Source organism: Alosa pseudoharengus, unplaced genomic scaffold (genome assembly GCF_046254945.1).
Source record: "Alosa pseudoharengus isolate Yale_2024_CS ecotype anadromous, Long Island Sound unplaced genomic scaffold, YU_APseudo_1.1 YU_APseudo_1.1_scf_1, whole genome shotgun sequence".
In the NCBI taxonomy this organism is placed as follows: Eukaryota; Metazoa; Chordata; class Actinopteri; order Clupeiformes; family Clupeidae; genus Alosa; species Alosa pseudoharengus.
The window spans coordinates 11,283,898-11,355,986 of record NW_027468564.1 but is presented as its reverse complement, the minus strand read 5'-3'; the positions used below and the strand labels follow the sequence as shown (position 1 = coordinate 11,355,986).

The following is a 72,089-nucleotide window of genomic DNA, read 5'->3' as shown; positions in this document are numbered from 1 at the left end:
TCTAGGCCTAACATTACCCCTCATCCTAACTATAGGCCCAACATTAACTCTAGGCCTAACATTACCCTCATCCTAACTATAGGTTTGCCATAGATAGATTGGCCCTAAAAACATGCCCTCCAAATCTTAGTCTCACTCTCAACATCGATGGTTCACCTGTCCACTGTACTCCTGTTGTCAAAAAACCTTGGCATACAACTTGACTCCACCCTTAGCTTATGTCCTCATACCAAAACACTCACTAAGACTGCCTTCTTTCACCTCAGTAACATTGCCACCTCCAACCTTCCTCTCTGTTAGTGATGCACAGACTTTGGTTCACTCATTCATTATGTCCCATCTAGATTACTGCAACTCACTTTTCCTTGGTCTCCCCACTAAATCTCTCAAAGACTGCAATACATTCAAAACTCTGCAGCCAGGACCCGGATTAAATACAAAGTACTACTACTCACCTTCAAAGCCCTCCACAACCTTGGTCCCCCCTACATATGCGACCTCTTGACCCCTTACACCTTCCCTCTCACTCAGATCCTCTGACCAAAATATTAAGCTATCTCCAGCACCAGACTCTCCACCCCGGGTGTCAGGTCCTTCAGTGCCTTGGCCACCAAACTCCCTCCCCAACCTCTTTGTGACTGTCCTTCTCTTCCTTTCTTCAAAGCACATCTGAAGACCTTTTTGTTTAAATTCACTTCTCCTCCACACAGAGTTCTAAATTAACACCTGCCTGTCTATGCCATTGAGAGTAGTTCAGTAACATTAGGCTATCAAATGCTGCATAGTGCTGTATAGTGGTTGCCAGTTGCCAGACCCTAGTTGTTGCAAAATCACAGTCTGTGACTAATCTGTCTCTGACTATGACTATGACTTTTCTTTTGATGTGAGAGGGTTTGAGACTGTATCTTTGAATCTGAATCTTTTCCAAATTATTTCAAAGCTGTGTTTTCCTCGTTCCTCTATGCTTCCAACCAAACACGTCTGATCTGAGGCGTTGTTGGAGCCTTGTTTTGATTTGCATTCCAGGCTGGGGTAAACCCTTTAAGTATTTCCTGGTTTGATGATTGATGCTTTAGAACTACTGTACCTTGAGGGGAATTAAACAAGTTTGAGTCAGTTCAGTTCTCAACACACACACACACACACACACACATACACACACATACATATATCATATATATAGAGAGTCTTTATTGTCCTATAAGGATATTCTTTTTCACACATATCATTGTTACATTCCAGGATGTACACAGCCTCATACATATAACATATAACACGTAACATAACACCCCCCCCCCCCAGTTCCCTCCCTCCTCAACACCATACAAGCAAAAAGGTGGACAGTGCAGACAACATAAAAGACAAAAGAATAGGGGGAATGGGTTATTGTCACAGGAGTTTGTTTAGTGCAGTGATTGCTGAGGGTATAAAACTTTTCTTAAAGTGCGCTTTTTTCCAGTCCAGGACTCTGTATCTGCGGCCAGATGGGAGTAGGGTGAAGAACCGGTTCAGGGGATGGTCAAGGCTGCTTACTATGGTGCGTGCAAGGCGTGTGGTGGCTGTGTCATTTGCATCAGTGAGGCTGGGGGTGGGAAGCTGTATTATCTTGGATGCTAAGTGTGAGATTTTAATGAGTTTGTTCTTGCTGGTGACATTTAGTATGGTGAAGAAACAGGGGGAGCAGTAGAGTAGAAGGGGTTGGGTGATGCTTTTGTAGAGTAGCAGAAGGAGATGGGGGGCAACATACAGTGATCTTAGTTTGCATATTGCATACAGTCTCTGTTGTGCCCGTTTCTGTGTAATGGTGACATGTTCATTGAAGTTAAGCTTATTGTCAATGGTGAGACCAAGATATTTGAAAGTGCTGACCTGTGCAACTGGTTGGCCATGTATGGTGATGTGAGTGAGTCCAGGGGGTGATTTTGATGCATGAATGACCAGTTCTTTTGTCTTGTCAATGTTGAGTTGGAGGTAGTTATCAGAGCACCACAGTGCAAAATCTGTGATGGACTGGTGGTAGGCTGTGATGGAACTGTTGTCTGTAAGTAGTCCTACTATGGCTGTGTCATCTGCATATTTGTAGTAAGTGGTGTTGGGTAGTGAACTCTGGCAGTCATTTGTGTAAAGTGTGTACAGGAAGGGACTGAGTATGCAACCTTGGGGGGTTCCAGTGTTGGTGATGATGGTTGATGATGTTGTAGTCCCTATTTTCACTGTCTGTGGCCTGTTGCTGAGAAAGTTGTTTATCCAGTGGATGAGGAGAGGGGTGACATTCAGGTGCTGTAGTTTCTTGATGAGTTGATGGCGCTGGATTGTATTGAATGCGGAGCTGAAGTCAACAAACAGAACTGAGGCGAAGTTATGGGGAGTCTGGAGGTGGTGAAGGAGGGACTGGAGAAGGCATGCCACTGCGTCCTCTGTCCCCCTTTTCGGCCGGTATGCAAATTGGTATGGGTCCAGTTGTGTGCTGACAGCAGGTAAGATGAGTTGTAGTATGATTTTCTCCATGCATTTCATGATTATTTGGGTGAGTGCGACCGGACGGAAGTGGTTGGGCTCTGAGGGGCGTGGTTTCTTGGGTACAGGTGTAATGGTTGATGTTTTCCAGAGGGTGGGTATTGTTGCTGTCCTGTAGGATTCCCAGAAGATGGAGCGCAGCACTTCAGCACCTTTGCCGGGATGCCGTCTGGCCCTGGTGCCTTGCCAACTTTGCACCTGGCCAGCTGCTGCTGCACATCCTCCTCTGTGAAGGGCGGGTGGTGAGGTTCATGGGAGGGGAGGGTTCTGAGAAGTTCCTCACAGGTGGGGGTGTGGTCATGGGTGTCGAACCGGTTGAAGAAACTGTTCAGGGTGTTTGCAAGATGAAGAGGGTCCGAGCTTGGTTGGTGATGGTGGTTATGTTCTTGACCTGTAAGTTTCTTGATTCTCTGGAATGCTTGTTTTGTGTTCATGTTGCTAAACTCCTGCTCCAGTTTGTTTTTATATTGCATTTTGGCTCTGATGATGTCATTCTTTATTTGTCTGTTGAGTATTTTGAGAGTGGCCCAGTCCTTATTCCTGAATGCTGTCCGCTTTTCTTTAAGTGCATGTTTTATGTGGGGGGTAATCCAGGGTTTGGAGTTGGGGTATCTTTTGACAGTTCTGGTGGGGATGGTGGTGTGGATACAGAACTTGATGTAGTCAATGATGGTGGATACCCTCTCGTCCAATGTGCCCTGAAAAATACCCCAGTCTGTGCAGGCTAGAGAGCCATGCAACTGCTCAATAGCGTCCTCCGACCAGAGGGTGACGCTGTGGGTTGTTGGTTTGATCCGTTTCAGTTCCGGTTTGTACTGCGGGAGGAGGAAGATGACGTTGTGGTCAGAGAAACCGAGTGGCGGGAAGGCACGTGCGGTAAAGGCATCAGCAACATTGCCATAGCACAAGTCCAGAGTGTTCTCCTTCCTCGTTGGAACATCCACGAACTGGTGGAAGGATGGCAGAACATCGTTGAGTCTGCAGTTGTTAAAATCACCAGGATAAACGCCAGAGCCTCCGGGTAGGCGGCTAGCATGTTGTTAGCGTTGTCGGCTACCAGCTCTGCTGCTACCCTAGCGTTGGCGCTCGGGCAGATGTAAACACAGGTGACAACCACCGTCTGGAATTCTCTCGGGAGGTGGAAGGGACGCAGGTTCAACGTCATCATCTCCACATCTGGTGTGCATATCTTGTTGTGGATCTTGATGTTATCACACCATCTGTTGTTGACATAGATGCAGATCCCACCACCTCTCACTTTGCCTGACTGATGGGTCCTGTCAGCTCTTAGGATGGTGAAGTGATCAAGGCTGACCTCGGACTCCGGGACCTCCTCATCCAGCCAGGTTTCGGTGAGCACGATGATGAGATAGATAGACAGATAGATAGGTACTTATTGATCCCCAGGGGAAATTCAAGATGCAGGCATCCCTGTAGCCTCTCTCCATGGAGCACTTGGCGTGCAGCAGGTCCATTTTGTTCCTGAGCGAACGAACGTTCGCTAGTATGATGGAAGGGAGAGGGGGCCTGAAGGGACGCTTTCGGAGTCTAGTTCTTACGCCTCCTCGTCTGCCTCTTCGCCTTGGTTTGATCTCCGGTGGGAGTGCAACTGGTGGTTTTTGCTGGCAGAGTGCAGAGGATCGGAGCTGAAGGAGATCCGCCCGGCTGTAGGTGAGTGGTCTCTGGTCGCTGGTTAGTAGTGCCAGCGCCAGGTTGTTGTGTATAAGCCATGATGTTTCATTCTTGACAATCAGTAGAATGATGGGTGGATAAAGACGCAGACACTAGTGAGAACTTCTCAAGACAAACACTAGACACACTGGTACAAACAAACCGACAGTAGACAGAGACGTGACGCCGCCATGGAACATTGACTGACTGTGTGTCGTCGCAGCAGAGCATGCGCCGTAGCCCCTTCTGAAAGACACACACACAGATGAACCTTCTCAGGCACCTCATACCTACCTAAAAACTTAGACAGGATAGATTAGCTTTTTAAGTGTTTTCCTTCACCCAAACATCCATACATTCCTTAGTTCAGCAGCACAAACCTGAGAGCCGAATGTCAACATTATAATATTTGCTGAAATCAACTACAAACACAAACTTGTCCGGAGCCTTTATTTATGTATAAATGAGTCGTGCTGGCATGTCAGATTGTCCGGAGCCTTTATTTATGTATAAATGAGTCGTGCTGGCATGTCAGATTGTCCGGAGCCTTTATTTATGTATAAATGAGTCGTGCTGGCATGTCAGACTGTTCACAGTGAAATTGGCTGTTATTTAACTAGCATGAGGAAGTTAGGAGTGCGAAACCTGGAGTTACATGCCATCCTGACAATGTGCAATCGAACGACAGTCCTGTAGCTTTGAATGCTTTGAATAATATTATTATTACTGCAACACCTGGTGTACTTCAATATACTAAAGAGATTATATAACGCCTAGGTCCTCTGATTTCTTTTTTTCTCATTACTTAACATAATGAAACATATTGGAGCATGGAGGGGCATTACTTAACATAATGACACATGTTGGAGCATGGATGGGCATTACTTGACCTAATGACACATGTTGGAGCATGGATGGGCATTACTTGACCTAATTGCTTGAGTGGTTGTGGTTAGCCCTACCTGTTTTTTCAATGGCCATATTTTCATTTCACGTATGGTCATGGAAATTAAGGATTTTTGTAAGGGAAAAATCATGGAATTTTACATTTGACTTAGAGTGGGAACTCTGGTAAAGATACACTAACAACAGAGACTTTTTACCAGAGCCACTATTACCCATTACAGTGGAAGAATATTAAAAGCAGGCCGAGTGTCACGCCCACCAGAGCGTATGAACTTATAAAAAGAAAAAAGAAATGTTGAGAGAAAAATGTCTGTTCTGCACATGTTCTGTGAATAAGTGTGTTAAGATAAATGTAAGGGAAATGTTATCTTCCTCTATAGAGATTTTGAATGTAAATGAAGTTCTCATTTAAAAGGGGGAGGTGTTCTGTAAACTGGGTTTACATGTGACGTGCTTGGTTGTACACGGACCCCTGCCCATTGTCATTGTCAGAAAGAGGTAGCTCTCGCTGCCCATTGTCATTGTCAGAAAGAGGTAGCTCTCGCTGCCCATTGTCATTGTCAGAAAGAGGTAGCTCTCGCTGCCCATTGTCATTGTCAGAAAGAGGTAGCTCTCGCTGCCCATTGTCATTGTCAGAAAGAGGTAGCTCTCGCTGCCCATTGTCATTGTCAGAAAGAGGTAGCTCTCGCTGCCCATTGTCATTGTCAGAAAGAGGTAGCTCTCTCTGCCCATTGTCATTGTCAGAAAGAGGTAGCTCTCGCTGCCCATTGTCATTGTCAGAAAGAGGTAGCTCTCTCTGCCCATTGTCATTGCGGTCTGGTTTGTGGTGCTGGGCTGTGCAGTTTTGCTCTTCAGACTGGCAAGTTTTTCTTTTCTTCTTTAGATACATTTTGTTTTTTCTTTCCTTAGTTCATAGGCCTACAATATTTTGTACATTTTGGTCACTTGCTCACTTTTGGAGAACCTTGGACTGTAAATAAAACACCTTCCTTGCACTGGAGTTGCAAATTTTGTCACAGAACCCATGTGACAGGGGGGCACACAGGAAGTTTCGGGAGTTCTAAAGTAAACGACTCATGCTTGAACCTGGTGTCATCATTGCCTCCTGAATCAGCAATAACCTTAATGTAACAGCACTGTCACGAGATATAAGCAACTCCTCTGCAGGATAAATGTTGTTTTTATTCAGTCATTTCAGCAATATTAGGGTAAGTGTTGCTTTTTCCAGCCTATGTTTTCGGTGGTAACCCATTGTCAGTCAATAGTGATAGTAACTGCATTTAACGGTCTTGTCGTTGACTGACTCCTTGGTGAAGTTAGTTTCACTTTGCCAATGAGTTTAAATAGACGAGTGCAAATGTGTGAAGGCTATGCTAGGTTTTAGTAAAGCATGGTTTAAGAATGACTATTCTATACGGTCTCGCAAGCAGCCTCCTTCAAATGCGCCTTTGAATGCCAAAATACCGATGCATTTATTTGACATATCGCGCGTTGCGCTGTTAAAGGGAATGACAGATGTCATTGTCATTGGTTTAAAATGATGTTACGCCCCAAACACACCCATATGACTGATTAAAAAACCTAGGAACACCTCGTTACGCCATGCGCTCCACTTTTTATAGCGAAACCCCTCCCAATGTGAACTGGACATCCTACTAAATTTGAATAGACTTTTGATGAGTGACGATGCACTTTAGAATGTCATGATAGGGCCCTCAGAGACTGATGGTGTGAGGAATTCTTCCTTACATTAGCAAGCTCTCCTCTTGGTACCAGAGTTTGTGGGCAAAGCCATACTACAGTACGTGTTGTGGTTCTTGTATCTATATGTTGGGGTTAAATTCCCTGACAGTTACCAACAATGTTAACAACAAACTCAGCTTCACTGCTGCAAACAAAGTTGGCTATATGCTTCGCCATATAACGAACCAGCTAGCCTTGTGATAACAAAATTTTTACCTTTTGTTTAGTCCACTGAAAGTTATCCACATATCAAACGATTAAATACACAGTTATGGAGGAATTGTTTTGGGGAAGCAGTTGCACTATATCCCACTTTTGCTGCCTTTAAGCCATTTAAATCCATAGCCTAGATGAGCATTGCGCATACGTTACAACTTGACGTGATGGTGAAGCCACTTCACTTCACTTATTATTATTCGGATGAGGCAAAGGAATGTAAATCTGAGTCTGAAATGTTGGCTTCAAACAGTCTATACTGCTGTAACTGCACTGCTGCTATTATTAAAGGTCCAGTATGTAGGAAATAATGGAAAATAAACTGTAACCATTCCAAAAATGATCACCATATGTTGTCAGAGAGTGAGGAAACACGATGAATTGAAGTAATGGCTTATTTGACAACATTACTCTAACCTGTGAAACCCCGTAAAACCCATGAAAAAAAATCAGTTACGGGGCGGAATCTCTTGGAATGAACTGTTATTGGATTTGATAACTGCCTGGATTATTACCTGGACTTTCAATGGCACATTTAGCGTTTTTTTTTTCCCTTTTCATGAGTAGCAAGGCTACATTTACTAATACATTTTACCAATGGACACTCTTTTTTAGACATAGTTATGATAGAGAGATCTGTGGCCCAGGTGCATGTCAGAAAACTCTACATGCATGGGGTGAAGAAAGAGTGAGAGATAGAGAGATAGAGAAATAGAGAGATAGAGAGATCTGTGGCCATGGGTTACCATGGGTTGCACTGGGCTCTTAGTTGCAAATATCTCTGAGCAAGCTAGGCCATCAATGTAGGTTATTGTCAAATGTTAAGTGTTCGAGTGTACATTGGTAATATGTGTGAGAGAGGGAGAGAGAGAGAGAGAAAGGGAGAGAGAGAGATACAGTTTGAAAACAAGTTCATCTGTCATGTGCAAAATACAGAGATGATGCACTAAACTAAACTAATACTTAATTGCCTGGAGGGCGCGCGCACACACACACACACACACACACACAAACACACACATACCATCACCTCACCAGGGTGGAGCTGTCACAGCAGCATGACAGTGACACTCATCCAGAGGGAGTATATAATATAGGTGCACAGTGTGTCGTGTGCGAAGTCACTCAAATACACTGGAAACGCATGCACACAATTTCTGCAGCCACACACGCACCTCAGAGGCCCAGCACACCACACACCATACTTCTTCAGCATGGACAACTGGCTTTGGTTGATTTCCCTGGCAGGATTTCTGACTCAAGGTAAGTGTTTGTGTGTGTGTGTGTGTGTGTGTGTGTGTGTGTGTGTGTGTGTGTGTGCCAAGGTAAGTGTTTAATATATATATATATATATATATATATGTTATAATATATATATATATATATATATATATATATATATATATATATATATATATATATATATTATACAATAATACTATATATTATCGGGGGACCCACAATTATTGTCTGTCATAGGGCCCAAATTTTCTAGCAGTGCCCCTGTGTGTGTGTGTGTGTGTGTGTGTGTGTGTGTGTGCGCGCACATGTGTGTGTGCTGTCTATTAAATTTGAATTTATGTTATATATATGTTAATATATATATATATATATATATATATATATTATATTATATTAGCCTACACAATAATACTATTGTGATCAATGCTTCCTCCTAATCCGGGGACCCACAATTATTGTCTGTCATAGGGCCCAAATTTTCTAGCAGTGCCCCTGTGTGTGTGTGTGTGTGTGTGTGTGTGTGCGTGCACATGTGTGTGTGCTTCTGTGTATTAAATGTGAATTTTAGGGGCTTATGTCCCTTACAAAAATTTCAGGCTTCTGGCGAAGTTGCCGCAAATTTGCGGCAGGGTCATATTTTTTTACATGCAAATTAGGTTTCTGGCAAACAGTTGCGGTTAACTTTTGCCAATGTTGCAGCAAATTTGCAGCAATGTCATTATGCAAATTATGTTTGTCACCAGAAGTTCACTGGAAGTTTGCCATTATTGGCTAAGTCTGGTGGCAAATCACTGTTTGCCTCTAGCGACCAACACTGGCAAACTTCTGGTGACATTTTCACAATGTCACCAGACAAAATCACAAACAAGTTTGCTGCAAATCTGCCACAAACATTTTATTTTTCTAAGGGGTGATATGTGCAAATGGACAAACAATTTAAAGGGTCAGTCCTTTATCCCACTGGATAACTAAAAAAAACCTCCACCTTAAACAGGGATGGGAAACGTTGAAGATTGAAAGGGTTAACTGTATGCATATCAGAGTCAGATGTGATCTAACCCTTACTCTCATGAAGTTGATCATAATTTATTAATAACCAATTGTTATTATTGTTATATCAAGATCAGACAATGTTGTTGGTATTGTTTTCAGTATAAAGAGATTTAGCGCTTTCTCATAAAATCATTTGACTTTAGTTTTTTTTTTTTATTATTGGTGCAAAATATATATTTTTTTGTTTAGGTCGACAAAAAAAGTGGAGGGCGGTTATTTCGCATTATGTGAACAGATTATGTGTTTTTTTTCCATCTTGATTTTAAAGGTGCAATCCTCTCTTGTTTCGAGTGGGGGGTGGGGGGTGTTTATGCTGATAGGAAAGTGGAGAAAGGCAGGAAATGAGTGGGAGACAGAGATGGGGTGGGATCAGGAAGTGAGTGGGAGACAGAGATGGGGTGGGATCAGGAAGTGAGTGGGAGACAGAGATGGGGTGGGATCAGGAAGTGAGCGGGAGACAGAGATGGGGTGGGATCAGGAAGTGAGCGGGAGACAGAGATGGGGTGGGATCAGGAAGTGTCCGTAGGTCAGAATCGAACCCCCTGTGGGTAGCTAATGTGGTATGGCGGTGACACTTGTGCCACAGCGCCCCCCCCAAAGGAGCAATTCTCTTGACTGAGTTCCTCTTTTTTTTTTTAAACTACTCATTGCTGTATCTCTTCCCTCATGGCTGTAGTGAAGAAGGCCTCGGGCCGCTAAGCTTTTTAGCTAAGGCTGCGCCCTCTAGTGGTAGTCTGTATCATTACAATTAAGATCTGGTTCAGACATAGTACACTGCAAAAACTGCTTATCTAAAGTAGCACTTTCTCATAACATCATTTGACTTAATTCAATAAGGGTTTGCCTTATTTTAAGACATATTTAAAAAACAAGCAAAATTAGTTGCCAATGCATTAAGTAAGTTTGTCTTAAGTAGTACCTTAAATAGGTCAAACTCTTGTTAAATTAAGTCAAAATTAAGTTATGAGAGAGGTGTCTTTTTTGTATTTTAATATATCATTTAATATAACATTGATAACACTTGGTTAGTTAGTTTTTTTATTGCAATGTAAAAAAAAAACTGTTTTAATGATATTTGAAAACTGATCAGTGTGGAGGTTGGGTAAGGGCCAAATGGGGGCCACTAGTGTCCGAGTTGTGAATAAATTACTATAAGTACTGTGTGTGTGTGTGTATGTGTGTGTGTGTGTGTGTGTGTGTGTGTGTTTGGCCTACCTAAGCATTAGCGTCTTCAACCCGATTTCAAGTCGAGGGTGCCATAGGAAGGAAACTAGACAACCCACTAAGCATTGCATTCGTCACAGAGGAGAGCCGGATTGTTGGAAAGGTACGCTCAAACATTTATTTCTGATTCATTCACTAAGATGTGTTAAACTTCATCATGTTTTTTCACAGTTGTTTTCCATTTGATTGTACATAGTACATAGTTCATCAACGCTGATGAGCTAAGATCAGTATTTTATTCTGATTGGTGTTTCTGGTTCAGAAACATTAAATGCACTGTTCATCTATTCAACGCAGTGACCAACTAACACTAAACACTCGCGGTGAATTATCATGAATTCATGCATGAATTAATTTATGATTTATGCATTACTTCATTCATTTATATCTTATGAATTATCAGGAATTGATAGTTCATAGTCTCTCATTCATGACCTCATGCATGAACAACATATCAACTAAACCATTAGACACAATGGGTACATCATTATAATTTATGATTTCTTAAGCATGATCATCATGATTACATAATCATGAGCTCATAATGTCTGTGGCCCCTCAACTAAAGTGTTGAATAATGACACGTGTTTAGAGAACTGCAAAGTTGTGTTCAAATCAGAATTTCAGCAGTGATGACCACATTTTTGGCAGAAAAAAAATAATCATGATCATGCTTAATAAATCATGATTCATAATGATGTGCCCACCGTACCTAATGCTGTCACAGATGACAGACTATGAACTTATGTGAATTCCTGTTGATTCATGAGATATTAAGATATTTTTTTTTTTCCCGTGAGGGAAATTTGGTCTCTGCATTTATCCCAATCCGTGAATTAGTGAAACACACTCAGCACACAGTGAGGTGAAGCACACACTAATTCCGGCGCAGTGAGCTGCCTGCAACAACAGGTTAGGTGCCTTGCTCAAGGGCACTTCAGCCGTGCCTACTGGTCGGGGTTTGAACCAGCAACCCTCCGGTTACAAGTCCGAAGAGCTAACCAGTAGGCCATGGCAGCCCCATATTAACTACCCTTAATCACATTGTAAACCTAATCATCCATGTTAAAGGTTGTATCAGCGATAGTGGGGATACGTCATTTCGGAATATGATCATTGTTCACGTGATACGCCACTTTTTGAATGTGATCATTTGTGTTTGGGCCTTTTTTGGGCCTGAAATGAAATCGGACTGCTTGTATCACATGATGCCTTATCTAAATGAAACCTGACTGCTTGTATTACGAATGCATTGAATTTCCCCTTAAGGATCAATAAAGTATCTATCTATCTATCTATCTATCTAATGCCTTATCTAAATGAAATCGGACTGCTTGTATCGCATAATGCCTTATCTAAATGAAATCGGACTCCTTGTATCACATGATGCCTTATCTAAATAAAATCGGACTGCTTGTATCACATAATGCCTTATCTAAATAAAATCGGACTGCTTGTATCACATAATGCCTTATCTAAATAAAATCGGACTGCTTGTATCACATGATGCCTTATCTAAATGAAATCGGACTGCTTGTATCACATGATGCCTTATCTAAATAAAATCGGACTGCTTGTATCACATAATGCCTTATCTAAATGAAATCGGACTGCTTGTATCACATAATGCCTTATCTAAATGAAACCTGACTGGTGTTGCCTCTTCCTCTCTCAGACTAACCAGATCATGCGAGAGGAGTTTCCTTCAGTGTTTCTGCAGACAATTCTAATTGATATCAGGTATGATAACATTCCAAATTATTAATATCACAGTTCCAGGATATAGTGAACATATTTTGCGATAATTTTTATATCACTTTGCTTTTTTTTTTTCAAACACATTTTGAAGGAGGCTTAGTAGGTTATGATACATGGGACAACATTTTGAGCAATGTTGCTGAGTAACCACAGAACCGGTTCCACCTGTATTCTGATCTTCAGCAGGGCTGGGTAGTAATGGATTAGATGTAATCTGGATTACGTAATCAGATTACAAAAACCAAGTAACTATAATCAGCCGAGACTACAATAAAAAATGTGTAATCAGTGCAATGTGTAATCATTTTTTATTCACAGAGCAACCGTGGGGGTCCTCACTCACCTGGTGGTTACTATACCAACCCCTTATATGACCCTGTTATACCAGCATCATTCAATATCTTAAGCAATTTTAAAGACAATAAAAATAAATTTAAAAAATAATTACATACGGATATCAATAATGAATCAAATAGTGCATAATTTGCAAAACCAAATCAAAATCCTTCAGTGATCTTTGACTTAACTCAATATATTATATTGATTTAGATGGCATACATCTGACCTCTCCCCTTTGACCCCTTGACCCTAACCTCAGCGGGCTGACTACAGAGTCCAGTGAGGTGAAGTTGCTGCTGTTTTTCAACACTACATCCCCCGATCTGCCCCCTGCAAGTTCAGCCATCAAGAACGCTCTAAGCGGAAAGATAACCAACATCACTGTCAACACTGTCACACGTGAGTAGTTTAATTCTAGGTAGTACACATATATGCACATACAGTACCCTCCAGAATTATTGGCACCTCTGCTAAAGTTGACTAAAACTGGTATAAAAAATAATTTGTTGGTGATTTATTGTAATCTCACAATGAAAAAAATTGGAAAAATCCAGGGAAGCAAATTTATCTCAAAAAAATCTCATAAAGTATAAATAAATACAACTAAAACATGTTGCTCACAATTATTGGCACCCCTGCTTGTAATACCTTCTTAAGCCTCCCTTTACCAATAAACCAGCTTGTATTATTCTCCTATAACACCCCATAAAGTTGGAGAATTCAAAGCAAGGGATTTAAGACCATTCGTCTTTACAAAATCTCCCCAGATCATCCAGATTCTGAGGTCCACACTTGTGCATTCTCTTTTTTGACTCACCCCACTGTTTTTCTATGGAGTTTAGATCAGGGGAATATTTTTTGTTTTTTTATAAAAAATAAAATCTAACCAAGTGTTATTGATCTTATATTACGATCAAAACATCTCTTTGCTATTATTTTTAGTAAGAGACTTGCCTAGGGTTCTCTTGGAAGATCATTTTGACATAATTTAAGAAGATTGACAATTCATTACTAACAGTTAGTTAACTGTTGTTATCCTTTAATAAAACTAACTGTTAACATGCAGCTTGCACTGCAAAAACTGCTTATCTAACAAAATCTCACCAAGTGTTATTAATCTTATATCAAGATAAAAAAACTAGTTGGTATTGTTTTCAGTATAAAGAGACTTACCTAGCGCTTCCTTGTGAAAACATTTGACTTAATTTAAAAAAAGTTTGACTTATTTTAAGACATCTCATCTTGAAAACAAGCAAATTTGGCTGCCAGTGCGTTAAGCAAATGTGTCCTAAAAACAAGCAAATTTGGCTGCCAGTGCGTTGAGCAAATTTGTCTTGATAAGACTCCTTAAAATAAGTCAAAATCTTCTTAAATTAAGTCAAAATGTTCTTTTGAGAGGGCGCTAGGTAAGTCTTTTCATACTAAAAACAATACCAAATAGATTTTTTAATCTTAATATAAGATTAATAACACTTGGTTAGATTTCATTTTTTGCAGTGTGTAAGTGTTAATAAGCAGCCTTTTAAGTTACTAACAAGCATATTACACAAGCATATACAAACCGGCATAATATCTTTAGACTGCTGACAAACTGACAAACTATTTTATGCATTCACTTAACAAAGATTATGGAAATTGTAGCTCAGTCAGTAACAGGTCACTCTAGGATGCAGGAGACAGGGGTTCGATTCCTGCTCGCAGCAGCAATTTTGAAAAATAAGAAGATAGATAGATAGATAGATAGATAGATAGGTACTTGATCCCCAAGGGGAAACTCAAGATGATAAGCTCGAAAACATGGAGTGGTCAGCACAGTCCACAGACTTGAACCTCATTGAAAAATTGGGGTGTTCTAAAACTATTGACTAGTAGTGTATGTGGCGGGACTTTAACTTTCTGAAGCGGGACTTTTACACCTCTGGTGGGGAGGCTATTGGGGGGCCTCCTAACCTCAAAGCAGGTAAAAAAAGGTGTTGCAGTGACAAATGCTATTGGGCAAACAGTCCAATCCAACAGGCAAGTGGGTTCAGCAACCAGAAGAGCAGACACAGGCAGATCATCCAAACACTGGCAGATAATCCAGGCACACACTGCAAAAAATGAAATCTAACCAAGTGTTATTAATCTTATATTAAGATTAAAAAATCTATTTGGTATTGTTTTTAGTATTAAAAGACTTACCTAGCGCCCTCTCAAAAGAAGATTTTGACTTAATTTAAGAAGATTTTGACTTATTTTAAGGAGTCTTATCAAGACAAATTTGCTCAACGCACTGGCAGCCAAATTTGCTTGTTTCTAGGACACATTTGCTTAACGCACTGGCAGCCAAATTTGCTTGTTTTCAGGATGAGATGTCTTAAAATAAGTCAAACTTTTTTTAAATTAAGTCAAATGTTTTCACAAGGAAGCGCTAGGTAAGTCTCTTTATACTGAAAACAATACCAACTAGTTTTTTTTATCTTGATATAAGATTAATAACACTTGGTGAGATTTTGTTAGATAAGCAGTTTTTGCAGTGCAGGCAGATAATCCAGGCACGTAAACAGGGTCAAACAGAACAGGCAAAAGTCAAGAATCACTAAACACAGAAATCACCACATAGCACTAAACGTTCTTTCTACTCACAAACTGGGATCACACTTTCTTTCTATTCATTAAACTGGGGTTTAAATATACAGAGTTGTTCAACCAAATGAAAAACAAACAAGTGACAGAAAAAGGACAGTGACAGGAAGTACACCAAATAATCGGAGATAGGTGAGGTTCACATGACAACCAGCACATGGAGTGAAAAACAACAAACAAACAAACCCAGAACTGGAACTGGACAGGGAAGACAAAAAAAGTCAAAGTGAAGGTACTCACACTCCTGACACATTGTCTGGAAATGCCATCCTTATGATGAGACGTTAAACTGAGGCCCTGATTAACTGTAGTCATTAAAGATCCAATAGTACAGTACTTACCATAGAGAGTGAGGGGTTCCCTGGTGTCCTGGCCAAAGTAATCTGGCTCCACCCCCTCATTCTCCACCTCAAGCTGGTGTGTGGTGAGCATTCTGGCGCATAATGGCTGCCGTGCATCACCCAGGTGGGTGCTACACATTGAGGTTAATAAGATTAATAATACTTAGTTAGATTTTTTTGCTGTATTTATAGTGCTCAAGTTCTGTTTGTTTGCTTGATGATGTTTATTGAATTCCCACAGGCCTACTACCAGCTCCAATTGTCTCCCTCCGGGCGGTCATTCAAGCCAGGGTCTTCTCACAGTTTGTCTTATCACAGTTTTCCTCGGCCCTTGACAGTGACATCTCTCTGTTTTTCCTGGGAAACGGAGCAGTAAATGTGGTGAGTTGACCTTCATCAGACTGAGATAAAGGTGACAATAACGTGTTATAACACTGTATCAGATGGACATAAAGGCAACATTAATAACACTGTAAGTAGTTAAGTAAGTAGTAATTAGTAAGCAGTTTTTGCAGTGTGGTCTTGGATTTTGTTAAATACATTTCTAAATAAATGTGACTTATAGTCCAGTTGAACTATATATAAGTTGAAAAATATGGAATGTGCCTATGTGAACTTTAAAGGTAACCGTCAGTTGTCTTGATCCTGCAGAGTGACGGCATCTTCAAGGAAAAATACCCATCTTCATTTGTAAGAACCGTTATAACCAATTTCAGGTAATACTTCCAGGAAATAACCATATAGGGATTTTTGTTGTTGTTAGATAATCAGAATCAGAATCAGGTTTATTGCCAAGTAGGTTTTCACCTACAAGGAATTTGCTTTGGTCTCAATGTGCATGACATACAATAATAAAAAAACATAAAATTAGTTTACAAACAAAAACAAAACAAAGTGCACAAAGACACAGAGGCAGATATTTGTGGTGCCATGGCAACTACATGACACACAGGGCAAAAGATGCCACGGAGCAGCGCAATCACCATCACACCCATGACACCAAGACATACAAGACAGACAACAAACAATGAACAAATAACAAAAAGCAAAACATAAAAGAATAAAACACACACTTATGTTAGTCACTGTATATGTTGTAAAAGTATATGTTGGCACCAATCAAACATACAACAATCATTAATTAGCTAAAAAAAAACAAGAAAGTATTTATTCATTCAACATTCAATGAATTGAATTTATTTTATGTCAAACTTTTTTCTCCTCTATTTTTCTTTCTTTTTCTTTTTTATGAGGCCTTTGTGAGCGAATCTCGAATTTGCCAGAAGTACGTCTGGGTTTTTCCCAGGCTAATAAAGTATAGGTATTAGACAATGTTGTTATTATTTTGTTATCATTAAATTCGTTATTATTTTGTTATTATGCAGAAATTATCAAATCACACAGTTTAAATATGCAGAAAATATCCAAAAATATGCAGAAAAATATCTGAAATGTGCAGTATATCATTACTCATTGTGAATTCAACTCTTGTACATCCCTATTATCAGTGATGTGATAGTGGTCCTATCTCTTGTACTCAAGTAAAAGTACCAATACTTTGATGAAATATTACTCAAGTACAAGTTAAATTACCGATCTGAAAATGTACTCAAGTAAAAGTAAAAAGTAGTTCATTTAAAATGTACTTTAAGTAAAAGTTTAGTTACTTTTTTTTGGAGGGGGGGGCGAAACAAAAAATCCCCCAAAACAATCGGTTTTACCTAGCTGAAGTTGCTGCAGCCAGGAGCTAAAGCAGCCAGGCAGCTACAGCGCTACACTCTGGGGGCATGTACACCTAATACAGCCAGGCAGCTACAGCGCTACACTCTGGGGGCATGTACACCTAATACAGCCAGGCAGCTACAGCGCTACACTCTGGGGGCATGTCCGTGAGCCCCCATGTTCATGGCCCCAGAGTGTAGCGCTGTAGCTGCCTGGCTGCCTTAACTGCTGGCTGCAGCTACTGGAGCTAGGTAAAACCGATTGTTGTCGGGGGTTTTTTGTACCACAGCAGCCTACTCGATGTCGGTGACCTCGGGAAACGGAGATCTATGTGAAAAACCACGCTCATCCTTGCTCCCTTTGCAGTGAACAGTAATCCAGCACAACTGAAAAGCTGCTCACAGGCAGCTGTGGCAGGCAGGCCCATGTTGAGTTTCAGAGAGAAACTGAAAGTGTTGGAAAGGAGTTCAGCAGATCCAAGGGCGTCGGACTGGGGGGAAAGTGGGTCTGATTACTAGGGCCCCAATGGAGGATAGGGCCCTTTAAAAGGAATATATTTTATTTTACCTGAATATTTTCATTTACAAATTAAATGTCAAAATGAATGTCAGACGAAATGTAAAGTCTGACTGACTGACTTCTGTATACAAAAAATTGTGAAAAAGACTGTCTAAGCAGGGGTGTCAAATATACGTAAGGCCCGGGATCAGATCAGGCCCGCCAGCAGGTTTAATACGGCCCCCCAGATGTTTTAGGTAGGAAGGGAAAATTACAAAAAAGATATTCACATCCAGTTGTCTTCAACAATGTGTAATAAGCAATATCTCTATAATATGATAAATTGATTAAACCTAGCACTACAAACCATCCTCAGGAAAGAAAGAAGCAGAAAAACTAACATGGAAGTAGGGCATTTCAAGAGAGAAAGAGCAGTAGGCTATATGACAGCAGTACATTATTTGTACTTGTTTGTGATATCATCAAATAACACTCTGATACCCATGCAGAAAAATGATAATGACCATGACAATGACGCCCCACCTGTAGGCTACTACTAGTAGTGCTGCTATTATTACAGTGCATGAAAATGCACTGTACTGTTATTCCAAGGCATTTTATTATTATTATTATTATTACAGTGCATGAAAATGCACTGTACTGTTATTCCAAGGCATTTTATTATTATTATTATTATTATTATTATTCTTCTTCTAACGCACTTAATGCAGCTTCAACCGTTTAACGTAGAAACTTCATTCAAACTATGTTACGTAGGTCTTAATTAGGACATGTGAGCTTTGTATTTTTCAACTTTGTAACTTTTATACTTTTTAAACTATTAATTAAAAACTAATCAAAATTTCCCCATTGACTTAACATTATGATTATGACATCACAATACGGCCGTTAAGCAATTAGAATCCTATGGCAGGTGTTCGGGCCACCTGTTTCAACTGCCAGTCTCAGGCTTTAAGCATACAAACTGGCCCTATTAAGACTACACATCCTGTTCAACTGCTTCCTCTGCCAAAAACTGTTTCAAAATAAAAGTCCTCACTACAATATTTCACTGTTAAACAATTTAACCCTTTAAACTACTGAACTTTTTAACTGTTCAGCCATTGTAACTGTTACTTGTCATCAACTATGACTCCTACCCACTGTAGCTAGTTAGCATGGTTAGCATAGTTAGCATGCTAGCATGTTAGCATGTTAGCATGCTAGTTAGCATTTTTTACAAAACTGCTAAAAATGATTAGCTAAGTTAGCTAAGTCACATGGTTAGCATAGTTAGCATGCTAACATGTTAGCATGCTAGTTAGCATTTTTTACAAAACTGCTAAAAATGATTAGCTAAGTTAGCTAAGTCACATGGTTAGCATAGTTAGCATGCTAACATGTTAGCATGCTAGTTAGCATTTTTTACAAAACTGCTAAAAATGATTAGCTAAGTTAGCTAAGTCATATGGTTAGCATAGTTAGCATGCTAACATGCTAGTTAGCATTTTTTACAAAACTGCTAAAAATGATTAGCTAAGTTAGCTAAGTCACATGGTTAGCATAGTTAGCATGCTAACATGTTAGCATGCTAGTTAGCATTTTTTACAAAACTGCTAAAAATGATTAGCTAAGTTAGCTAAGTCACATGGTTAGCATAGTTAGCATGCTAGCATAGTTAGCATGCTAACATGTTAGCATGCTAGTTAGCATAGTTAGCAAAACTGCTAAAAATGATTAGCTAGATTAGCTAAGTCACATGGTTAACATAGTTAGCATGTTAGCATTGCTAACTACTAAAAATGCATTAGCTAAGTTAACTAAGTTAAGTATTGTCCACCTATTTAACCGTTCAATCATTCCAACTTTATTAAACCTTATCTTCCAAGCAAATCATTTAACCATATAAACTATCCACCTATTTAACTGTTCAGTCACTCCAACTATATTAAACCTCATCTACCTAGCAACCAATATAGTTTGTTTTTACTCTGTATGATATTTTACATCATATTTTTTGCATTTTCATGCACTGTATTTCCTTCAGGAAATGCTTTTCTAGTTATTATTATTCTTCTTCTAACGCACTTAATGCAGCTTCAACCGTTTAACGTAGAAACTTCATTCAAACTATGTTACGTAGGTCTTAATTAGGACATGTGAGCTTTGTATTTTTCAACTTTGTAACTTTTATACTTTTTAAACTATTAATTAAAAACTAATAAAAATTTCCCCATTGACTTAACATTATGATTATGACATCACAATACGGCCGTTAAGCAATTAGAATCCTATGGCAGGTGTTCGGGCCACCTGTTTCAACTGCCAGTCTCAGGCTTTAAGCATACAAACTGGCCCTATTAAGACTACACATCCTGTTCAACTGCTTCCTCTGCCAAAAACTGTTTCAAAATAAAAGTCCTCACTACAATATTTCACTGTTAAACAATTTAACCCTTTAAACTACTGAACTTTTTAACTGTTCAGCCATTGTAACTGTTACTTGTCATCAACTATGACTCCTACCCACTGTAGCTAGTTAGCATGGTTAGCATAGTTAGCATGCTAGCATGTTAGCATGCTAGCATGTTAGCATGCTAGCATGTTAGCATGCTAGTTAGCATTTTTTACAAAACTGCTAAAAATGATTAGCTAAGTTAGCTAAGTCACATGGTTAGCATAGTTAGCATGCTAACATGTTAGCATGCTAGTTAGCATTTTTTACAAAACTGCTAAAAATGATTAGCTAAGTTAGCTAAGTCACATGGTTAGCATAGTTAGCATGCTAACATGTTAGCATGCTAGTTAGCATTTTTTACAAAACTGCTAAAAATGATTAGCTAAGTTAGCTAAGTCATATGGTTAGCATAGTTAGCATGCTAGCATGTTAGCATGCTAGTTAGCATTTTTTACAAAACTGCTAAAAATGATTAGCTAAGTTAGCTAAGTCACATGGTTAGCATAGTTAGCATGCTAACATGTTAGCATGCTAGTTAGCATTTTTTACAAAACTGCTAAAAATTATTAGCTAAGTTAGCTAAGTCACATGGTTAGCATAGTTAGCATGCTAGCATAGTTAGCATGCTAACATGTTAGCATGCTAGTTAGCATAGTTAGCAAAACTGCTAAAAATGATTAGCTAGATTAGCTAAGTCACATGGTTAACATAGTTAGCATGTTAGCATTGCTAACTACTAAAAATGCATTAGCTAAGTTAACTAAGTTAAGTATTGTCCACCTATTTAACCGTTCAATCATTCCAACTTTATTAAACCTTATCTTCCAAGCAAATCATTTAACCATATAAACTATCCACCTATTTAACTGTTCAGTCACTCCAACTATATTAAACCTCATCTACCTAGCAACCAATATAGTTTGTTTTTACTCTGTATGATATTTTACATCATATTTTTTGCATTTTCATGCACTGTATTTCCTTCAGGAAATGCTTTTCTAGTTACAGTGCATGAAAATGCACTGTACTGTTATTCCAAGGCATTTTATTATTATTATTATTATTATTATTATTCTTCTTCTAACGCAGCTAATGCAGCTTCAACCGTTTAACGTAGAAACTTCATTCAAACTATGTTACGTAGGTCTTACTTAGGACATGTGAGCTTTGTATTTTTCAACTTTGTAACTTTTATACTTTTTAAACTATTAATTAAAAACTAATCAAAATTTCCCCATTGACTTAACATTATGATTATGACATCACAATACGGCAGTTAAGCAATTAGAATCCTATGGCAGGTGTTCGGGCCACCTGGACCAACTGCCATTCTCAGGCTTTAAGCATACAAACTGGCCCTATTAAGACTACACATCCTGTCCAACTGCTTCCTCTGCCAAAAACTGTTTCAAAATAAAAGTCATCACTACAATATTTCACTGTTAAACAATTTAACCCTTTAAACTACTGAACTTTTTAACTGTTCAGCCATTGTAACTGTTACTTGTCATCAACTATGACTCCTACCCACTGTAGCTAGTTAGCATAGTTAGCATAGTTAGCATGTTAGCATGCTAGCATGTTAGCATGCTAGTTAGCATTTTTTGCAAAACTGCTAAAAATGATTAGCTAAGTTAGCTAAGTCACATGGTTAGCATAGTTAGCATGCTAGCATGTTAGCATGCTAGTTAGCATTTTTTACAAAATTGCTAAAAATGATTAGCTAGGTTAGCTAAGTCACATGGTTAGCATAGTTAGCATGCTAACATGCTAGCATGCTAGTTAGCATTTTTTATAAAACTGCTAAAAATGATTAGCTAAGTTAGCTAAGTCACATGGTTAGCATAGTTAGCATGCTAGCATGTTAGCATGCTAGTTAGCATTTTTTGCAAAACTACTAAAAATGATTAGCTAAGTTAGCTAAGTCACATGGTTAGCATAGTTAGCATGCTAGCATGTTAGCATGCTAGTTAGCATGCTAGTTAGCATTTTTAGCAAAACTGTTAAAAATGATTAGCTAAGTTAGCTAAGTCACATGGTTAGCATAGTTAGCATACTAACATGTTAGCATGCTAGTTAGCATTTTTAGCAAAACTACTAAAAATGATTAGCTAAGTTAGCTAAGTAACATGGTTAACATAGTTAGCATGTTAGCATTGCTAACATGCTAGTTAGCATAACTACTAAAAATGAAAACATTAGCTAAGTACACTAAGTTAAGTATTATCCACCTATTTAACCGTTCTATCATTCCAACTATATTAAACCTTATGTACCAAGCAAATCATTTAACCATATAAACTATCCACCTATTTAACTGTTCAGTCACTCCAACTATATTAAACCTCATCTACCTAGCAACCAATATAGTTTGTTTTTACTCTGTATGATATTTTACATCATATTTTTTGCATTTTCATGCACTGTATTTCCTTCAGGAAATGCTTTTCTAGTTATTATTATTCTTCTTCTAACGCACTTAATGCAGCTTCAACCGTTTAACGTAGAAACTTCATTCAAACTATGTTACGTAGGTCTTACTTAGGACATGTGAGCTTTGTATTTTTCAACTTTGTAACTTTTATACTTTTTAAACTATTAATTAAAAACGAATCAAAATTTCCCCATTGACTTAACATTATGATTATGACATCACAATACGGCCGTTAAGCAATTAGAATCCTACGGCAGGTGTTCGGGCCACCTGTTTCAACTGCCAGTCTCAGGCTTTAAGCATACAAACTGGCCCTATTAAGACTACACATCCTGTCCAACTGCTTCCTCTGCCAAAAACCGTTTCAAAATAAAAGTCCTCACTACAATATTTCACTGTTAAACAATTTAACCCTTTAAACTACTGAACTTTTTAACTGTTCAGCCATTGTAACTGTTACTTGTCATCAACTATGACTCCTACCCACTGTAGCTAGTTAGCATGGTTAGCATAGTTAGCATGCTAGCATGTTAGCATGCTAGCATGTTAGCATGCTAGTTAGCATTTTTTACAAAACTGCTAAAAATGATTAGCTAAGTTAGCTAAGTCACATGGTTAGCATAGTTAGCATGCTAACATGTTAGCATGCTAGTTAGCATTTTTTACAAAACTGCTAAAAATGATTAGCTAAGTTAGCTAAGTCACATGGTTAGCATAGTTAGCATGCTAGCATGTTAGCATGCTAGTTAGCATTTTTTACAAAACTGCTAAAAATGATTAGCTAAGTTAGCTAAGTCACATGGTTAGCATAGTTAGCATGTTAACATGTTAGCATGCTAGTTAGCATAGTTAGCAAAACTGCTAAAAATGATTAGCTAGATTAGCTAAGTCACATGGTTAACATAGTTAGCATGTTAGCATTGCTAACTACTAAAAATGCATTAGCTAAGTTAACTAAGTTAAGTATTGTCCACCTATTTAACCGTTCAATCATTCCAACTATATTAAACCTTATCTTCCAAGCAAATCATTTAACCATATAAACTATCCACCTATTTAACTGTTCAGTCACTCCAACTATATTAAACCTCATCTACCTAGCAACCAATATAGTTTGTTTTTACTCTGTATGATATTTTACATCATATTTTTTGCATTTTCATGCACTGTATTTCCTTCAGGAAATGCTTTTCTAGTTCTTATTATTCCTCTTCTTCTAACGCAGTTAATGCAGCTTCAACCGTTTAACGTAGAAACTTCATTCAAACATTGACGCGTAGGTCTTAATTAGGACATGTGGGCTTTGTATTTTTCAACTTTGTAACTTTTATACTTTTTAAACTATTAATTAAAAACTATCAAAATTTTCCCATTGACTTAACATTGCCCTTTATGACATCACAGCAATTAGAATCTTATGGCAGGTGTTCAGGCCAGCTGGCCCAACTGCCATTCTCAGGCTTTAAGCATACAAACTGGCCCTATTAAGACTACACATCCTGTTCAACTGCTTCCTCTGCCAAAAACTGTTTCAAAATAAAAGTCCTCACTACAATATTTCACTGTTAAACAATATAACCCTTTAAACTACTGAACTTTTTAACTGTTCAGCCATTGTAACTGTTACTTGTCATCAACTATGACTCCTACCCACTGTAGCTAGTTAGCATGGTTAGCATAGTTAGCATGTTAGCATGCTAGCATGTTAGCATGCTAGTTAGCATTTTTTTCAAAACTGCTAAAAATGATTAGCTAAGTTAGCTAAGTCACATGGTTAGCATAGTTAGCATGCTAGCATGTTAGTTAGCATTTTTTGCAAAACTGCTAAAAATGATTAGCTAAGTTAGCTAAGTCACATGGTTAGCATAGTTAGCATGCTAGCATGTTAGCATGCTAGTTAGCATTTTTTGCTAAACTACTAAAAATGATTAGCTAAGTTAGCTAAGTCACATGGTTAGCATAGTTAGCATGCTAGCATGTTAGCATGCTAGTTAGCATTTTTTGCTAAACTACTAAAAATGATTAGCTAAGTTAGCTAAGTCACGTGGTTAGCATAGTTAGCATGCTAGCATGTTAGCATGCTAGTTAGCATTTTTTACAAAACTGCTAAAAATGATTAGCTAAGTTAGCTAAGTCACATGGTTAGCATAGTTAGCATGATAGCATGTTAGCATGCTAGTTAGCATTTTTTACAAAACTGCTAAAAATGATTAGCTAAGTTAGCTAAGTCACATGGTTAGCATAGTTAGCATGTTAACATGTTAGCATGCTAGTTAGCATAGTTAGCAAAACTGCTAAAAATGATTAGCTAGATTAGCTAAGTCACATGGTTAACATAGTTAGCATGTTAGCATTGCTAACTACTAAAAATGCATTAGCTAAGTTAACTAAGTTAAGTATTGTCCACCTATTTAACCGTTCAATCATTCCAACTATATTAAACCTTATCTTCCAAGCAAATCATTTAACCATATAAACTATCCACCTATTTAACTGTTCAGTCACTCCAACTATATTAAACCTCATCTACCTAGCAACCAATATAGTTTGTTTTTACTCTGTATGATATTTTACATCATATTTTTTGCATTTTCATGCACTGTATTTCCTTCAGGAAATGCTTTTCTAGTTCTTATTATTCCATGTCTTCTAACGCAGTTAATGCAGCTTCAACCGTTTAACGTAGAAACTTCATTCAAACTATGTTACGTAGGTCTTACTTAGGACATGTGAGCTTTGTATTTTTCAACTTTGTAACTTTTATACTTTTTAAACTATTAATTAAAAACGAATCAAAATTTCCCCATTGACTTAACATTATGATTATGACATCACAATACGGCCGTTAAGCAATTAGAATCCTACGGCAGGTGTTCGGGCCACCTGTTTCAACTGCCAGTCTCAGGCTTTAAGCATACAAACTGGCCCTATTAAGACTACACATCCTGTCCAACTGCTTCCTCTGCCAAAAACCGTTTCAAAATAAAAGTCCTCACTACAATATTTCACTGTTAAACAATTTAACCCTTTAAACTACTGAACTTTTTAACTGTTCAGCCATTGTAACTGTTACTTGTCATCAACTATGACTCCTACCCACTGTAGCTAGTTAGCATGGTTAGCATAGTTAGCATGCTAGCATGTTAGCATGCTAGCATGTTAGCATGCTAGTTAGCATTTTTTACAAAACTGCTAAAAATGATTAGCTAAGTTAGCTAAGTCACATGGTTAGCATAGTTAGCATGCTAACATGTTAGCATGCTAGTTAGCATTTTTTACAAAACTGCTAAAAATGATTAGCTAAGTTAGCTAAGTCACATGGTTAGCATAGTTAGCATGCTAGCATGTTAGCATGCTAGTTAGCATTTTTTACAAAACTGCTAAAAATGATTAGCTAAGTTAGCTAAGTCACATGGTTAGCATAGTTAGCATGTTAACATGTTAGCATGCTAGTTAGCATAGTTAGCAAAACTGCTAAAAATGATTAGCTAGATTAGCTAAGTCACATGGTTAACATAGTTAGCATGTTAGCATTGCTAACTACTAAAAATGCATTAGCTAAGTTAACTAAGTTAAGTATTGTCCACCTATTTAACCGTTCAATCATTCCAACTATATTAAACCTTATCTTCCAAGCAAATCATTTAACCATATAAACTATCCACCTATTTAACTGTTCAGTCACTCCAACTATATTAAACCTCATCTACCTAGCAACCAATATAGTTTGTTTTTACTCTGTATGATATTTTACATCATATTTTTTGCATTTTCATGCACTGTATTTCCTTCAGGAAATGCTTTTCTAGTTCTTATTATTCCTCTTCTTCTAACGCAGTTAATGCAGCTTCAACCGTTTAACGTAGAAACTTCATTCAAACATTGACGCGTAGGTCTTAATTAGGACATGTGGGCTTTGTATTTTTCAACTTTGTAACTTTTATACTTTTTAAACTATTAATTAAAAACTATCAAAATTTTCCCATTGACTTAACATTGCCCTTTATGACATCACAGCAATTAGAATCTTATGGCAGGTGTTCAGGCCAGCTGGCCCAACTGCCATTCTCAGGCTTTAAGCATACAAACTGGCCCTATTAAGACTACACATCCTGTTCAACTGCTTCCTCTGCCAAAAACTGTTTCAAAATAAAAGTCCTCACTACAATATTTCACTGTTAAACAATATAACCCTTTAAACTACTGAACTTTTTAACTGTTCAGCCATTGTAACTGTTACTTGTCATCAACTATGACTCCTACCCACTGTAGCTAGTTAGCATGGTTAGCATAGTTAGCATGTTAGCATGCTAGCATGTTAGCATGCTAGTTAGCATTTTTTTCAAAACTGCTAAAAATGATTAGCTAAGTTAGCTAAGTCACATGGTTAGCATAGTTAGCATGCTAGCATGTTAGTTAGCATTTTTTATAAAACTGCTAAAAATGATTAGCTAAGTTAGCTAAGTCACATGGTTAGCATAGTTAGCATGCTAGCATGTTAGCATGCTAGTTAGCATTTTTTGCTAAACTACTAAAAATGATTAGCTAAGTTAGCTAAGTCACATGGTTAGCATAGTTAGCATGCTAGCATGTTAGCATGCTAGTTAGCATTTTTTGCTAAACTACTAAAAATGATTAGCTAAGTTAGCTAAGTCACGTGGTTAGCATAGTTAGCATGCTAGCATGTTAGCATGCTAGTTAGCATTTTTTACAAAACTGCTAAAAATGATTAGCTAAGTTAGCTAAGTCACATGGTTAGCATAGTTAGCATGATAGCATGTTAGCATGCTAGTTAGCATTTTTTACAAAACTGCTAAAAATGATTAGCTAAGTTAGCTAAGTCACATGGTTAGCATAGTTAGCATGTTAACATGTTAGCATGCTAGTTAGCATAGTTAGCAAAACTGCTAAAAATGATTAGCTAGATTAGCTAAGTCACATGGTTAACATAGTTAGCATGTTAGCATTGCTAACTACTAAAAATGCATTAGCTAAGTTAACTAAGTTAAGTATTGTCCACCTATTTAACCGTTCAATCATTCCAACTATATTAAACCTTATCTTCCAAGCAAATCATTTAACCATATAAACTATCCACCTATTTAACTGTTCAGTCACTCCAACTATATTAAACCTCATCTACCTAGCAACCAATATAGTTTGTTTTTACTCTGTATGATATTTTACATCATATTTTTTGCATTTTCATGCACTGTATTTCCTTCAGGAAATGCTTTTCTAGTTCTTATTATTCCATGTCTTCTAACGCAGTTAATGCAGCTTCAACCGTTTAACGTAGAAACTTCATTCAAACATTGACGCGTAGGTCTTAATTAGGACATGTGGGCTTTGTATTTTTCAACTTTGTAACTTTTATACTTTTTAAACTATTAATTAAAAACTATCAAAATTTTCCCATTGACTTAACATTGCCCTTTATGACATCACAGCAATTAGAATCTTATGGCAGGTGTTCAGGCCAGCTGGCCCAACTGCCATTCTCAGGCTTTAAGCATACAAACTGGCCCTATTAAGACTACACATCCTGTTCAACTGCTTCCTCTGCCAAAAACTGTTTCAAAATAAAAGTCCTCACTACAATATTTCACTGTTAAACAATTTAACCCTTTAAACTACTGAACTTTTTAACTGTTCAGCCATTGTAACTGTTACTTGTCATCAACTATGACTCCTACTCACTGTAGCTAGTTAGCTAAGTTAGCTAAGTAACTTGTTTAGCATAGTTAGCATGCTAGCATGTTAGCATGCTAGTTAGCATGCTAGTTAGCATTTTTAGCAAAACTGCTAAAAATGATTAGCTAAGTTAGCTAAGTCACATGGTTAGCATAGTTAGCATGTTAGCATGTTAGCATGTTAGCATGCTAGTTAGCATTTTTAGCAAAACTTCTAAAAATGATTAGCTAAGTTAGCTAAGTAACATGGTTAGCATAGTTAGCATGCTAACATGCTAGTTAGCATTTTTAACAAAACTGCTAAAAATGATTAGCTAAGTCACATGGTTAGCATAGTTAGCATGTTAGTTAGCATAGTTAGCATAACTACTAAACATTTAAACATTAGCTAAGTTAAGTAACTTGGTTAACATTATTATCTTTGATAACATAGTTAGCATAACTGCTAGCAAACATTAGAGCCATTCCAACTGTCAGTTATCGTCAATTATCTACCTAAATAATTTAACCATTTAAATTATCCACCTATTTAACCGTTCAATCATTCCAACAATATTAAACCTTATCTACCAAGCAAATCATTTAACTATATAAACTATCCACCTATTTAACTGTTCAGTCATTCCAACTATATTAAACCTCATCTACCTAGTTCAGTCATTCCAACTACATTAAACCTCATCTACCTAGCAAATAATTTAACCATATGAACTCATCATATTTTTGCATTTTCATGCACTGTATTTCCTTCAGGAAATGCTTTTCTAGTTGCTCATAATAACTATCATTATCACCATAATCATCATGACTAGGTTTTGTTGTTTAGCAAGGTTGATATAATGGTCTCGAGGTTAGGTAGAAGGATGGCATCATTGAAGGTGTAGACCGTGGTGGCGGTCATCGGTCGGTCTCATAGATCCATAGTTACAGTAGGCATAACTTGTTGTTGTTCACTACGTTGTTCACATGTAAACTGGAGTATTCCAAATTCTGATAACACTCTGATTAGTGCTTTAGTCTGATGTAGTAGATCTACTTTTATTACTCATAATAGCCATCATCATCATTATGACATCATAACACTCCAACTGGTGCTTTACTCTGATTGGTGCTTTAGCTTGATTTAGCTGTGAGAAATGCACCTTCAAAATTGCTGCAGCAAGCAGGAATCAAACACCAGTCTTCTGCATCATAGAGTGACCTGTTACGTTCGCCTATGTTTGCGACTTTGAACGCACCCACTTGTCGTCTTTAAGCCTCGGTTGCTAGGTAACCGAACTATATACAAAGCTGGCATAATATCTTTAAACTGCTGACAAACTGACAAACTGTTTTATTCTATCTATCTATCTATCTATCTATCTTCTTATTTTTCAAAATTGCTGCTGCGAGCAGGAATCGAACCCTGGTCTCCTGCATCCTAGAATGACCTGTTACTGACTGAGCTACAATTTCCATCATCTTTGTTCAGTGATAGATAGATAGATAGATAGATGATAGATAGATAGATAGATAGATAGATAGATAGATAGATAGATAGATAGATAGGTACTTGGTCCCCAAGGGGAAACTCAAGATGATAAGCTTGAAAACATGGAGTGGTCAGCACAGTCTCCAGACTTGAACCTCATTGAAAAATTGGCTAGTAGTGTATGTGGCGGGACTTTAACTTTCTGAAGCGGGACTTTTACACCTCTGGTGGGGAGGCTATGGGGGCCTCCTAACCTCAAAGCAGGTAAAGAAAGGTGTTGCAGTGACAAATGCTATTGGGCAAACAGTCCAATCCAACAGGCAAGTGGGTTCAGCAACCAGAAGAGCAGACACAGGCAGATCATCCAAACACTGGCAGATAATCCAGGCACAGGCAGATAATCCAGGCACGTAAACAGGGTCAAACAGAACAGGCAAAAGTCAAGAATCACTAAACACAGAAATCACCACATAGCACTAAACGTTCTTTCTACTCACAAACTGGGATCACACTTTCTTTCTATTCATTAAACTGGGGTTTAAATATACAGAGTTGTTCAACCAAATGAAAAACAAACAAGTGACAGAAAAAGGACAGTGACAGGAAGTACACCAAATAATCGGAGATAGGTGAGGTTCACATGACAACCAGCACATGGAGTGAAAAACAACAAAAAAAACAAACCCAGAACTGTCAAAACAATGGTGGACAGGGAAGACAAAAAAAGTCAAAGTGAAGGTACTCACACTCCTGACACATTGTCTGGAAATGCCATCCTTATGATGAGACGTTAAACTGAGGCCCTGATTAACTGTAGTCATTAAAGATCCAATAGTACAGTACTTACGTCTGGGTTTTTCCAACTAGTGCTTTACTCTGATTGATGCTTTACTCTGATTGTAGTAGTTTTACTATTATCACTCATAATAACCATCATCATCATCATCATGACATCATAACACTCCAACTGGTGCTTTACTCTGATTGTTTTGCACATAAGTATAAGTATATATACCCCTTTGATCCATCGAGGGAAATTTGGTCTCTGCATTTATCCCAATCCGTGAATTAGTGAAACACACTCAGCACACAGTGTACACACAGTGAGGTGAAGCACACACTAATCACGGCGCAGTGAGCTGCCTGCAACAGCGGCGCTCGGGGAGCAGTGAGGGGTTAGGTGCCTTGCTCAAGGGCACTTCAGCTGTTTCTACTGTTCGGGGTTCAAACCGGCAACCCTCCGGTTACAAGTCCGAAGCACTAACCAGTAGGCCACGGCTGCCCCCCAAACACAGTTTACAGTTGATTCCATTGTTGCGAAACCTGCTTTCAGGCTCAACCGTCGTCCTATAGTTACCATTCATAAGCATTAATATGGAACAGTGATTAAACTTTTTATTTTTACCAGATACTTCATAGGTGTCCTGTTATTCAGAATTGATTGCCACCCCACCAGAACATTAAGTAGGCCACGGCTGCCCCCATATAATCCAGATCTACTTCATAGGTGTCCTGTTATTCAGAATGTATTGCCACCCCACCAGAACGTTAAGTAGGCCACGGCTGCCCCCATATAATCCAGATCTACTTCATAGGTGTCCTGTTATTCAGAATGTATTGCCACCCCACCAGAACGTTAAGTAGGCCACGGCTGCCCCCATATAATCACACATGTATTGCCACCCCACCAGAACGTTAAGTAAGCCACGGCTGCCCCCATATAATCACACATGTATTGCCACCCCACCAGAACATTAAGTAGGCCACGGCTGCCCCCATATAATCGCGCTGAATGCTTGTTGTTGTTTGTTGTTGACCAAAGCTAAGAGTTGTGTGTTTGTCCTTGTAGTAATAATCCAGACAGTTCAGTGCTGGACATTGACCTGGAGTTCGACCCTAGTTCGGTTGACCCTTTGCCCCAAGGCCAGGAGGTCCTGGGCGCTCTGGCAGAGGGCTTGAACAGATTCCCAGATCCTGTGCCCGGCCTGCCTGATCCCCTCGACAACGTCCTGTTGTTTTCCAATGTGCTCTTTCAGCTATCTACCATCACAGTCAAATGTACGCTCACACACATGTGCACGCACACACACACACACACATACACACACACACACACACACACACACACACACACACACCAACATAGTTCCATCAGTTTTCAAGTATGGAATATGTCCACTGTTTTATGTCTCAATCTGAGTCTAATATCCAAGCCAAGTGTTATTAATATTATATTAATATCAACAAATCTATTTGGTATTGTTTTTAGTTTGAAGAGACTTACCTAGTGCTCTCTCGAAAGATCATTTTGACCTAATTTAAGAAGACTTATTTTAAGGAGTCTTATGGAAAATTAAGAAAAATGTACTCAACACACTGGCAGCCAAATGTGCTTGTTTTTTAGGACAAATTTGCAATCTGTCTCCAGTTGAGGCTAATACGTCCACTGGGTCTGTAATCTGTCTCCAGTTGAGGCTAATATGTCCACTGGGTCTGTAATCTGTCTCCAGTTGAGGCTAATATGTCTACTCAAAGCACTGGCAGCCAAATGTGCTTGTTTTTTAGGACAAATTTGCAATCTGTCTCCAGTTGAGGCTAATATGTCCACTGGGTCTGTAATCTATCTCCAGTTGAGGCTAATATGTCTACTGTGTCTGTAATCTGTCTTCAGCTACCCCTCAGGAGGGACCCAAAGCTCAGTTCACCACCAACGAAATCTTTGTCACCGCCCTGGGTAACTCCGCCTCCTCCACCTACAGAGACAGAACTCGGCTGATTAAAACAGAGGTGAACACACGCACACAGATGACTCACTACACTGTAATAACTGCTTATGTAACTAAATCTAATCAAGTGTTAAATAATCTTATATCAAGATAAAAAACATCTAGTTGGTAAAATTTGACTTATCTTAAGACATCTCATTCTGAAAAAAAGCAAATTTGGCTGCCAGTGCATTGAGTAAATTTGTCTTGATAAGACTCCTTAAAATAAGTCAGTCTTCTTAAAGTTAGTCAAAAGGATATTTCAAGAGAGTGCTAAGTCTCTTCATACTAAAAACAATACCAAAAAGATTTTTTTTACCTTAATATATGATTGATAACACTTTTGCCCTGTAGTGATACCAATATTTGATTTTTATTGATAAGTTGCAGGGCGCAATGAAGAATCAATCGGTTGACTAATTTGTAGCACTTTTTTAAAGCAACACTAAAGAGTTTTTTGTACCTTGAAATAATGTTTCCAAAATTGTTTCAGTGGTTCATCAACTCGTAACAGAGTAAACAGTACTTCTGCATTCGTTTCGCGACCCTCTATCGGCTATTACCGCACTATGCAAGTTTGCCAGATTGGGTAGCGGACCTATAGTTCGATGGGATGAGACATAAGAAACTACAAATTTGACTTGCCTCTGATGTTGCAATACATCATACTTTCATAAAACCATGCAACATACTCTACCGTATGTGGACATTGTTGTTTCCTGTGCTGGATAAACAAATAGCATGTGTGCGATAGAGGAAAAGTGCTTTGGTGTTGCTTTAACATCTACAAGAACATGATGGAGGTGTGAAGGAATCTGCTTACATATGAGTTCATGCATGCAATGTGACCACCTGGGGGCACTAATGATACGCCCAACATCAAGATTCCACTAAACCTTACATGTGAGACCTTGTATGCAACACCAAGATTCCACTAAACCTTACATATGAGACCTTGTATGCAACACCAAGATTCCACTAAACCTTACATATGAGACCTTGTATGCAACACCAAGATTCCACTAAACCTTACATATGAGACCTTGTATGCAACACCAAGATTCCACTAAACCTTACATATGAGACCTTGTATGCAACACCAAGATTCCACTAAACCTTACATATGAGACCTTGTATGCAACACCAAGATTCCACTAAACCTTACATATGAGACCTTGTATGCAACACCAAGATTCCACTAAACCTTACATATGAGACCTTGTATGCAACACCAAGATTCTACTAAACCTTACATATGAGACCTTGCTTTACTAATTTGTAATCAGATGCAAAGTGCATTATTTAAAAGGGTTATTGTTATGTTTCCTAATTAGTCATGGGTGTGTTCCCTTTAAACCAATGAAAGTGACATCATTCATTCATTTTAAGAGCAAGGACTGCAACATCAAACAGTGCGTCGGTATTTTAAGAGCAAGGACTGCAACATTAAACAGCGGGTCTGTATTTTTGACAGTCAGCACATTTGAGGCAATCTGCTAACATGTGAGACCGTGTATGCACCAACATTCCACTAAACCTTGCTTTACTAAAATGTGTGTGACTAGCAGAGTAAAGCCTACACTGTAAAAAATAAAAGTTTGCGAAAACGCAAAATTGTTTTCCCAAACAAGTTTTATGCATTCTCCAAACTACAAAAACAATTGTTCATTCTACCAGTGGGGACAGCTTAAAATTCATCATTCTGCCAACATAAGAATGTTGAGTTAACAATGATGTGATTGCCACAACAAAAGTTTTTACTAACAGTTTTTAGCTCAGTTAGTCCATTCATAGCCAATGGGCCGGCACTTATGTCCGGTTTCCATGGTGCTAAATAGACGAGAACCATAGACTCCCCCTGGACAGGACACCAGTCCATCGCAGGTAACCCCCAGCAGAAGCTGGTACCCATTTAACATCTGGGTGGACTGAGACAATGCAGATGATGTGCCTTGTCCAAGGGCACGACGTGCAACATCAAGTCATCATCTGGGACTTAAACCAGCGATCAACAGTATTTTTGTAGTTGGGGCAATAACATCACTGTTAACTCAGCAAACAAATCTTACCTTCGCAGAATGATACATTTTAAGCTGTGCCCACTAATAGAGCAAGCAATTGTTTGTAAAGACAACAGCATTTTTGTAGTTTGGAAAACGTATAAAACTTTGTTGGGAAGGAAACACGGCATTTTGAATGCATAAGGTTGCCAGTGAATTTTGCGTTTTCGCAACCTTTAATTTTTTACAGTGACATGCATCTGCTCTCGCCTAGTTTTGATCTCATCCAAACTGGAACTAACTTTGTCGTGGTCTCATAAGCAACAACAAAACCGTTTTACACTTACCCACAGCTATTAATTTCACTATTGATTGACAAGAGGGTTCAATCGAAAATATAGCCTAAAAAATGCAACACTTGCCCATATTGTTTAAATGACTGAATGCCTGGGACTCTTTGCTAATGGCTGCTTACATTTCCTGACAGTTGCACATATGTGTGCTTTTTGCTTTAGACAAGGTTTTTGTTGGTCAGTGGCGTGATCTATGAAAACATTTACCGGTACATTCCCAGTGCTGAAAGTGGGTGCTGGGAATTCTATGAATGAAAGTATATAAGTATATAAGTTTATATAGTCTTTTGATCCTGTGAGGGAAATTTGGTCTCTGCATTTATCCCAATCCGTGAATTAGTGAAACACACTCAGCACACAGTGAACACACAGTGAGTTGCCTGCAACAACAGCGGCGCTCGGGGAGCAGTGAGGGGTTAGGTGCCTTGCTCAAGGGGAGCAGTGAGGGGTTAGGTGCCTTGCTCAAGGGGAGCAGTGAGGGGTTAGGTGCCTTGCTCAAGGGCACTTCAGCCGTGCCTACTGGTCAGGGTTTCGAACCGGCAACCCTCCGGTTACAAGTCCGAAGCGCTAACCAGTAGGCCAAGGCTGCCCAAAGTGCACACACATCTACAAAAAAAATTAAACAGGTGCTGGGTAGAAGACCTCTGGTCAAAAGACCTGATGAAGACCTCTGTTTCGAAACGTTGTAGCTTATTAAACCATTGTGGGAGCTTATATAACAGTGTGCGGGTATCTATTTAATTGTTCAAATTCTGGGAATTCTGAATCATGTAAAACATTTACATTCCCAGTGCTGGGGATTCTGACCTATGAAAAGATTTACATTCCCACTGCTGCAAGTGGGAATTCTGACCTATGAAAACGTTTACATTCCCACTGCTGCAAGTGGGAATTCTGACCTATGAAAACATTTACATTCCCAGTGCTGCAAGTGGGTGCTGGGAATTCTGACCTATGAAAACATTTACATTCCCAGTGCTGCAAGTGGGAATTCTGACCTATGAAAACATTTACATTCCCAGTGCTGCAAGTGGGAATTCTGACCTATGAAAACATTTACATTCCCAGTTGGAGCCCTTCTTCGCTGAAGACTACCCATTCTGTTTCATCATGTTGGCTTCAGATATGTTCAGGTGGCTGCACACACACAACACACACACACACACACACTGAAGACTACCCATTCTGTTTCATCATGTTGGCTTCAGATATGTTCAGGTGGCTGCACACACACAACACACACACACACACACACTGAAGACTACCCATTCTGTTTTATCACGTTGGCTTCAGATATGTTCAGGTGGCTGCACACACACAACACACACACACACACACACGCACACACACATACTGTACACATACACACATAAACACACACACACACATACACACACACCACTGAAGGAGAAAGAAAGAGAGACTTGCACACACATGCACACTACAAAAATTAAAACTAACCAAGTGTTATTAATCTCATAATAAGATCAAAAACCTATTTGGTATTGTTTTTAGTATAAAGATTGTACCTTATACTTTACCTAGTACTCTCCAGAAGAACATTTTGATCAAATATAATAGGAGTTTGACTTATTTAAAAGTGTAATTCCAGCGAAAATTGACCCAAGGGTGTTTTCTGCATTGAAACACATCAAAATAGCCGTGGGCACAGTAATTTTCATTGATCAACCACTACAGAGCTTGGCCTGGTATATGCTATAGCCCCAAATCACAAACAGTGGCATAGATATAGGCTTTAAGGTGTCTTATCAAGACACATTTGTTAAACCCACTGCTTAAGGCACCTAATGTCAAATTTGCTTGTTTTCATTGAAGAGTTTGACTTTATATGAAGAAGTCTCATCATGAAAACAAGCAAATTTGTCTGCCAGTGTGTTAAGCAAATCTGTCCTAAGAAACACATTTTTGCTGCCAATACATTGAGCAACTTTGTCTTGATAAGACTCAGTTAATTAACTCATTGAATGCCAAGCTGTTTTCGGGAGCTTTGTCCTAGAGTGCCAGCAATCTAGACCATTGCTGATGATTTGTGTACAGCCACAGCATATTCTGTGTTATAGCTATGAACACGTACAATAGCTTGATTAAAAGGTGAAACTTTAAGCTCTCAGTGCGTGCAAACCGTGTATTTCTACACGCCTCCGTTCCTGAGAAATCCCAAGCTAAACAGTGGCTAGTTTTCATCAAAATCGCTGTTTTTTTCTAGAAATGGAGATAAACGTCTTTCATGAAATATGAAGTGTTGCCTGTTACTTACTCGTGTAAACATTCCGGGAAGTGATCAGTGAGACCTGGCGAGACTGCCACCTCGTGATAGACCCACGAAAATGGCCTGGTTTTGACCTGACGTGCATGCGTCACTGATTCGACCCAAAGCGGCAACCGAGTTATGATAAAATGTCCAGATAAAATGTCCAGATTCTCAGTTTTCATGAGTTTCACGATCGTCATATAGTTCATTTCTATTCATCACAGAGTTCCCAAAATCACATATAAGGTGTATTAGAGTGTCTAGTTTCGTAATTAAAAAAAAAAGCTAAAAACGTAATATTACGTTTTTGGCACTCAACGCATGGGATTACGTTTTTGGCACTCAATGAGTTAAACACTAAACTCAAATTGATACATGTCATTGTTTGTTTTGTTTGTTTGTTGTTGTTGTCTCTTAGCAATGGTTCCATCATAAATGACATGAAAACCATTTTCACACCCGATGTGAGTCCACCGAATGACACAGCAGTCAGGGACACCGTAATCAGAGCCGTCTGCAGTGGGAAGCTCAAGCTCAATGTCACCTTAGTCGGTGCCATAGGTAGGCCTGGTGTGTGTGTGTGTATGTGTGTGTGTGTGTGTGTGTGTGTGTATGTGCGTGCGTATGTGCGTGCGTATGTGCGTGCGCATGCGTGTGTGTGTGTATGTGCATGCGTGTGTGTGTGTGTGGGTGTGTGTGTATGTTATTGTGATATGTGCTGCATGTGTGTGTGTGTGTGTGTGTGCACACATGTGTGTGTGTGTGTGTGTGTGTTTGTGTGTGTGCACACATGTGTATATATGTTATTGTGATATGTGCTGTGTGTGTGTGCTGTCTCGGATTGTATTCAAATTTTGTGCATGTCATAAATTGGCCTCGAAACTAAGCCTGAAAAACACATGCACTGCAAACATATGTGTTAGTCCACAAATCCCGCCGATGGGATCATGGCAGTCCCCCTCCCCCCAAACATGCTAATATAACATATATTATAATAAAATGATTTTTCATGTGATGTACATGATAAAGTCCTCCCCTCAAACATGCTAAATCAATTTTCATCAAATCATGCATCAATGATTAAAAACTGTTATTTTTTTAACTATACACTGCTGAACATAATTAATCTCTATTGCCTACATAACTGCACAGAATATTCAACCTGAACTTTGGTATTTAAAGGAACTGTATGTAAGAAATGTATTTCAATTAATGGTAACACTTTATAATAACTACACACAATTCATAATTTATTAAGCCTTTGTTACTTATTAGTTAATGATTTGCTCATCATTAGTAATTTCTTGTTCATGCATAATTTATCATCAGTAAAGCATTTGTTCACACAGTTGTAAATGGTTTGTTCATAGTAAATAAGCATATCCAAAAATATGTTTGTAAGTACATGATTTATACTTAATAAGTAATGAAACAACCACTTATAAATGAAATCATTTTCCTATTTGTAAAGCATTGTGCCTATGTTAATTATCATAAATAAAGTATTTGTACACACAGTTATAAATGGTTTGTTCATAGTTAAAAGCCTATATCTAAAATATGTTGATGAATTATTGTTAGTGTTGTAAATTAATGTTTATTATGAACAAATCATTTATAATTGTGTGAACATATGCTTTACTGATGGTAAATTATGTATGAACAAGAAATTACTAATGATGAACAAACCATTAACTAATAAGTAACAAAGGCTTAATAAATGATGAATTGTGTGTAGTTATTATAAAGTGTTACCCAATTAATCATAAAATGGCCTTGATATGTCACTAGACATTAAGCAATCATGTTCATTTCAAATACTTATATCACTGACAACAGTAGTCCAGCCGGATATTGTCATTTAAAAAGTGAAGTTGCAGCCCTCAACTGATGTTAATGATGTCATGTTGTGTTTTGGCCTGATGCGTCACCCTCCACCTATCTACTAATCACAAAGTCAGTAGTGTTTCGGCATCCGGGTTGCCAGCTCTGACCATCGGGGGGGGACACCGCTCTACAGTCATTTGAAAGTGATTGCAGTACCAGTTTTGGCCACAATCTTACATATGGTTCCTTTAATGTTTCTTTTGCACTTCTGGTTGGATGTCAACTGCATTTCATTGGCTCTGTACCTGTACTCTGCTATATGACAAAGTTGAATCTAATCTTATCTAATCTAATCAAGATAGAAAAAAATATATATACATTGTTTTGTGTTAAAGTATAAAGCGTAATACTTAGCACTTCCTTGTATAATCATTTGACATAATTTTAAGAAAATGTCTCATCATGAAAACAAGCACATTTATCTGTCAATATTATTAAGCAAATCTGTACTTGAAAACAAGCAATATTGAATTGATGGCAAAATATCCTGTGTATGTGTGTGAGTCTGTGTGTGTATGTATGTTAATCATTTGTGTGTGTGTGTGTGTGTGTGTGTGTGTGTGTGTCGTTAAAAATTCTGATTTGTGTTGATAGATCCATTCATCTCCAACTGCCCTCCAGAAGTTACGACACCCCCCACCACCCCACGTGCGTAACACATGTGTGTGTGTGTTTGTTTGTGTGTGTGTGTTTGTTTATTTGTTTGTGTGTGTGTGTGTGTGTGTTTTATTTTCTTAACATTTTCTACAGGTGCCACCTCCACCACCATCCTAGGTGTGTGCTAAGCATTAATCTTTGCGTGTATCTGAGTGTTTTTATGTGTGTGTGTGTGTGTGTGTGTGTGTGATAATGTGATATTCTTTTTTATTCTCTTCACATTTTCTACAGGTGCCACCTCCACCACCATCCCAGGTGTGTGCTAATCATTAACGTTTGTGTATCTGTGTATCTGAGTGTTTTTGTGTGTGTGTGTGTGTGTGTGTGTGTGTGTGTCGGTGTGTGTATCATTAATGTATCTGCTTTGACTAGAACAGTGGTTCTCAAAGTGGAGTCTAAACCTGGGGGTCTACGTCTGTAGACTGACAGGCAGATCTTCCTGTTCCGCAATCATCCTTAACTGTGCGTCGCTGTATTGTGCCTTGTATAGATAGCCACGAGCATCGGATTCGCACACCAGATCTTCAGAATCCCTATTTGCCATATCAGTTTCAAAATTACCATCCGCCATTGTCGTTACCTATCAGCTTTCTCCACGGAGCAAGAGCCTAGCCTGTTAGCTTAGTTTCCAACAAGATGACGGTGATTGCTTTCAGTTTCTGCAAGTGAAGTCCCACCCAGAGATCTTTAATAGGTCTGTAGCGTGAATGGTTCACACCCCCTGGACAAAATGAGGAATAAGTGTTTGTAGTCTCACCCCCTCTACAAAGATATGGGACTTCCTGCTTAGAATGACGCAAAATGACGATTTTTAAATCATTCTAACCAGGAATTGCATGCATACATTTCTGTATTACATTTTGTCAAGAGGAAAAATCAATAGCAAACTGTTCCCAACAGACTATAGCGCTGTGAGCCGTTCCTGGCTGCGCCTGGCAAATCCGCCATCATAATAGCAATCCGCTATGGAACAAGCGTGCCTGTTGTTAAAGGGAATGTGAGATGACGCTCTGATTGGTTTATTGCATGTTACGCCCAAACCACACCCATGAGTAATGTAGCTACTACAGATCACCCCATTTTAGATTTGCGTCGGGCGCAACAGTTATTATCCGGCCGGTAAAATAGCATCAGTGCCCAAGATCCGCCCACAAAGCTACTTGTGCAAAGTCAATTGTGCTGGAGTGGAAGATAGAGCCCTTACTGTTATCGATCGTTAACTGAATAACAGACTCCCCATGATAGAGGTAAAAACAAAATTGTACAATAATAATTTTGTGGACACCTTCTAAGTTTCAGACTGGTGGACTGATAGAGGAGATTGTGCAGATTGTGAAATCATAGTGAAATCATAGTGAAAACAATCTTAATTGTCTTTACCGTTAACAACACCAGGTACCACAGTAAATCCTACCACAGCCACCATTAGCACAACGACAGTCACAACTACAGCACCCCCAACAACCACAGCAGAGACCACAACTACACCATCAACAATCTCTCCAAGCACTCCTACTGTGAGCACAACAGCTGGCACAACTACAACCGAAGAAACATCCACAACTACTACAACCGGTCCAACAACAACACCAGGTACCACACTAAGTCCTGCCACAGCCACCATCGGCATGACAATCACAACTTCAACATCCCCAACCACCGCAACTACACAATTTACCGTGAACACAGCGCCTACACAGACATCAACACCTAGTTCCCAAGTATTGAACACAACACAGAGCACAGCTACATCAGTAACACCTCTAACAACTACAACATCTTTGGGTAGAACCACAATAACAACACCAAGAGAGAGCTCAAGTACAATAACAAATACTATTCCTACAACAACTACAGAAAATACCACACCAACTACCACTGTAAGTCCTACTACAAGCACATCCTCAGTTACAATTACCGCACCTCCAACAACCACAACAGAGACCACAACTACACCATCAACAATCTCTCCAAGCGCTCCTACTGTGAGCACAACGGCTGGTACAACTACAACCGAAAAAACAACCACAACTACTTCAACAGGTCCAACATCTACAACACAAATAACAACAACACCAAGAGAGAGCACAAGTACACTAACAACTACAAACCCTACAGCAACTACAGAAAGTACCACAGCAGGTTCTACCACAAGCACATCCTCAGTTACAACTACCGGACCAACAACAACACCAGGTACCACACTAAGTCCTACCACAGCCACCATCAGCACAACAATAGTCACAACTACAACACCTCCAACAACAACAGAGACCACAACTACACCATCAACAACCTCTCCAAGCATTCCTACTGTGAGCACAACAGCTGGCACAACTACAACCGAAGAAACATCCACAACTACTACAATCGGTCCAACAACAACACCAGGTACCACACTAAGTCCTGCCACAGCCATCATCGGCATGACAGTCACAACTTCAACACCCCCACCAACAACAACAGAGACCACAACTACACCATTGACAATCTCTCCAAACATTCCTACTGTGAGCACAACAGCTGGCACAACTATAACCGAAGAAACATCCACAACTACCACAACCGGTCCAACAACAACACCAAGTGCCACATTAAGTTCTACCACAGACAGCATCAGCACAGCGACAGTCACAACTGCAACATCCCCAACCACCGCAACTACACAATTTACCGTGAACACAGCGCCTACACAGACATCAACACCTAGTCCCCAAGTATTGAACACAACACAGAGCACAGCTACATCAGTAACACCTCTAACAACTACAACATCTTTGGGTACAACCACAATAACAACACCAAGAGAGAGCTCAAGTACAATAACAAATACTAGTCCTACAACAAGTACAGAAAATACCACACCAACTACCACTGTAAGTCCTACTACAAGCACATCCTCAGTTACAATTACCGCACCTCCAACAACCACAACAGAGACCACAACTACACCATCAACAATCTCTCCAAGCGCTCCTACTGTGAGCACAACGGCTGGTACAACTACAACCGAAAAAACAACCACAACTACTACAACAGGTCCAACATCTACAACACAAATCACAACAACACCAAGAGAGAGCACAAGTACACTAACAACTACAAACCCTACAACAACTACAGAAAGTACCACAGCAGGTTCTACCACAAGCACATCCTCAGTTACAACTATCGGACCAACAGCAACACCAGGTACCACACTAAGTCTTGCCACAGTCACCATCAGCACAACAACAGTCAGAACTTCAACATCCCCAACAACCACAGCAGAGATGACAACTACACCATCAACAATCTCTCCAAGCATTCCTACTGTGAGCACAACAGCTGGCACAACTATAACCGAAGAAACATCCACAACTACTACAACTGGTCCAACAACAACACCAGGTGCCACATTAAGTTCTACCACAGCCACCATCAGCACAGCGACAGTCACAACTACAACATCCCCAACCACCACAACTACACAATTTACCATGAACACAGCGCCTACACAGACATCAACACCTAGTCCCCAAGTATTGAATACAACACAGAGCACAGATACATCAGTAACACCTCTAACAACTACAACATCTTTGGGTACAACCACAACAACAACACCAAGAGAGAGCACAAGTACAATAACAAATAATATTCCTACAACAACTACAGAAAGTACCACACCAGGTACCACAGCAAGCTCTACCACAAGCACATCCTCAGTTACAACTACAGCACCTCCAACAACCACAACTACTTCAACAGGTCCAACATCTACAATACAAATAACAACAACACCAAGAGAGAGCACAAGTACACTAACAACTACAAACCCTACAACAACTTCAGAAAGTACCACAGCAAGTTCTACCACAAGCACATCCTCAGTTACAACTACCGGACCAACAACAACACCAGGTACCACACTAAGTCCTACCACAGCCACCATCAGCACAAAAATAGTCACAACTACAACACCTCCAACAACAACAACAGAGACCACAACTACACCATCAACAACCTCTCCAAGCATTCCTACTGTGAGCACAACAGCTGGCACAACTACAACCGAAGAAACATCCACAACTACTACAATCGGTCCAACAACAACACCAGGTACCACACTAAGTCCTGCCACAGCTATCATCGGCATGACAGTCACAACTTCAACACCCCCATCAACAACAACAGAGACCACAACTACACCATTGACAATCTCTCCAAACATTCCTACTGTGAGCACAACAGCTGGCACAACTATAACCGAAGAAACATCCACAACTACCACAACCGGTCCAACAACAACACCAAGTGCCACATTAAGTTCTACCACAGCCAGCATCAGCACAGCGACAGTCACAACTGCAACATCCCCAACCACCGCAACTACACAATTTACCGTGAACACAGCGCCTACACAGACATCAACACCTAGTCCCCAAGTATTGAACACAACACAGAGCACAGCTACATCAGTAACACCTCTAACAACTACAACATCTTTGGGTACAACCACAATAACAACACCAAGAGAGAGCTCAAGTACAATAACAAATACTATTCCTACAACAACTACAGAAAGTACCACACCAACTACCACTGTAAGTCCTACTACAAGCACATCCTCAGTTACAATTACCGCACCTCCAACAACCACAACAGAGACCACAACTACACCATCAACAATCTCTCCAAGCGCTTCTACTGTGAGCACAACGGCTGGTACAACTACAACCGAAAAAACAACCACAACTACTACAACAGGTCCAACATCTACAACATAAATAACAACAACACCAAGAGAGAGCACAAGTACACTAACAACTACAAACCCTACAACAACTACAGAAAGTACCACAGCAGGTTCTACCACAAGCACATCCTCAGTTACAACTATCGGACCAACAGCAACACCAGGTACCACACTAAGTCTTGCCACAGTCACCATCAGCACAACAACAGTCAGAACTTCAACATCCCCAACAACCACAGCAGAGATGACAACTACACCATCAACAATCTCTCCAAGCATTCCTACTGTGAGCACAACAGCTGGCACAACTATAACCGAAGAAACATCCACAACTACTACAACTGGTCCAACAACAACACCAGGTGCCACATTAAGTTCTACCACAGCCACCATCAGCACAGCGACAGTCACAACTACAACATCCCCAACCACCGCAACTACACAATTTACCATGAACACAGCGCCTACACAGACATCAACACCTAGTCCCCAAGTATTGAATACAACACAGAGCACAGATACATCAGTAACACCTCTAACAACTACAACATCTTTGGGTACAACCACAACAACAACACCAAGAGAGAGCACAAGTACAATAACAAATAATATTCCTACAACAACTACAGAAAGTACCACACCAGGTAACACAGCAAGCTCTACCACAAGCACATCCTCAGTTACAACTACAGCACCTCCAACAACCACAACTACTTCAACTGGTCCAACATCTACAACAGAGATGACAACTACACCATCAACAACCTCTCCAAGCATTCCTACTGTGAGCACAACAGCTGGCACAACTACAACCGAAGAAACATCCACAACTACTACAACCGGTCCAACAACAACACCAGGTACCACACTAAGTCCTGCCACAGCCACCATCGGCATGACAGTCACAACTTCAATACCCCCAACAACAAAAACAGAGACCACAACTACACCATCAACAACCTCTCCAAGCATTCCTACTGTGATCACCACAGCTGACACAACTACAACACCAGGTGCCACATTAAGTTCTACCACAGCCACCATCAGCACAGCGACAGTCACAACCACAACATCCCCAACAACAACAGAGACCACAACTACACCATCACCTATCTCTCCAAGCACTCCTACTGTGATCATCACAGCTGGCACAACTACAACTGAAGAAACAACCAGTCCAACAACAACATCAGGTACCACACCAAGTCCTACCACATCTACCATTAGCACAACGACAGTCACAATTACATTGAGTGAGTGTGTTTTTTTGTTTGTGTGTTTGCATGTGTGTGTGTGTGTGTGTGTGTGTGTCTGTGTGTAGTATGGTATTGTGATATTCTTTTTTATTCTCTTATTATTTTGTACAGATACCATCTTTACCTCCATCCCAGGTGTGTGATCATCATTAATGAATAATGTTTGTGTGTGTAATTGATTGCCATTTGTTGTCTTACTGAATGATTTTCTATTTGTGTGTGTTTTTCATTGTGTGTGTGTGTGTGTGTGTGTGTGTGTGTGTGTGTGTGTGTGTGCGTGTCTGTGTGTGTGTGTGTGTGTGTGTGTGTGTGTGTGTGTGTGTGTGTGTGTGGTATTATTCTGTCTCTTATTATTTTCTACAGATGCCATCTCCACTTCCATCCCAGGTGTGTATTCATTGTTAATGTTTGTGTGCATATCTGAGTGGTTTGTGTGTGTGTGTGTGTGTATTTGTGTATGCTTGTGTTATTGTGATATTCTTTTGCATTCTCTTACCTTTTTCTACAGATCCCACCACCCCCACCACCATTGCTGGTATGCTTTAAACATTAATGCTTGTTTGTGAATCTGAGGGGATATGTGTATTTGTGTGTTTACAAAAAAAAAGAAAAAGTTTAAAGTTAAAAATTTCGGAGCACTACAAGTGCAGTACTGTGGACACATTACTGTACTGCATTGTACTTCAGAAAACTTCAGAGCATTAGCAAAGATGCTGACATATTAGAATGCTTGCAAAGAGGCTATCAGATTGGTACACTAGCAAAGAGGCTAGCATATTGGAATGCTAGCAAAGAGGTTAACATATTGGAATGCTAGCAAAGAGGTTAACATATTGGAATGCTAGCAAAGAGGTTAACATATTGGAATGCTAGCAAAGAGGCTAACATGTTGGAATGCTATCAAAGAAGTTAACATATTGGAATGCTAGCAAAGAGGCTAACATGTTGGAATGCTAACAATAGAGGTTAACATATTGGACCGCTAGCAAAGAGGCTAACATCCCAGATAGCAAGAGGCTGGCGGACCACTGTCGATCCGTTGGGTGGCAGTCCACTGGCGGGTTGCAGACAAATTGAGCTATATTTTGCCACTATTGGTCTAAAAACTTTTTTATTACTCCATATGTCATTTTATTAACTTTTCTTAATATTTAAGACAAGTTAAATTTAAATACATTGTGGTCCAATGGCGGACCACAAGTGGCACACCACCGGCGGCATACCACCAGCGGTCCACTATCTGCCAATCAGATTTTGCTATCTGGGATAGTGTTAGCAAATACTTTAATACATCTGAGCGCTACTCATGAGGCTGATGAGCACTGTTTTGCTTGTGTGTTATGTGTGTCTTTTGTAATATCTGTAACATTTCTGTGACATCTCCTTCCCTAGTGTGTGGTAGACCTCCACTCAACACCAGGATAGTTGGGGGTCAGGACGCTCCTCCAGGAAATTGGCCCTGGCAGGTCAGTCTTCAGTCATCAGGCAGCCATTTCTGTGGAGGCTCCCTCATCAACAAGGAATGGGTCTTAACAGCATCTCATTGCTTTGAGAGGTAAGAACTTAATGGCCAAAGTGTATTGTTGGAACAAATGGCCTCAGTGTCATGCTAGATGCCAGGATGTTTTCAGTTGTCATGGTTTCAGCTCTGACCAACAATCTTTTGGTAGGCATGGGTTCAGATCCCCCACCCGCCTGACTGTTGTCTTGGGTCTTGAGCACCTGGAAGGCAGCAATACCAACAGCGTAAGCCGCAGTGTGTGCCAGATCATCAGACATCCCGGTTACGACAGTTTCACCAGTGACAACGACATCGCTCTGCTTCGTCTCAGTGCCCCAGTCAACTTCACCGACTACGTCAGTCCTGTTTGTCTGGCTGCCAGTGGGAGTGAATTCAGCAATGGCACCGACAGTTGGGTCACTGGCTTTGAAAAAATAGCTTCTGGAGGTAAACTAAAAGCAATAATAGCATTGGATAGACCAGTGGTTCTCAAATGGGGGTACGTGTACCCCTGGGGGTACGTGATGGCACTCCAGGGGGTACGTGAGATTTTAAAATATACATATATTTAAAAAGTAGAATTCATGCAAAAATACTTTAAAAACAAGTATTTAATAAATATTTCAGTAAAATATAAGTTCATAAAATGAATTTTATATTTCAGTAGGCTATTCAATTTCATTATCCTAAATGCCCCCATACTAGGATGGTTTGACGCAACCTGTCACATGCCACCAGCCATCACCTGTCAATCACTGTCAAAACTCAAACGATGGAGTCGTGGTTGAAGCATAGTGGTAATTCTTGTATAGTATATATAAGTATATATACTTTTTTGATGAGGTGAAGCACACACTAATCCCGGCGCAGTGAGCTGCCTGCTACAATGGCGGCGCTCGGGGAGCAGTGAGGGGTTAGGTGCCTTGCTCAAGGGCACTTCAGCCGCGGCCCACTGGTCGGGGCTCGAACCGGCAACCCTCCAGTTACAAGTCCATAGTGCTAACCAGTGGACTTCGACGCAATCGGATCACTACGACCAATGTGTACTGTCCTCCAGCGTTGCAGCGCTGTCTTCATCAGTTTAGCTGGTTCCCGGAATGCAAGGGGAAAAAGGAACGTGCATCATTTGTCTTTGCCAGAGTGTCTCGCAGAGACAATTCCATTGTGCTCTCGCGAGAACTCTGGACAAGTGGCAAAGAAGGCCAAACCAGAGCCGGCAAAATTCCGGCTGTATCTTGAAGAATATGTTTTATTGCTCTGTTTTAAGTCTTTTTTTTCTCAACTAAAAATGCTTTGCGCTGGTTAGGGGGTACTTGGCTGAAAAAATATTTCACAGGGGGTACATCACTGAAAAAAGGTTGAGAACCACTGGGATAGAAGATGCATCGACCTTAAAGGAACCATATGTAAGATGGTGGCCAAAACTGGTACTGCAATCACTTTCAAATTACTGTATTTTACCGCTCGTGTATCCCCTCCTCCCCCTCCCCCCTGACTCGAGGTTGCCAACCCGGATGCCGAAACACTACTGACTTCGTGATTAGTAGATAGGTAGAGGGTGGCGCATCAGGCCAAAACACAACATGACATGACAAAACACAACATCAGTTGAGGGCTGCAAATTCACTTTTTAAATGACAATATCCTGGCCGGACTACTGTTGTCAGTGATATAAGTATTTGAAATAAACATGATTTCTTAATGTCTAGTGAATTATCAGGGCCATTTTATGATTAATTGAAATACAGTTCTTACATACGGTTCCTTTAATATGAATTATATTAATTGCTTTAGTTTTGCCTTTGTGTCATTCCCAGTATGCCTTCCATCACCTGGAACTCTAGCTTTGGACAGAACATAAGTGGACATTTAGAAAAATATGTCCTGTTTGCAGTGTAATTAGCAATAATGATTGCTTAACTTTTATAATTAATATTCATGTCACCCCTAGTTTCCCGTCCATGTCCTGGGACTCTACAGGAAGTGCTGGTTCCTGTGCTGGGGAACAGGCAGTGTGACTGTTGGTATGGAGTTCGAGGTATCGACATCACAGACAACATGATCTGTGCTGGTCTAGCCGCTGGGGGAAAAGACTCCTGTGAGGTAAAACAGCATTTTCACTATCACCATCATGCTTGATAGCATTAAAAAACAGTATGGAGGATTTAGATGGTTCTGTATGAAAAATTAAATACAATATTCCTAATTACTGTAATTTCCCAACTATTAGCCGCGGCTTATACATTGATTTTGCAAAGTTTCTTCAGCTATGAGGTTAATACAGGTGGGCAGTTAATATGATATTCATGTTTTGTTTTTTTAACTTGCATAAAACACTATCCTGCGGCTTTTTCACCATGAAAAAATTATAAATGACTGTATCTGAAACTGGCAATAAATCAATTCCAGAGATACTCTGGAGGACCAATGGTGATCAAACAGGACTCTGTGTGGGTCCAGTCCGGTGTCAGCAGCTTTCGAATCGGTTGTGCTGATCCCAGTTTTCCTGGAGTCTACACCAGGGTGTCCCGTTACGAGGGCTGGATCAACTCCAAGATCATCACTGACCAACCAGGCTTCGTCCAATTCATCTCCAGTGGGGTCGATGCTGACAGCTTCTCCTGTTCTGGGGATCCAACTCCAACCACCAATGGCACTCAACAGAGTGAGTCTCTACATCCTAATAATTACATCCAGACACATTTTTATAATGGTTTGCAGTATTCCCTTCAGCAATCTCACACCTGAGAACCACGTACCCAAACTGCTAATCAGTGTTTCCTCTAGGATTTTTTTAAGCAGTGGGGGCAGGCCTGTCCGAAGCACACAATGAGGCATTATTTTCAGTTAGGGCTGCAGCTATCGATTCTTTTTGTAATCAATTAATCTAGCACTTTATCGATCGATTAATCGGATAATTTTTTTTTTTTTGCATTTTTAAACAACCAAAACATATAATGCATAACGAAAATGACATGGCTGTAAAATTATCAAGCAATTGGCACAGAGGTATTTATTCTAACTCCAAGATTAGGCTACAAAACTAAGCCCATTTATTGCAATTTACCCATTTTGTGTTTTTAAGTGCCAGTGCCATCAATTAAATAATGTTCAAAATGCTCTCTGTAAAATTGCAGCCTCTTGTGCATGACTTAACTGGGCGAACAAAGCTGTGCTGGGAGGGAGAAGAGAGAAAGCAATGCATGTGTGTGAGGGGTTCTTTTTTAGGCATACTGTCTTGCAATTGAACGTGAATAAGTTTACTCACTTAAAAACATCAAAGCTAAACAAGCTATCACGACATACAAATACAGTATGTGATTAAAATCAGCCAACATCAATGTAGGCTATAGGCTACGTAGATAGATGATAGATAGGCTAGATAGATTGATAAATAGCCTAGCCTACTTTATTGACGCTTGGTGAAACAGCATGGAGTGGATATTTAGGTTCAGATGCTTGTTCTTTTCCTTTTTGAGTATGTAATGATGCCAAAACTTTATTTGAAAACTTTAGACATTCTCTGCCATTTATGGATATCTTGACTCCGCCATCGCGCCAGCTAAATTCAGAATGTATCACGATTCACGCGCTAGTGGTGTGCTTCCTGAACAACGGTCCGTGTGGAACAATCAATAGTGCGCGTTATAGGAATTTAACGAGGCTTCGAGGCAGGGTTTTTGCCTCGAGTAATTTTTGTAATCGAGTTATTCGAGTAACTCGATGAATCGTTTCAGCCCTATTTTCAGTTGTGATTGAGCTGTATATTTGGAGAATCTACAACAGGTCTGCACAATGAATTTTGAAAGGCAACTGCGACTATTGTGCGTCTGCCCCATTTCTGATACCGTGGGGGAAGAGAATTAAACCGTGGGGGGCCGCCACTACCAAATCAACATAGAGGAAACACTGTGCTAATGCTCCACCTCATTTCTGACTCTTCCCATCTGAACAACAACTCCCTGTGCAACTAATGATATTTTAAATAGCATACCATATGCTTTAATTACATTTTTTTAAGCCTTGTAAATAACTATAGCAATTAAATAGCACTTGCCACCTCCACTGCCACCTCTAAGCACACCAACATCTCCTGCAACAATTTCATCCATGAGTGCCTCATACCCACACACAACCTCAGCAGCTGCATCAGCTTTATCCCCAACCCTACAGTACCACCTGCCACCTCAGCTTCATCTACCACCATCTACATCAGGGTCATACACAACCCTAGTGTCCACGTCCACCACATCAGGTCCAACCTCAACCCTACCCACACCTACATCTACCACATCAGGTCCAACCTCAACCCTACCCACACATACATCTGCAACATCAGGTCCAACCTCAGCCCTATTCACACATACATCTGCAACATCAGGTCCATCATCAACACTACCCACACCTACATCTGCAACATCAGGTCCAACCTCAACCCTACCCACACCTACATCTGCAACATCAGGTCCAACCTCAGCCCTATTCACACATCTGCAACATCAGGTCCAACCTCAACCCTACCCACACATACATCTGCAACATCAGGTCCATCATCAACGCTACCCACACATACATCTACCACATCAGGTCCAACCTCAACGCTACCCACACATACATCTGCAACATCAGGTCCAACCTCAGCCCTATTCACACATACATCTGCAACATCAGGTCCATCATCAACGCTACCCACACATACATCTACCACATCAGGTCCAACCTCAACGCTACCCACACATACATCTGCAACATCAGGTCCAACCTCAGCCCTATTCACACATCTGCAACATCAGGTCCAACCTCAACCCTACCCACACATACATCTGCAACATCAGGTCCATCATCAACGCTACCCACACATACATCTACCACATCAGGTCCAACCTCAACGCTACCCACACATACATCTGCAACATCAGGTCCAACCTCAGCCCTATTCACACATACATCTGCAACATCAGGTCCATCATCAACGCTACCCACACATACATCTACCACATCAGGTCCAACCTCAACGCTACCCACACATACATCTGCAACATCAGGTCCAACCTCAGCCCTATTCACACATCTGCAACATCAGGTCCAACCTCAACCCTACCCACACATACATCTGCAACATCAGGTCCATCATCAACGCTACCCACACATACATCTACCACATCAGGTCCAACCTCAACGCTACCCACACATACATCTGCAACATCAGGTCCAACCTCAGCCCTATTCACACATACATCTGCAACATCAGGTCCATCCTCAACCCTACCCACACATACATCTACCACATCAGGTCCATCCTCAGCCCTATTCACACATACATCTTAGGGCTCGGTGATATATCGATATAAAAGATATATCGATATATTTTAAAATGCGATATGGAATTAGACCATATCACATATATCGATATAGTTCAAATTTGCGCCGTGATCCTTGCTCCACGCAAGCCGCTGACCGGAGCTCTCTGCACTGCTCCCCTCTCTGCACTGCTGTGAAACCGCACGCTACTTTTCTCATATAATTATATTTATTTCAGAAAAAGATTGGCCTATTTTATTTTATAGGCTTTTTTTATTTAAGTTTTTTTTATTATTATTTAAATGTGCACCTTACGAAGCTTTGATTTCAAAAAAGGTACTCCAGTTTTATGTTTACATTTTATTGTTATTTGAGTAGTGAGTTTTCAATAAAACTACTCATATTTGACTGAACATTTCATTTTACAGCTCTAACTTTGCGGAAAAAAATATCGGGATATATATATATATTGATATTCAACCTAAATATATCGGGATATGACTTTTGGTCCATATCACTCAGCCCTAATACATCTGCAACATCAGGTCCATCCTCAACTCTATTCACACATACATCTGCAACATCACGTCCATCCTCAGCCCTACCCACACAACCCTACCACACATTACCGTCATGTCTGCCAATCTCTGAAAGCAAGTGCACAATGTGCAGTTGCACCACCACTGCAAAAAATAAATAAATCTAACTTGGTGTTATTAATCCACTTTGGAGTGGCAATTTAAGAATGCACTCTAAGTAAAATGAGTGCATAATTCAGTAAAAACAGTGTATATTATCTTGATATACAAAAACAATCTTGCAATGACATTTCCTGGGGTGTGTCATTGCAAGATTTTCTATGTATTGAGAAAACATACACTCGTTTTACTAAATCATGCGCTTGCTTTACTAAATTGTGCACTTGTTATACTACATTGTGCACACAATGTGTGTATTGTGCTCTTGTTCTCATTTTGCTAAATTGTGCTCTCATTTTACTAAAAAGTGCACTCATTTTAGTAAATAGTACGCTTATTTTACTAAATTGTGCACTCGTTTTACAATGTGATGTAGTGAAATGAGAGTGGAATTTAGCAAATTAGCTAAATGTAATAAAATAAATGCACTGTTTAGTAAAACAAGCACAGGGTTTACTAAATTGAGCAAAAATTTAGGAAAATGAGAGCACAATTTAGTAAAACGAGCGCACAATTTAGTAAAGTGAGCAAACAAATATGTTGCAAGCATACCTCCGGTGTTCCGTATTCGAACATGTAATTAAACAGTTCAGTTCACAAGACTGTGTGACAACAACAAAATGCAAAAAACAATGCAAACAGTGTGTGTATCAAAAACTGCTAAACATTTAGCACTAGCACCACAGGTCTATTGTGTGGACACAATCCGGCACATTACTTTTTTGACCTGCAAAAAAAAAAAAAAGACTATGATGTTATATTTTAAAACTCTTTGGACCTTACAAAAAAACATCGTTTGAACTGTTCAAGTTCATGTTCCATGTGATGTCAATGTGAATTATAAGACAAAAAATAGGTATGATGTTGTCATATGATGTTGGTATTTTAACAACTGTTTGGACCCGATGTCCATTGAAATGGACAAAAAAAATAACAATTAAAAGGTTTTAATAAAAAAAAAATGGTAAGACTTTATAATAACTACACACAATTCATAATTTATTAAGCCTTTGTTACTTATTAGTTAATGGTTTGTTCATCATTAGTAATTTCTTGTTCATACATAATTTATCATCAGTAAAGCATATGTTCACACAATTATAAATGGTTTGTTCATAGTAAATAAGCCTATCCAAAAAATATGTTTGTAAGTACATGATTTATACTTAATAAGTAATGAAACAACCACTTATAATGAAATCATTTTCTTATTATAAACCAGTTGCAAACTATTACAAAATGCTTTGTTCATCATTTGTAAAGCATTGTTCCTATGTTAATTCTCATAAATAAAGTATTTGTACACAAAGTTATAAATGGTTTGTTCATAGTAAATAAGCCTATATCTAAAATATGTTGATGAATTATTGTTAATACTTATTATACAACAATTGGGTTCTATGGAACTATTTATTTGTTTCTGATTGGCCGAGAGACGTTCCATGAGTTGGAATATCCCTGGACATTTCAACTCAGACTCAGCACAGCTAATAATAAATCACTGCGCGATACAATGCGAAGATTTAACACCAAGCTCTCCACTATTTCAAGCAATGGGTTACTGCTTAGCAAACCATAACGAAACAGTGCTTCACCACATCTGTGGATTAAGCCACACAGTCAACTCAATGTAAGTAAGATAAACGAGGATGCTAATTGTTCTCAGCATTGCCAGCATTGTGTATAATATGATTGTCACTTGGAGGAGACTTGTAGATAACTAACGTTAGCATAATTAGCTAACCGCTGCTAACGTGCTAGCATCGTCACATCAGGCTGTGCACAGTAGTGTAACATTTACTCACTATACATTAATAAAGTTGAGTGGTTCTGCAATGTAGACTATGTTTCCGTTTTTTTGCAGTACCATGTCCCTTACATGACATGGCCCAGTGTCCTTGTAACATGCATGCAGCAAACCTAGATATGAATGTGATTTCAACATTTCTTTCAAGACATGTAAACCACAAAGACCCGTAACGAGAGGGGTCTGGAATGTTGGTTACCTAGCAACCAAGACGCTGTCTATTGAAAAGGGAACTATTTTTTGATGCGTAAGAACGATGTCGAAATTAACATTTTTAAACAATAATGGGGTGTTTTCAGATTATTTAGTTTGTGGTATAATTGTTGTATAAAAGCAATATAGCACTCGTGATCGTGGGATTGGTCATGGATATTCCCACGGCTGTTGTTGCCTGCGCCACTCGGCCTCCGGCCTCGTGGCTACGGCCGAACAACACCCGTGGGAATATCCATGACCAACCCCACTCTCACTCGTGCTATATTGCTTAAATAAATTATGCGATATACACATGCACTAATGATTAGTTACAGTAGGGTGAGGATACATATTTTATAAACCACTTTCTAATACTATAATTCATGATTAACTCAGGGGTTACAAGTGGTTAGTTAATGATATTTTGTGAGCTTATCTAAAGTGAGGACTTTCTATGCCTTCTATGCCATTTTCAAATGAGTTGTAAAGATTACATTCACATTCATTCATTTAGCAGACAAGCGACGTACACATGTCAATTAAATTGAAGGCCATTGACATAACAGTGAAAGCTGGGAATTGAACCCCCAACTTTTCAGGCTACTGCATGCTAGTCCAGCTCCTTATCCACTACACTACTTTGGCCCAGATAGAAACCTCTACAACTATGCAAGAGTTTCTGTTTTCTTCTACTACACACTGTTATTAAACATTTGTAAACTATTATTAAATGCTGTATTATTAATTTGTAAAGCATTGTTCCTACATTAATTCTCATCTGTAAATCATGTTTACACATAGTTAAAAATGGTTTGTTCATAGTAAACACGCATAATCTATATTATATTTTTGAATTGACTGTTGTAATACCACTGGGAAGTGGTAGTGTAGTGGGAGCTGGGTTAACATGCAGTAACCCATAAAGTTGGGGGTTTAAACCCCGGCATCCACCAATGTGGCCTTGCTTTCATTTCATTGACATGTGTAAGTCGCTTTGGGTGAAAGTGTCAGCTAAATGAATAAATGCAAGTGTAAACTTTATAACTCATTTGTAAATGTGTTGCAAGGCATAACATGTCCTCACTTTAGATGAGCTCACAAAATATCATTAACTAACCACTTGTAACTCCTGAGTTAGTTATTAATTATAGTATTAGGAAGTGGTTTATAAAATATGTATCCTCATCCTAACTAATCATTAGTGGAAATATAGCTTAATCAAAAACATATTATTGCATCATTTATTAAGTATTAACAATAATGTATAAACATATTTAAAATATAGGCTTATTTACTATGAACAAACTATTTGTAACTGTGTGAACAAATGCTTTACTGATGATTAATGAGAAATTCCTAATGATGAACAAACCATTAACTAATAAGTAACAAAGGCTTAATAAATGATGAATTGTGTGTAGTAAAGTGTTACCTTTTTTGTTGATTCTCATTTATGGTTGCATTAAGGATGGGGAAAAAATCATTATTATATTTTTCACCACCTTGGAACATAATTGGGGTCTGAAGGGGTTAAGATCAAAAAATCTATTTGATATTGTTTTTAGTGTGAAGAGATTTACCGGTACTTAGCGCTCTCTTAAAATGTCATATTGACTTAATTTAATAAGACTTTGTCTTATTTCAAGGAGTCTTATCAAGACATATTTACACAACACTCTGGCAGACAAATTTGCTTGTTTTCAGGATGAGATGTCTTAAAGTCAAACTCTTCATAAATGAAGTCAAATGATTTTATGAGAATCCACTAAGTAAGTCTCTTTATATTGAAAACAATGGCAAATAGATTTTTTGATCTTGATATAAGATGAGTAAGACTTGGTTAGATTTTATTAGATAAGCTGATTTTGCAGTGCATAAACTACGTTTAGAAGGAAACTAGTATTGAGTTCATATTATTGTAGCGCTGGGTTGTATGTGATAACATGTTACTTTTTATTTAAATTGGAGTATCTTATTGTGTGGTTATAATTAAGTATTAACTGAGACATTATTAGTCCTTTTCTCCACCTTTGCTGTTACATAGTGTCTTTCCCAAAATAGCTTCATCCTCACAGGTCTTTTTATCTATATCTGCCACCTCATTGGCTGTTTTCTCCCATAGCTGCCGCCTCATTGGCTGTTTTCTCCCATAGCTGCAACCTCATTGGCTGTTTTCTCCCATAGCTGCAACCTCATTGGCTGTTTTCTCCCATAGCTGCAACCTCATTGGCTGTTTCCACAGCAGTCCCCAGCACAGTCTCCATGATGCTCACTCTGCAGCAGGAGTTTAGCAGTGACCTGGCCAACTCAGCATCAACGGCCTTTCAGGAGCTCGCACAGCAGATCAAGTCACAGGTACATTTGCACTGATATTTAAACTAATTTACATGTTAGCAGACAATTACTGTACACCAAGTCCTTGCTGTCCATTATATTCATTCTACAACATCGCCACCTAAACGTTTCAGTTAGGAAGAGATAGCAATTAGCGTATTTGCAGTTTTTTTTCAGTATCAATGGGGCAGTTTGTAGCATTTGTAAAGTTTTGCCATGTGTTTTAGAAGGTTTATCTCACTGGTTTCAGATTCAATATGAACTCCAATTAGCAGACAATTACACCCAAGTCCTTGCTGTCCATTATATTTATTGCACAACATCGCCACCTAAATGTTCCATTTAGGAAAAGATAGCAATTAGCGTATTTTCAGTCTTTTTTCAGTATCAATGGGGCAGTTTGTAGCATTTGTAAAGTTTTGGCATGTGTTTTAGAAGGTTTATCCCACTGGTCTCAGATTTAATATGTACTCTAACATTCAATATTGCTACTTTACATTAAGATAATGTATGATAAGACTTAATCTAACCCCAGATCGAGGACATTTAATTACAAATTATTAGATTATTAGCTTTGAACTACTGAACTCAAAAGGTCCTACCAGCATTTGACACACATTAATAATGCATACTACATGGGTTTAAAATGTTGTTCAATGACTGGCAAGTGTTTTTTATATACAGATAATCAGTAACACTACTTGACAGTATCGACATAAGAGTGACATGACACTGTCATGACACATGAAACCTAACCCTATCCTAAAACCCTACTCCAAACCCTAACCCTAAACCTAACTTGTTATGACAAAAACTGAATGACACTTAATAACAGAAGCGTTATGTAATAAACGTTTATGACTTGTTTATGACACATTCAGTGTCATGCCACTCCTACTGTCAAGTAAAGTGTAACTCATACTGTCAAGTAAAGTGTAACTAGATAATCTATCAGTTTAAATAAAAGAATATCTGCTGTGTTTCTTTACACATAATCTACCAGTTTAACTTTAAAAAGTAGTGTCGACATAACTTTGAGGAGGGATATCTCTATGAGTATAATAGTGCAAAAATGACTGCAGTAAAAAAATCAATGATATTTATTTCAGAATATTTTTGCTCATGTTTGTATATATAGTTGGTTGAAATGAAATGACAAAACTTTAATCATATTGCTTAGGTTGTGCTGAAGATAGTCAGTATTGCACTTTGCTGAGACCTCTATGAAGTCATTAAAACATGCAAAAAATGGCTGGAGTTCTAAGGGTTAAACAAAAGAATAACGGCTGTGTTTCTCTATATTCAAATAATCTACCAGTTTAAACAAACAAATATCTGCTGTGTTTCTTTAATAATCTACCAGTTTTTAAAAAAGAATATCTGCTGTGTTTCTTTAATAATCTACCAGTTTAAACAAAACAATAACTGATGTATTTTTTTAATAATCTACCAGTTTAAACAAAAGAATAACTACTGTATTTTTTTAAATAATCTACCAGTTTAAACAAAATAACAACTGCTGTGTTTTTTATTATCTACCAGTTTAAACAAAGAATAACTGATGTGTTTTTTTAAATAATCTACCAGTTTAAACAAAAATAATAACTGCTGTGTTTCTTTTCAGATGGAACCTGTATTACGAGAAGCTTACTCCAATTTAATTCGTTTGATTGTTAACCGTTTCAGGTAACTCATATATTTATGCTTCTTGTGATTAACAAAGTTATTCCACAAGATTCCACTCACCATAAGAAATAATCTATTCTGGCTCAGTCTTACATTTGTGTAGATACTGTATGTAAATGAGTGGGCAGTTGGTAGATTTGTTGGATTTATGTGTGTCAAGGACTGACTGTCAATGACTCTGCCCTCACCTGTATGTTGTGTTGTTGCTGTGTTCTGTTCTGTAGTGCTGGGTCGGTAATCGCTGACACAGACCTGCTCTTCAGTTCCTCCTCTTCTTCACCAAACGCAGACAACATTAGCAGAACCGTCCAAACCGCTATAGATAGTGGCTCTATATCACTCAATATCACTTCAATCAAGGTGACCTCAGGTAAGAAAGTGTGACATGTTTCATTAATTATGTAGCGTTTAGGGCCAAATGCATGATGGATTAAGGTTATCTTGGCCTTGATTTTATCCTAATATAGACTTAATGTAGTCTTAACTTGACCCTGATTGATTACAAACTGCTTCTCCACTGTGCTAAGCCATATAACACAGTAGCTTCTGAGGTTGTTACCATGCGGAAAGTTGCTACTTGATCAATAAAAGCGTTAAGCTACTGAAAAATTACTTCATTCAGGAAATAGTGACATTACCGATAAGCTACTGAGACTTGTAGTTGGTTACTAGCGTCGCTAGGCTATCATACGGCAGAGGGACAGTGATCAGAAAGAGAATGTATAGCGCGGCAAATGTAGGCTATCATACGGCAGAGGGACAGTGATCAGAAAGAGAATGTATAGCGCGGCAAATGTAGCTTCATAACGGGGTCACAGAGTCTGGTCTAACATCATGCTGCTGATGATGATGACAATTGCTGTGGCCACTCTATCAGTCTCTATCAGTCAAATGGCACAGCATATGTTACTTTAGCATCGTTTTTTATTGCTAAAACTGCTCCTTAAAGAAGCCCTAAGTCTGGTTATTCCTTCGCTGTTTCTGGTTTTTGGGCCATCAAGAAACCAAGCTAAACACATACAGTAAACACAATAAAACAGTCAAGCAAACACATTGTTCAAGAGACTATCAAACCACATTACAAAGACGAAATTCACCCAAGGGTAGGCTACTTACAATTTCAACAGCAACAAAGCCAAGTTGGTGTCCATTTTGCAGTCTTCTTAGAAACTACAATCTGACTACATTTTCGAGGCGCGAAAAAATCGATACTTCAGCTGAGTCACATCCGGATTTACCCTGACCAAGTTCAGGAAGTTGCATATTTGTTTTTTTCCGCGGAGAAGCGATAGGGGGAGACAAAGCACCTCTAACTATTTCCACATAAAGAGATTTCAAATGGTTTTCATGCTCTTTCTGCTTTTATGAAACCATTTCAATAAGTACAACTACTATGTATTATAACTTCAATTGCAGCCTCCACCACTACCTCACCAAGCACGGCAACATCTCCTGCTACCGTCTCATCCATGAATACTGCTTCAACCACACAGAGCACATCAGGTTCAACCTCTTTCCCCTGCCATTCAAAGTCATTCGCCTTATGTTTGTTCTGAGAGTCAATGGTAGTGTAGTGGTTAAAGGACAATTTTGGCGCAAAATGAACCTAGGGGTTAATAACACATGTGTACCGAGTTTGTCCGTTCTCTGAGATATGTTTTCATGCTGATTGAACGTGACCAGTTTTATCACAAACTGCTAATTAGCTTGTTTTCAACAGCCAATAACGCTAGTCTTCAGGGCACATGTGAAGTAAAAAGAAATCACTATTTCTATACCAATAACAAGGCTCAAAATAGCACTACATGTAAACCGAAGCATTGAGAACTTTGTAAGTGTACAGACAGTTTATTAAAAAGATCAGCTCGCGTTGCTCCAGTCCAAGGTTGTGCAACGTGAGCTGATCTGACTGTTCTACCAAGATGGGGCCAGCCTGTATACGTGAACGGTACTGTTTCTAAACAATTTTTTTAATAAACTGTCTGTACACTTACAAAGTTCTCAATGCTTCAGTTTGCATGTAGGGCCCCTCATTATGCTACTGTGAAAGTGTGGTGCTATTTTGAGCCTTGTTAGTGGTATAGAAATAACGATTTCTTTTTACTTTACGTGTGCCCCGAAGACTAGCGTTGTAAGCTAATTAGCGGTTTGTGGTAAAACTGGTCACGTTCGATTAGCATGAAAACATATACCAGAGAACAGACAAACTCAGTACACATGTGTTTTTAACCCCTAAGTTCATTTTGCACCGGAATTGGGGACAAATGAATAAATTGTTCCCTTGAGCAAGGGGACAAATGAATAAATGTAAATGTAATATTGTTTTATGTAAACACGATGCAGAGAAATAAAAGGGAGATTGTAATTACTCTCCAATGAAAACACAATCTTTGCATTACAAAATGATGAGTATGTACTGTACATGTTCAACATTTTGATCCTGCATATATCCTGTTGACCTTCTTTTGATTGTTTACAGAAACCCTCAACTCCACTACACCGACACCAACCACCAGCGGTTAGTATTGTTTGTTTGTTTGAGTGTGTGTGTGTGTGTGTGTGTGTGTGTGTGTGTGTGTGTGTGTGTGTGTACTGTATGTACTAGTGTTTGTGTATATATGTGTGCGACGGGACGGGTTCGGACAAATATTTAGAAATTATACTCGGGTTCGGTTTGGGTTCGGACACATGAAGGCGATATGCATTGGACACTTATCTGCTTCACACGATGCAAACATTTGTTTGTTTTTTTTGAGTAAAATAAAATGTAAAACAAGACCTAACAGCTTTTTTCCTGTGTTAAAAAAGATTAAAAAAAGTTGTTAAGAAAAGTAAGCAAATTAAGTCTAGGCCTACTATGTGGAGGTAGGCCTATCTGCGTTGCATACTGTGGTAAAGATACCGGTGTAAGGTCGTCTCATTCTATTGGAGGAGAGGATTTCCTTGAGTTGGCCCAATTAACATCGATGGATCAGTGGCAGAAGGACTGTAGTCAGAGACTTTCTAATCAGTAAACACAGCACATACAAAAATGTATGAGGTTAGTTCGTAACGCAAACATGGCAGTCTTGTACACATATTCCACCCCTTTCCACCACCAAAAGTTCAATCATGTGGTATGTTGTGAATACATTGTGCCATGTTGTGATCTCGCAGCTGGAGCGAGGTTGGTGTGTCGTGATTCGTGAAACCTTGCGCACACGCAGTTCTGGCCTAAATAGATGCCTGATAGGTGCCCAAAAAGCTTTACAATATGGCCGCCGAAAATGACTGTCAGGTTCAGGTCAGGTTCGGACGCAACTCTGTCGGACCCGGGCCCGGTTCAGACAAAAATGTGCGGCCCAAACCGCACTGTAGTGTGTGTGTTTGTGTGTGTGTGTGTGTGTGTGTGTGTGTGTGTGTGTGTGTATGTTTCATTAAAAATATATTTGTGTGTGCTTTGTGTGTTTGTTGTACAAATGCCACAAAGTATTTCTTTAGCAAAGTTAAATATTTATCTTTTTTTACAAATTACAAACTATATATTGACAAATGAACATCAATGTGTACAAATCACTGCATACAAGTCACAAGTAATGAATTTGGTGTTTGTAGACGCAAGTCACAAGTAATTCATGTTTTGTGTGTAAATACAAGTCACAAGTAATGAATGTTTTGTTTGTAAACACAAGTCGCAAGTAATGAGTGTTGTGTTTGTGGACACAAGTCATACGTTACAAGTTGTGTTTGTCGATGCAAGTCACAAGTAATGAATGTAGTGTTTGTAGACGCAAGTCACAAGTAATTAATGTTTTGTTTGTAAACACATACGTTACAAGTTGTGTTTGTCGATGCAAGTCACAAGTAATGAATGTTGTGTGAATCAAAGGATATTTGTAGATCCTGGTATGGGCATTTACTCATATGTTATATATTTTTATGAGCCAAATGCTCTCTTGTATCTCTGGAGTTTCTCATCTTCAGGTAGGCATCCACAAGCGGAGTCTAATATGGCCGTGTGATGCATGTGTGTGTGTGTGTGTGTGTGTGTGTGTCTGTGTGTGTGTGTGTGTGTCTGCATGTGCGTTTTCAATTTACCAGGTGGGTCTCCTGGTCCCCAGAGTGCGTTCAGTTGCCTAGCAATGATGCTGGTCTCCCTACAGCTAATGGTGCAGTGGTTGGTTCTGTGACCTGCCAATCAACTGAGAGATGATAGCACATTATTTAACTCTTATTTAACTCCTGGGGTTCATGGTGATTTAAAAACTTATTCTGTATCGTTTGGGATGTAATGATGATGCTGAATATGTGAAATAAAAACCCATATACGGTATATTATGTTAACTTAAATAACCCATATACAGTATATTACATATGTTAACTTAAATAAATGCCCATATGTCTAGCTGTTATTGTTTGGGATTGTTATGATGGTGAATATGTAAAATAAAAACCCAAATACAGTATATTACATATGTTAACTTGAATAAATGCCCATATGTCTAGCTGCTACGGTCTATTGTTTGGGATTGTTATGATGGTGAATATGTGAAATAAAAACCTATATACAGTATGATGAGACTGGAGATCCAGTAGCTTGATGGACTGTATAGGTGAGGTTGAGGGTGTAGCAGTGTTGCTTTGGCGTGTCGGTAAGAACACTATATAGGTGAGGTTGAGGGTGTAGCAGTGTTGCTTTGGCGTGTCGGTAAGAACACTATATAGGTGAGGTTGAGGGTGTAGCAGTGTTGCTTTGGCGTGTCGGTAAGAACACTATATAGGTGAGGTTGAGGGTGTAGCAGTGTTGCTTTGGCGTGTCGGTAAGAACACTATATAGGTGAGGTTGAGGGTGTAGCCGTGTTGCTTTGGCGTGTCGGTAAGAACACTATATAGGTGAGGTTGAGGGTGTAGCAGTGTTGCTTTGGCGTGTCGGTAAGAACACTATATAGGTGAGGTTGAGGGTGTAGCAGTGAGGTTGAGGGTGTAGCAGTGTTGCTTTGGCGTGTCGGTAAGAACACTTCTTGAGACCAGAATGCAATTAACTGTTTTAATGCAACGATTCAGGCCGCACAGTGATACACAGGGGTCAAATAAGGCACAGACAGCAGAACTCTGATACACAGTGGTCAAATAAGGAACAGACAACAGAACTCTGATGCACAGGGGTCAAATAAGACCCAGACAGCAGAACTCTGAGGCACTTCACACAAGTTATGGGACTTTATATTCTTTCGGATATTATTAGTTGAATTGTGAAATAGGAATTATGAGTTGTGAAGTAGAAATTGTGATCTAAAAGGAAAGATATTTAAATAATTCCTACATCACTTGTGTTTGACCTGCAGAGGGCGGTGTGGTAACAGTATTGACCAAGAACTTATTGACTTGAGGGAAATCTAGTGCATTACATGTACGATGTCATGTGTGTGCATCTTTAGTGCATTACAATGTCATGCGTGTGCATATTTAGTAGCCTCGTGAGACCATCCTGATCTCGCGAGCTTCAGGGTTTCAGTCGCAGATCAGTCTGGATACTTTCCGTTAAAGAAAATTTGGAGCAGTTCACCAAACGAACGTCCAATCAGCGTTGGCTTTGAGGCGGGTTGAGGTGTGACGCAACGAACAACATGACGGCATCCACAGAGATGAGCATAGCTATCGCGCAAGTTTTATTCAAATTAGAAAGTATTCCTGGGTAAACTGTGAAGCTATGAGTCTCAGCCATGCAGCTGGGAGGAATGAACGACACAGACATCCTCCATGGCTGATTCCAGTTCATAATGGAGGAATATACTATCTTCAGAAGTGTAGGGCCTACCATGAAAACTTGATGGGAATTGTCGTTGATTAGGTTCACAAATGGTAAGTTAAAACATCTTAACGTTTGTCACGTTACCTAACTTAATTGTATGTTAAACGGCATTAGAAGAATACTTTGTTCATCTAATTGGTTGATTTGGCACGTCGATAACCAACAAAGGTGGTGATAGACAGATGGTTTATCCAATCAGCTAACCAGTATGTCCGCCCCTTCCCAAAAGTTCTTCAATGAAAAGTTCCCAGATGGATATGCGGAGCAAATCCATCTGGCGGAGTCAGGTTACATATTTAGTACATTACATGTGTGATGTCATGCGTGTGCATATTTGCATGTTACATTTGTGGTGTCATGGGTGATGTCATGTGTGATGTGTGTGCATATATTTGTGTATAGTGAGTATTTTGTGTTGTTTATGTACACAACATCTTGGTGTAATGTATGCCAACCAAGGTATGTATACAGGATTAAATGCATGTTGCTTGTCATGCACATAAGATGCTAATGGGCAACATTATGCTTCACAAAGATAACTGTAATGCATTAAAATATGAATCAAATTATATCAACTATAATCCAATTCAGTTTTATTCATATAGCGCCTTTCATGCAAACAGCTTAAAAATCAGCTAAGCTTTTGGGGGCCGTAAGCAGAAAGGTCAGGGAGCCCTATCATGAACTTAACCTACCAGCAAGGGATGCACGGGCATCATTTTAGCCTACCAGCAAGGGATGCACGGGCATCACGAACTTAGCCTACCAGCAAGGGATGCACGGGCATCACGAACTTAGCCTACCAGCAAGGGATGCACGGGCATCACGAACTTAGCCTACCAGCAAGGGATGCACGGGCATCACGAACTTAGCCTACCAGCAAGGGATGCACGGGCATCATCTCTCAGTTTTCTTTTTTTTTCATTTTTCAGCGCCAGATCCATTATGAATCACCATTCAAATTCAGCTTGATAAAGACGGGTATTATAATTATGTTAAACTTCAGGCAGAAGGATGACAAGAGCTTTGAAAGCTGTACCATTTCAGGAAAGGGGAGGGGGGCTCTTTTTATTAGGTAAAAACATATAATTTGCCCGAATTGAGTGATAGGGTACACAATTAAGAAAAATATTTTTTCATGACATTTCTTTAGCAACCTTAATTTTGGGGGTGCCCGCCATGTACTTGGGGCCCTATGTGCTCTGGGTATTCTGGGTGCTCTGGGTATTCTGGGTGCTCTGGGTATTCTGGGTGCTCTGGGTATTCTGGGTGCTCTGGGTATTCTGGGTGCTCTGGGTATTCTGAGTGCTCTGGGTGCTCTGCGTGCTCTGTGTGCTCTGCGTAATCTGGGTGCTCTGCGTAATCTGGGTGCTCTGCGTAATCTGGGTATTTTGTGTGCTCTGCATACTCTGTGTATGGGGAGCGGCGGCCCATCTTAAAATACAAAATAATATACAAAACAAAAATAATAATAAAATCAATAAAATATGTAAATATATGTAAATATGTAAATAAATATCTAAACATATATATATATATAAATCAATAAATTGTGTGTAGATGACTATATGTATATAGAAATCAATAAAATGTGTATAGATTAATATATGTATAAATGAATAAAATATGTGCATATACAAATATGTATATAGAAATAGAAATCAGAGTGCAAAAGTCATAAAATAGCACATGCATATTCTGTGTGCTCTGCACAATCTGTGTACTCTGCGTGCAATCATGCAACAGTCTCGTAACTTCACACGCACACACACACACACACACACTCACACACACACACTCACTCACACACACACACACCACACACACACACACACAGACACACATAAACACACACACACACACATAAACACACACACACACACACACACACAGACACACACACACACAGACACACACACACACACTGAAAGGCATTGCAAGGAAAACAAGATCCAAATGAAGAGTCATTGACAAGGTGACAGGTCTACATGGCTCACATACTTTTACAGGTCATTCCAGCAAGAAGCGTCTGTATGTGTGTCTGTCGCATGCATATCTCGCTGACCGATTTCGTATGTGGCTCGCACGTGGCACAAATGTGTGCAATCTCCATTTTGAAGATTTTTGAATGCATATTTCAAAATATGCTTACCGTATTTTCCGGACTATAAGTCGCACCGGAGTATAAGTCGCACCAGTCAAAAAAAAATTCCTAAAGAGGAAAAAAACATATATATAAATATATATATATATGTTGCACCTGAGTCGCAGGAATGGCTGAACTATGAAAAAAAGTGCGACTTATAGTCTGGAAAATACGGTATTTACGTAGGACGTTTATCGCTGCACTGTACTGTTTTCAAGGGGACCAGTTTCAGGGGAGCTCCACCCCATGGATCGTGTATTGACAGCTAGGTCTCACTTTGATGATAGTCAGTCGCAAGTTAAAAAACGGATTACTCGGGAACCGCTTGTGGGTTTAGATGCCTGACCCCAACCTGACCTAAACAATAAAGACTCCCTGTATGCAGTTTGCTTGCATAAAATGATTACCCGGATTTTGCAACAACACGCCAACAAACACGGGCATGTAGTGACATGCGGTTAAAATTCACACCTAGTGAGAGGGCGTGTTGGAGACGTTTCTTTCGTGCGTCCATGTGGTTAGATCTGACTTAAATGCCAGTGTTATGATGGAGTGGCATAATGCTGTCCAGAAAATCTCCGACCTGGAAAGATGCAGACATCACGGAGCTACTGTCCATGGGGGCATACAACATTTTGATAGAACACATGAAGGGAACGGCAAGAGACGTTGTAGCCTACAACTGCATGGCAAGGCCAAACGAATTCAAAAGACTGAATCACCATAAGCAGAAGGCGCTGAAAAGGCAGTAGCCTACAGCGACGTCGTTGACGACAATAACAGGAGTATTTAATAAATTGTTAGCCAACACGGTTTTCTGTTCATTGATACCTCGCTGAGCTCGCTGATATTTGTTGAGCATATATGCCTAGAGAAAATGAAAACGAACAAAAGCCAACTTTGTTCCAAGCTCCTTACGTAAATGCAATAGACACATGGGGAGAGGATGCTTTTGGAAAAAATAAACCATGAAATAACGAACAACTTCTATGTTATGTTAGTATTTTGTTTGTTGTTTAAAAACGTTGTATGATGGCCTTGAAGTCTTGAGTTAGCCTACTGAATTGGCTGGTAGCCTACCATAAAGTTTGTGCATGCTCTCTCTCCAACGCAAACCAGATGTGGGTATTCTGGTACATAACGTTGAAAACAGATAAATGTGTTTATTCAAAGCACACATACAAATACTGTTTGCTTACTTGACTAGCCTACTTCAAGTATTAGCCTAGGCGCAATAGATTTCTCTTCTTTAGCCTACATCATGCATAGGTTACACTTTGTAAACAAAAAGCAGCTGTGACAGGCAGCGGCCGCATATATTCTGCGTCATATCTCGCATCTTGTGAACTCTACAAGCCCCCACCCCTCACTCGACAACCACATGGAGATTCTGTAATGTGCGTGTATGTCGTTCACACATACGTCCGTATAAGGTCAGTATTAGGTCCGCAGGTTAGCATCATATCTGAATCATCCGAAGGGTAGGACCTCCGTTTGACAAACCTCCACATGTACTCCGGAGGTTGTATCTGAAAGCGCTTAGACATACACTACTATACTCTCTCACATACACTACTATACTCTCTCACATAAATACACTACTATTCTCTCTCACATACACTACTATACTCTCTCACATACACTACTATACTTTCTCACATAGGGCCCGTCCCAATACCTCCCCTACCCCTAGATTTTTGCCCTAACCCTCGTTTTTGCGCGTGCACGTGTAGGGCTAGGGTGTCCCATTACTTTAGGGAGCAAGGGGAAGTGCTATTTTCCCCTTAAAATCAACCCTCAAAATATAGCCAGGAACGATGCAGGCTTAAAACGAAGTGGGAGATGAAATTACCCAGGATACCGTGTGAGCTCACCGAGCTGGCCACATTTTTCATATATTTTTGCAAATAAGCAAATTAAAATTTCGAAATATGTTGGAATATATTAGTTTGATGCACATCTGATGGACTGTTGAGTTTTGAACACTAATGTTAGAAAATATCTCACGAAGCTATCTGACAATGTTCATGATATCTGCTGAGTGCTTTGAGAGAGTCTGCCCATTAAATAACGTTATATATCTGATCTGGGTAGTTTCGTCAATATTTAAGGTGTGTGTTCTGGCATTCACATGAACACGTATATCTTTGTTGATTAACCAGACGTAGATAAACCAGCACAGCCCACACAACAATGACCGCTGGAACGGGCATGTTCCTGAATGAAAATAGTAGCAGGCTACTACCGGTAGACACGTCGGCGCTGCGCATAACGTAGGTGAGCACGTTCGCTACGCTAATTTGCATATAGTGGTGTCCCAATTCATAGGGAAAGATCTTCACCTCCACTTCCCTTGTCGAGGGGGCTTTAATGTTGAGGGCAATCAAAACCAAGTGGAAGTTTTAAGGGGGGAGAAATGCAGACATCTCAAGTCTCCCGGAAGTTCCGGGAGTCTCCCGCATATTGATAGCGGCTCCCTGACGCCCGCAAATTAGATAAAATCTCCCGGAATCTAGAGCGAGCGATCAAGAGCGCGCACGCGAGAGGGAGACATAAAATCGCTTGTGCATCTGAGTGTAGCGCGCACATGACAGGGCGAGAGAGAGGGGTGGTGCGTGTGTGTCTGAGCGCATCCAAGACAGAGAGCATCCTGATTGGCCTGTTTCGCTAAATCGACCAATCAGTTTTCAGTGTGTAGGCGGGCTTTTTATCTCTTTTCTCCCGAACTAAATCAGTTCAGTGTAGGCTATCTAAACAGGAGAGTCACGGCATAGTCAGTGCCCCTCAAAAAAGAAAATGTAAGACCCATTTCAAAGAGTACCCTTGTTTATAAGAGTAAAAAAATAATGATAGGCCTAGTCTTGCACGCTGCACTGTTTGTAACAGTGACTTTAGCATTGCCCATGGCTGGTTAAATGATTGCAAAAAACATGTTGAGGTGAGTTTAACTAGTGTCAATTCATGTGCATATTATTCAGGCCTATACTAGATGGCTAGTTGCCAAGGCTACATGAAAAGACCAACATATTTCTACATATTTTATTTTCACAATTACTATCTATAGGCCTTCCTTATTTGGTGTACTGACTTGACATTATTGAACAAACATATTAATCTGTATTCCAGTATCTAAGTAGGCTAAAGTTGTTTTTTTTTTTGTAGTAGGCCTATTTAGTATTTTATTTTAATTTATTTTATATATATATTTTTTTTTTTTTTTTTTGGGGGGGGGGCTTCGTGATACCTCCCTGAAATGACTTTTTGCAGGTTGGGATGTCTGGAAATGGGACGGGCCCATACACTACTATACTCTACTCTCTCACATACACTACTATACTCTCTCACTTACACTACTATACTCTCTCACATACATACACTACTATTCTCTCTCACATACACTACTATACTCTCTCACATACACTACTCTACTCTCTCACATACACTACTATACTCTCTCACATACATACACTACTATACTCTCTCACATACACTACTATACTACTATACTCTCTCACATACACTACTATTCTCTCTCACATACACTACTATTCTCTCTCACATACACTACTATACTCTTTCACATATACTACTATACTCTCTCACATACACTACTATACTCTACTCTCTCACATACACTACTATACTCTCTCACATACACTTCTCACATACACTACTATACTCTCTCACATACACTACTATTCTCTCTGACATACACTACTATACTCTCTCACATACACTACTATTCTCCCTCACATAGACTACTATACCCTCTCACATACACTACTATACCCTCTCATACATACATGTAAAAGGATTATAATAGTGAGTGTGTGTGAGCATAGTGGTGTATATGCAAGATTATGATAGTGTGTGTAAGACCAAATATGAATTACGGCCTCGTGCCAGTTTATCTTCTTATCAGATATCTTCCTGGGAGCCCAACAGCCAACATTCCACTGTTAACCATTGCACCCTGGGGGCAAAGATAATAATAGCTTGCTAAACTACGCTTGTTAAAGTCCCAAGCGTAACCCTACGTTTCCCACTGCAAACTTCCTCATGCTATTCAAATGACAGACAGATTCCTGACCTCGTTCACCTTACTTTAGCCCAAACCCTGGGCTTCCCACCGCAACGATAAAATCATCCCCATTGACCAACATTTGGGGTTGATCACAGTACTTTAGCTAACAAGACTACATCAAAGTATACCCACTACAGCTAACTAGACTACACCTCTTCCCCCAACCCTCCCACAGCAACGATAAACACATCCCCATTGACCAACATTTGGGGTTGATCACAGTACTTTAGCTGATAAGCATATTACAATTTCGAAATATGTTGGAATATGTTAGTTTGATGCACATCTGATGGACTGTTGAGTTTTGAACACTAATGTTAGAAAATATCTCACAAAGCTATCTGACAATGTTCCTGATATCTGCTGAGTGCTTTGAGAGAGTCTGCCCATCAAATAACGTTATATATCTGATCTGGGTAGTTTCGTCAATATTTAAGGTGTGTGTTCTGGCATTCACATGAACACGTATATCTTTGTTGATTAACCAGACGTAGATAAACCAGCACAGCCCACACAACAATGACCGCTGGAACGGGCATGTTCCTGAATGAAAATAGTAGCAGGCTACTACCGGTAGACACGTCGGCGTTGCGCATAACGTAGGTGAGCACGTTCGCTACGCTAATTTTCATATAGTGGTGTCCCAATTCATAGGGAAAGATCTTCACCTCCACTTCCCTTGTCGAGGGGGCTTTAATGTTGAGGGG

The 72,089-nt window shown here is 39.4% G+C and overlaps 1 protein-coding gene across 1 annotated transcript; it reads left to right on the top strand.

The window, feature by feature from the left end:
- The first annotated feature begins 12,259 nt into the window (after positions 1-12,259).
- Positions 12,260-59,745, top strand: LOC143136472 (uncharacterized). Its single transcript, XM_076297474.1, has 21 exons — positions 12,260-12,312; positions 12,929-13,068; positions 15,877-16,016; positions 16,287-16,351; positions 31,761-31,969; positions 32,583-32,698; positions 36,098-36,162; positions 37,720-37,862; positions 40,077-40,100; positions 41,241-44,536; positions 44,618-45,836; positions 45,951-45,974; positions 46,348-46,374; positions 47,232-47,394; positions 47,510-47,787; positions 49,292-49,443; positions 49,750-50,005; positions 51,557-51,805; positions 57,557-57,696; positions 59,300-59,361; positions 59,586-59,745. The coding sequence occupies exons 1-21, from the start codon at positions 12,260-12,262 to the stop codon at positions 59,743-59,745; spliced, it is 6,981 nt and encodes a 2,326-aa protein (XP_076153589.1).
- Positions 59,746-72,089: the final 12,344 nt, after the last annotated feature.

What these genes read in the sequence shown, in the direction of transcription:
- LOC143136472 (XM_076297474.1), top strand. Translation starts at nt 12,260, where the DNA reads ATGCGAGAGGAGTTTCCTTCAGTGTTTCTGCAGACAATTCTAATTGAT. An exon ending in ATCTACCATCACAGTCAAAT is followed by an intron (nt 31,970 to 32,582) that starts GTACGCTCACAC and finishes ATCTGTCTTCAG; the next exon opens with CTACCCCTCAGGAGGGACCC. An exon ending in CACCCCCACCACCATTGCTG is followed by an intron (nt 46,375 to 47,231) that starts GTATGCTTTAAA and finishes CTCCTTCCCTAG; the next exon opens with TGTGTGGTAGACCTCCACTC.